Source organism: Argiope bruennichi, chromosome 11, assembly GCF_947563725.1.
Source record: "Argiope bruennichi chromosome 11, qqArgBrue1.1, whole genome shotgun sequence".
Taxonomy (NCBI): domain Eukaryota; kingdom Metazoa; phylum Arthropoda; class Arachnida; order Araneae; family Araneidae; genus Argiope; species Argiope bruennichi.
The window spans coordinates 77,298,298-77,359,245 of NC_079161.1; the positions used below are offsets into that span (position 1 = coordinate 77,298,298).

The window sequence follows — 60,948 nt, forward strand, 5'->3', positions numbered from 1 at the left end:
TGCTCAAGAGATATACCATTTTAACAGAAAGGAAATATAAAACAACAAATTAGAAGAACTTAACCACAACAAAGTAAAAATACAATAACAAAAATAACAACAAAAAATAGCACTAAAATTAGAAATTAAAAACGAAAAGGCCAGTACATACCATAAACAGTCAAGGAAACTTTAAACTATCGATTGCGATTCCCTGTTTTTAAAAAACTAACAGTAAATTATGTAAACAGATGTAGGCTCCCAGCGCCATCTATTGAGTGATCCAAAATGCAAGGAAAGTTCTATTTTTATTTAAGCCAAAGGATTAATCCCAAACCATACCTTGTTTAATTAAAAAATTGACGTTACAGTAATTTCTAGGAAATTCATTTTTAATTAAATTTTTAAGGAGGTTGTTTGATGCTTCAATATAAGAATTTTTATTATTGCAAACCCTTTTGATCCTGTTAACTTGTGAGAAAATTAGATTTTTGAAAATTTTAGAGTTTAGATTGGAATGGTAGTTACATAGTTTTGTTATTTTAAAGTTGAAATCATCCCTTTTATCGTATATACCAACTATTGTTTTATCATTAGCAATTTCGATTTTTAAATCCAGAAAGGTAGCCTCAAGTTGATTTTTATTTGTATCTTTTAGAATTAAATCTTTTGGATAGCAATTAGTAATAATATTAGTATTGTCGAAACTAATCAAAAGTAGGTCATCAATATATTGATTTAATATATATATATATATATATATATATATATATATATATATATATATATATATATATATATATATATATAATATATATATATATATAATATATATATATATAATATATATATATATATATATATATATATATATATATATATATATATATATATATATATATATATATATATATATATATATATATATATATATATATATATATATATATATATATATATATATATATATATATATATATATATATATATATATATATATATATATATATATATATATATATATATATATATATATATATATATATATATATATATATATATATATATATATATATATTTTCGAATCCTGTCGGATTTTTAATATGTAATATTATTTGTTGTGAAGCATGATGCAGTTGAAGACAGTGAAGAGACTTTTAACATTTTTAAATTCTTTTTAATCCATCGGGAAAGCATAATTATTTACAAGCAGAGACGCGGACAAGACGTCCGCCGCAGCGCAGACAAAAGCCGAATTAGGGAAGAAGGGGCGAAATAAATTATCCCTCGCCTTATATAACCTTAGATTTTGATAGGGAAAATATTTCTTCATTGTGCTAATATATTAATAAGATTCTCATAGGGAATTCTGACGCATGTCGATCACATGTAAGGGAAATACAGGGATCTTTTAAGAAAGAATGTGCTTACTGGACATTCTTTCTTTCTTTAATTTCAATTAATTTAATTGAAATTAAAGTTTAAAATATCATTACACACACACACACACACACACATATATATATATATATATAAGCATATTTCTGACAAGTAGAAGGCAGGTTCGAAGACATAGATGAGACTTTGTATTTTTAATTTCGTTTTATTCTCTCTCGGCAGGCATGAAACAAGACGCCGCATCTCGGCACAAAAGCAGAAGTAAAAAAGAGCGTGAAACAAATGATCACTAGTCTTATATAACATAGGATTTCTGGCCACGTGCCGATGGAGTACATGTGTTGACCTTTGACAAGGGCAACGGAAGTATCACTTTCATTTGATACATAGTACTGATGGCGCATTAAGTTTACAAAGGAATTAATTAAACCGAAAGTGGAAATTGATCAGGAAATAAGAGAATATTTTACTATGGGTTAAATTAAGATAAAGTTTTGGAAATTAATTTGGATTAAATTAAGAGTTTAAAATATCATTACATACATACATATATATATATTCTGTCGGAGAAGGTAACTTTCGTTTGTCCCATAAAAAGAAAAGAAAAATTTATCTCCATTATCATTTTTTTATCTAATTTGATTTAAAAAACAATTTTGTTTAATAATTTACAAAGTGAAATAAATACAAAACTTATATCCTCACACTTTCGCTTCAGTGAGAAAGATATTAGTTACATGAATTCAAATGCAAGCTGGAATTTCCTAATTTTATCATGAAAACTCTCAAAGATATGTTAAAACAAAGTTGGTGAAGGGTCAATCACAAATTAAAATGCAAATGTTCACAGCTTCAGTGCAGATGACGCGACGCAGGAATACATCATGAGGAAATAAAATATGCTTTATATCTTTAGTTTTAAATACAAATTTTAAAATCTATGCTTCCTGAAAAATACTTAAAAATTTTATATCGTGAATTACAGAATATAACTTAAAAATAGCACATCAATGAACTTGCAAAAAAAATTATGTAATCTTTCCTTTAAGTTATTATTTCTACACATTTTTAATACCTTTGAACCGATAAATAGCAAAATTATTATTTATTTATTCAATCATTATTTTCTTTGTTAATTTGCGTACGATCCCTAAAACACAAACATCCGACATGATTTTTCCTCTTTGCGAACTCATATCTAGACATCGAAGAGTGGTTTAAGTCAGCATTTATGTAGCTTCATATCTTTGATACTTTTTGTGATATATTGCTGAAAATTTGTACATGACCTTATTAGAGGATGGGGAACATTTTACTCACTGGGGATTTTTTTGTACGGGGTCTGTATAAAATTTTAAATTTTGTATTTTTTGAAGCTTACTCCCCTGAAAATTCATAACATTTTACACCTTTTTTTATGCAACTTTGTAATTTACAGTAAATGTCTATGATTAATATTTAAGGAATAAAAGCCGCGATCAAGGTTTTTGAGAGAACCTACGTACATATATATAATAGATATAGGTATATAGATATAGAGATGCAATAGATATAGAAATAGCTATAATAGACATGGATATAATATAGGCATAGATATAGAGACAGATATAATAGACATGGATATAATATAGGTATAGATATAGATATAAGATAGTTATAGATATAATCTATCTATATTTATAAAGACATGGATATAATGGAAACACGTGGATATAATAGATGCTATATAAACACACGGTATACACATGGATATAATAGATTTAGGTATAGATACAATAGATATAAATATAGATATAATAGATATAGATATATGTATATTACAAACTTTTGAATTTAGGGTGGCTTTGGTACTCAAGAAAATGAGGAATGAAAATCTGCAGTAAAATTTTCCTGAAGTTCTGTTATGAAAATCATTGCTATATGTTGTCTTTCTATAAAAATCTAATATAAGAAGGAGATATGCACCAATTTTGAATTATCTTTCTATATTCAATTTTTGGGGAATTATGAAAAATATAAGGGAATGAAAATGTCCACCTCCTTTAAACTGGACGGTTCATCTACGGACTCGATCGAGATTTCCACCCAGGATGCGACATCAAATTTATAGTTCAAATCCAGTTGTATTATGAGTCCATTGCAGTAAAAGTATTCCTAAAGATATCACTTAAAATAATTAAAAAATAATGTATTAAAGCACTATCTTAAATTTGTAATTCCCATTACGAGAGCTTTAAAAGTTCCTCCTATACAATGGCAAGTTTTGCCTTAGATCAGAATTGAAACATAAGGGAAATGAGAATCGACCATCATACCGGAAGCTTTTGATATAATTCCACCAGATCTAAGGTACTCCGTTTAGGATCAGATTTAATAAAACAATTTAGTCAAACAATTTTAATATATCAACGGACATTATGAGGAGTTTGAGTTTATGGTCACGCAAAACCAGCGAGAGTGGTTTCACCGAAACTCTCTTGCACATTTTCTGATAAAGGCATTATTTTCCAGTCTCAACCTGCATAAAATTGCACTCCTTGAGCAAGTCTGTAAATGCCATAAGATCTCAGATTTTCATTTTCAGAGTCCCACAAATGAGAGTCGTATGTCATGAGAGTAAAGAAAAAAGTATTTGTGCGTTATTAACCGCAAGCCAATGATGAACAAGAGTTACTAAAAAGCCTATAGCTATGCTATCTTTGGCGATTTTTTAGGCAATTAATCACTGTAGTTAATCAAGTACAAATTCGAATCTGGACGCCCTTTTTATCAACTGGTTGAGACAAAAATTACCATAGAATTCCAATTATTGTCACAAGATCACATGCCAATTTCACTTCTTTGACTCATTTTGAGTTGCGTTTATATGCATGCGAACGCACAAACGATCAACCTGTGATGAATTTTGTTCTAAATTCAGCATGAATTCTAAAACAGTTCATAAAGTTTTATCCATTTAGAATTATTTGTTTGTTATTTATAGAAGTGTTTATATTTGGAGAACAGAACAGTTAGATTTCCTGTGCAAAAAATTGTTCAAAATATGATAGAAATCTGCAGATTTAGTGAAAGCACATTCGAAATTTCATCCATCCTGTTCAAAGCGTTTTTGAGTTATCGTTGAGTTTGAGTTCTCAAATACACAGATATAATTCCAGGAAAGAGTTTTTCGAACTCAGAGAAGTCTAAAGCATGGTGATTCGGCAATACCCCGACTTCGAAATGTTTGACAATTCCAATAATTTCTTTCCTCCTTCATATCCAAGAAAATAAAAAACAAATGCCCAAAAACAAAGGATTAAATGAGCGGCAGGCAGCTTTAAAGCAATGAAAGAAAATTGGACATCACTATATAATATATAACTTCGACAAAATCAGTTATTCACAAACAAGAAATTCTTGAAGAAAATTCTTTGTTCCATATCTAACAGTCAGCTTTCGGGCGAAAACACTAACATTTGAACTAAACATATAACAAAACAAAACTCTCGATTATTTCTTTCACTTCTATTGTTATTGCTTAGTGCATTCTTTTAGCACTCACAGTTTTAAAAGTTACACAAGCTATTGTCTACCATCTAAAACTTTACTCAGCTGTTAAAAGCTGTACGCAATTACGGTGATTTTAATGTCACATGATTTGACGTTCATTCAGAGTTACTATCAAAGTGTTTCAATTTTAGAATAGCTAACATATTCCAGTAAACAGAACTTCTTTTGCATATAATAATCTGTGCGGTACTGTAAGAACAATTCTTTTTCTTTAAATTGCTTTTTACTTTATTTAAAAGAACAGTAATCTTTTTCTGAATTCAGAACATTAATTAAACTTTTCTTAGTAATTCTTACTTTGTCTAGATTATTTAATTTTTCTTCCATTATTAGAACCACTCAAAAATAAACTGAATTGATATTTTTCCAGTTTGTAATTAATTTAGACGTAATTTTTATTTAAATTATTGTTTTGATTATTTTTATTAATCAGTACAAATATATATACATCAGAATGCTGGAAAAAATTTTATGCTTAAAAGAACACGACATGATATAAATTTTAAAACTTCCCTTCTCCTTTTTAATAACTCAAAATCAATTCGCAGAAAAAAAATTGTATGATATTGGTCTTTTATTTCACATTATAACAGCCAAAAGACGAATATTTTTTTTGTTGTTGTTGTTATTACTTGGAATATAAAAAATGCGTCATATCATCGTATTTGTGACGTCTCACGAATCATTAAATAATCAATAGTCTGACTTACCTGAAATAATGAAGACAAAAAGCAACATTATATTAAAAAAAAAAAAAAAAAAAAAAAAAAAAAAAAAAAAAAACATTTTCAATGAAACCTATCCAAAGATTAACATTTAACTAGGCGAACGGTAACATTTTAAAAAAAATCCTCATATTTTATTCGAACAATTAAAGAGAAGATTGTTCATTGAGAATTTTTACTTTAGTCATTAGAATTCTCCCTAAACTCAGAATGCTGCGAAATTATAAACATTATTCTTTATTATTATTAATTTTTGTTGAGTTGTATCTAATCAACTTTTCGTCGTTTTCTACCAAACTATATTTTATCGTTTGCTATAACATCAATTTTTCCTGAAGTTTTATCAATTCAGTTTCTTATCACGTTTTACGAAATAATGTCGTTGTTATTTCATCAGTATAATTTCTTTCTTGATCAATTTTTACGAAATTTTCTGTTCAATTAATTTTCATCATTGTTATTCCGAATCACTTTCATCGTGTTCTGTGAACTTATTATTCCACCTCGTTAGGCTAAAGTTATTTTTCAAAAATGTTTCACCGAAATTTTATTAAATCCTATTTTCTATCATAAGCTGTGTAAATTATTTACCACGTTGTATCGATTTATTGTTGTATCGATTGTATCAAACAGGAATTCTAATCCTATATCATTAACTTTCATGAATCTCCTGATTTAACTAGAGATTAAAAAAAAAAGTGATTCATTAAATCAATACACTTTCCTAGCGAAAGCTCGTTGACGAATACTTGAAGGTGGTAATGAACACTTTTAAATAATTTTTTCAGAAAAAAAAATAATAACAACAGAGCGAGCAGCTTTCAACGAAATCGTCTGCCCGTCGAGCAAATCATTTCACCGACTTTTCTCATTATTAATTCAAACAACTAAGAAGAGGTTCGTGCGACGACAAATTTTTATTTCAGTCATTAGGGTTCTCTTTACGCTCCGAGAAGTAGGAAAGTGCCGAAATTTATTTATTTTTTCTTTATTAATTTTTTTCATCAAGAGAGAAGGCCCGGGAGAAACTTTACACCTCATTTACTTAACGAGACAAGAAAGGCGGGTGTTTAGATCCAAGTTCTTTTTCGTGGAGTGCGAAAAGGAACGCACCTAAATGTCGTTAAGAGCTATGGAACGGTTTTAACGATCTCTTCAAATTGTTCTAATTAAATCTTCTTGACTAATGAGTGTACCTCTCCAGTTTAAAATGCCGAGTTTGATTCTTTGTAATCTTTTTTTTTTTTCTTTTGCTACGATGCCGTGTTCGATTTTGTTGCCAAGGAACGACAGTATCTACAACTCCGGGATAGATTCTTTCTCAGTTGTAAAGTTTCGCCTTCAGGTTTAATTTAGATTACGATGTCGAATCGAAATGTAAGTGTCGTACATTAATGTTGGCTCAATTAGATTTAGCGAAGTAAATACGTATACAGAATTAAAAGGCTTTTGAAAAGAGTTTGAAAAATAATGATGTCTGCGCTTGTAATGGTGACAATCATCATTAAAAATCCGTCTCTTAGAACTAGTGGCTTAGAGGGTTAAATCTAGTCGAACTTTGATCGAACTGAAGAAGATCGTGATTTTTAATTGTCAATGTGAAATGGAATTAAATTTACAATATAATTGATTCAGTACGAACCTTGCTTCACCATAACAGAATAAAATGAAATTAAAATTAGGTTTAAATCTTATTTAAATAGTAAATTAGAGTAATTTGGTTTTCTTTTATTATGAGAGACATTTCTTTGTAAAAAAAGAATATTTTCGAAATAAACCAGTCAGGGTGGTCTCTACAAAACATTCTAGCATACTCTCTCATATATTTTCCATGCCAGAGGAATTATATATTACGTGACAATGGCATACAATAGTTACGAAATATTACATTTTGGCGTGAATTTAGCATTTTTACTGAATTTATCATGTGGTACTTGGTGAGTTATTTGGCGATTTATAACTGGCATGAGTTATTAGTACTTTTGTATTTCAGACATGTGTTTTTCAATCAAATGAAGCAAAAATCTGACACGAAACTGCACTTGTAGTTGCAAAATCCCATATCAAATTTGATATATTTAAGCCATTGTGATTTTGAGTGATCGCGTTTACAAGTTTCTGAAAGTACAGACCGACAGACAGTCAACTCGTAAATAGATTTGGCTCAAAATTTGACAGGTATCTTCACTATAGATGTTAAATCTGTGTACCGAGTATTGTTTATTTAGCTCTCTTCAGTTTGTATTTATCGTGTTATATTCGAACAGACAGACTTCTAAACAGATTTTACTCAAAATTTGATAGAAATATGTAAATTTGGTGTAAAGACAGTATACCAAATTTAACCGTCTAGTTCAAAGCGACATCATTGAGTTATTTTTGTCACAGACAGACAGAAACATCCACATATTTTTGACTCAGAAAGGTCTGAAACGTGGAGATTCGACGAAATCTCGAATTCGAATTTTTGACGATTATTATACTTTTTTGACGATTATTATACTTTATTATTATACGTATGCGAAAAAGTAAAAATGTTTTTCTCATAAAAGATTAAATAAATAAAAATGTTGCGAATCAATATTTGAGAAGGACAAATATTGAGAACGTAATTGTATTTCCTTGTTATCGGCACCTACTACAAAGATTAAAAAAAGAAAAGCGGGTTATTAAAGATATATACAAGAAAAAAGTTAACAGCATCGAATTTCCATATATACTATAATGTTCTTTCTGAACTGGAAACTTTGTCATAAGCAACGCTATTCGCAGGTGTTGCCATTTCGCTCTGCAAGAGTTTGTTCATGGTAATTTTCCAGAAAAAAATCTATTAAAAAAATTTATCCGATGCCATTGATGCCATAAGGAAAGCTTATCAAGAAGATTGATAAGATTTAAGGTTCAGTAAATGATTGCAACACCTACAACTACATAGAATGCTTGTGGTAGATTGAAAATAATTTAGAATTTAAAATACTAAAATTTGCAAATCATTTAAAAGTCTGGTATCTTTTCATAAATGATAGTAACTCGTCAATCGCTTACAGGTAATAAGATTATAAGTAAACAATTCTTGTGAAATTCAGCATGAATCTGAAACAGCTTAAGTAAAATTCTGGATGAAATAACTCTGATATGGTACACTATAGATTTTAACTTTTAGGTTAAAATGCAAGTCGTTACGTCTGACGTGACATGGACCATTTCTGTTCCCATACTGAAAGGAATTAGACAATTTCCTAAGATGTTGCAGTCATACACGATATGAGAAAACGACATCATTTATGTCATTACAAACATTAAATACCCATGATTATAATCCTATTGTGAAATACCTCAAAATTAAAAACTGATTCGCACTTTTCATTTGCTAGTATACTAGAAATTAAAGTAAGTAATCTTTCAAAAATTCGGTCTCTAGATTTTGAATCGCTTTTCAAACCTCCTTGATTTCATCTGAAAAACACATTTTGGAATTATGTCCGTCTGTCTTTCAACACAATAATTAAAAAAAATGCTTAGACCTAGACGAATGAATTCTGATACATAGACTTAACACCACATTTATAAATTAATATCAAGTTGTTACCGAAATATATTCAGCAGAAATCTTTTTGTTCAGTTGTTTGAATACAGCCGGACAAAATCGAATTTGTATATTAATTGCATACCAGGAATGAATCGCCAAAGATCACTCTACAGATCCAGAAAAAATGCTAGATTTATGCAAAAGATCTAAATTTCGCAACTATCACTATTATTTAATAGTGCCCCCCGGGGCACCTCGAAATGAGGATGAGATGCTTCCGGCATGGTGGTTGGATCTCGCCACTCTGAAGGATACACGTAAAGGTGGAAGTCTGGCTCCTCCCATCGATGACGGGACTTACTTCCTTCGGTAAGGGTTGTACCGTGGCCTGTGATGGACCTTAGGACTCAACCAAGTTCCCGCCAGTGTTGCTGTTGCGGCAGTCCGGTCATTAAGTATTATTTATCCGTGTGCCTTCGGGCGGGTCGGAGAGAAAGTGATATGACTTATTAGAGCCAAGCAAGAGAATCGTGACCCTACCCAAGGTTCACAACTTTATGCGGGAGTGGAGGATAACTTTTTTATTTTCAAGGTATGAGGAAATGTTTTGAAAAGATCATTCCTGTGGTTTTCAGTATGCAACAAAGCATGAAAAGTTCACGTGTGGGACTCTGAAAGATCCGTGTTGTTCACATTTCAGAAGGTACCTCCCCCCCACTCTTCTTTCTGGTAAGAGGAGAGAACATCTTTATTACAGAGTATGTGAAAAATTTTTGGAGAGACCGCTTGGATTGGTTTTGTTATGTTATGTATATACATGTACAAAAACAAGACTCACACCCAGACAGATCTCACAGTATCTTATTGTGAATACACAAATCTGATAAAACTGCAAAATATACAAGGAGATCGAGCAAAACAAACAAGGTGATTATACGAGACGCTTTAAATTCTAAAGGCGTCACGCGTCGTCAGAGAAATAACGGGTACTTATAGTGAAATGACTATGTTAATTTTATTGAAATAATTTACAGCGCCGCTAGTAGCAAAATTAGGAAATTAAAAAAAATATAATTCAAAAGATAAAGGAAATTAGACAAAAAGTCATTATTAGAAGAAAAATATACTGTACCATAATTAAAACACATGAAATAAGTTTCAAGGAGTTATTTGTAAAATTAATTGAGATATTTGCGATTTAAACTATGAACTTACCCTGTTTTGAAAATGGACAGAATATATTCTAAAATTGACATATATATATATATATATATATATATATATATATTCACTATTTTTGTTATACAGTTTATCCGAATAAAGTAACGGCGGAATAAAATTTAAGCAGCAAAAAATGTAAAAGAAATAGTAAAAATCTGAAAAACATACTCAGGAGGTGAGCTTCGATTTTCAATTTCGGAATTAATCTCTTTTCCAAGTCACTTAAAATTCATAATTTTAATCGCAAATATCACCGATAATTGTACAGATACTCAATAAAACTTGTCATGTGTTTTTATTATGGCATAGCGTACATATTTCTAATAGAAGTTTTTGGTCAATTTTCTTTCTTTTCTAATTTATTTTTGTAACTTTCTTATTTCGCCGCAAGGGGCGCTGTTTCAATAAATACGACATAGTCACTTTACTGTAGGTATGCGTTACTTTCCTGATTATACAGGGCATTAAAAGGCTTAAAGGAATTTGATAAGTCGTCTGTATATATCAAATATTATTCGCCTAGCTCATTGCGTGTTTATTGTTCTCAGATCGACAAATGTAATTCTCAAAACGCACTTTCGCACTCAAGTCGATTCAAATTATAAAAATTCATCAAAACAACTGTTTTATTTTTTCCCTTTGTATATTTCGTATTCGAGAGAACAGAAAGTGTTGTAAAATATACTCATTTTGACATTTATATACAGCCTGGATATCGCTTTAGCCATCTGGTTTATTACCATGTATAAAATCGCATCCAAAACAGTTTTAGGTTTTTACAGATTGGAGTAAGTCGTTGCCACCGGAAGTATACCCCTGATTCTACCGGATGTGAACCAAAGTTCATCGGATATGACGTAACACTTTGTTGACGTCATACTGGTCATTTAGCGCGGTCTTTATCTAGCAATTTTTAATGACTAATCCTTTTTCTTTTTGCTCTGCTGTACATGAGACGTGTGTATTGAATCTCTTACACCTTTTGTTTGCTTGTGGAGATAAGAATTCTTTTTGTTCTTTTATATATTATTAATCTATATTGTTTATTTATCTTTCATTATTTATTCATATTATTTAGAGTTTTTTTTTTACTTTACTTACCTTAATTAGAATTAGAATTAGTATCACTGAACATACTAATTAGGGTTAGCTAGGAAACAAAAAAGTTTCTTTGTGCTTGTATTTTATATTATATACTTTTATATTTAATTTTACTATTTGTTTTTCCTTAGATTAATTAATCTTATTATTATCTATAATCTGAAAGATTTTAATTTCCAGATTAGTGCTAACTTGGGAAACTGTTTGATTGTTTTTTACATTTAATTTGTGTATTATTTCAATTTTTTAATTATTCAGTGGTGTATTGAACTTGATAGTTTCAAATTTATTTGTGGTATCTAATAAAAATCTTGGAACATCTTCTGTATATTGAATCTTATAATTGTTTTCTGTTTTGCTCTGTGCTTTTTTGGCAGTTTGTACAGAATTTTGTTACTATTACTAGCTTTTGAAAGAATTCCATTTTTCCATTTTATCTCACTGTTTTACAATGAGGGCTCTCTTTATTGGCGATTCCATGATCAAATACTTGCATAAGTATGTATCTATTGAATCACTTGACTTTCATTTGGACATTGTTTCCTATCCTGGTGCAACTATTGAAAGATTAGCTAGCAATATTTCTGTACACAAAAATTATGACTGGGTCTTAGTGCATGTTGGCACAAATAATGCATCTTTGGATACTATTGAAGTAATACTTAGAAAATATAGAGCTTTGGCCTCTGAGGTATTACTTCATAACCCAGGTGCAAGAATAATTTTCTCGAGTATTGTTCCAAGAGATTTTGATTTCCACAGAAAGGAGTATAAGGAATCGGAGTATTATTTACAGACACTAAACTATAAGATTCGAGCTATAAACTCTGCACTAAAAGAACTATGTTATTTTCAAATGTATTTCTTTTGCAGTTCTTACCAGCCATCTTGGAAAAACTATCTTGCAAGAGATGGCTTGCATTTAAACGGATGGGGTAATAAGCTGCTTGCAGGTTGTTTTCTTGAATCCTTAATAGGATGCATTTCAGCAGATACAGCATCTAAAAAGGTATGTATGAATACATTGTTTTTTTTTTTTTTTTCACAATGAGTTTAAAAATTTATGCAAGCCTGAAGTCGATAATTTATAATTGGTTTTTGTTTTATTTTCGCAGATTGTAAAGACTCAGTCTTCCAACTCTGGTTTTTCATTTGATGATTCAGAGTTTCCTCTATTGTCATCTTTTCCCGCAGCATTTGTTTCTCCTGCTAGGCCAAAGCAAGAGTCTGCCAAGCCAGTTTCTAGGCCCGTGCAACCTGCTAGGCCAAAGCAAGAGTCTGCCAAGCCAGTTTCTAGGCCCGTGCAACCTGCTAGGCCAAAGCAAGAGTCTGCCAAGCCAGTTTCTAGGCCCGTGCAACCTGCTAGGCCAAAGCAAGAGTCTGCCAGGCCAGTACCTAGGCCCGTGCAACCTGCTAGGCCAAAGCAAGAGTCTGCCAAGCCAGTTTCTAGGCCCGTGCAACCTGCTAGGCCAAAGCAAGAGTCTGCCAGGCCAGTACCTAGGCCCGTGCAACCTGCTAGGCCAAAGCAAGAGTCTGCCAAGCCAGTTCCTAGGCCCGTGCAACCTGCTAGGCCAAAGCAAGAGTCTGCCAAGCCAGTTCCTAGGCCCGTGCAACAGTCAGCTGCTCTGCTGACGAAAGATATTTCTTCCCTGCCATCTTCTAAAGGTAATAATTTGTACTGCCTGTGATCCCATGCATTCCATTCAATCAGTTCAGTGAAAATGTTTTTAGTAGTATTCCCACATCAAATAAATTTTCAGTTTTGGCAACGAATTGTAAAATATTGCATGGTGGAGGCCCTCAAAATTGTTCCTATTCTAAAAACTGTTTATTGAGGGAAAACATATTCTACGCGGTCCTCGTTTTCAAATCACCTGAAGAAATTTAAATGCCCTCAACCTGTCAAAGACTGTTATCCTAAACTATGTGAAAAATGTTTGAAGTCCTATTCCTCTAAATCTTCTTTTTCAAACCATTTAAATCAATGCAACAAATCAAAAACTCGTGTTTTCTTATCCCCATCTGGAAAAAATTACAGTGGGGTTTTGGAAACAAATGCATGTCTAACAGAATCGGTGGCAGGACCTGCAAAGGATCTACAAGCAAGTAGAGATATTAAATTAACATCTTCAGTTTCAGATATTTGTCAAAAATTTAAAAGTCCTTCGAAAGTTAAAAATACATATCCTAGAATTTGTAAATTATGTTTAAAGTCTTATTCTTCTAAATCCTCTTTTAGCTATCATTTTAAGCATCGCTGTAAATCTGCGGTTCAAACTGTATCATGTTTGCCAGTTAAAAGTGACTGTATTGTATTGGATAATAACTCTCACAAGGAATCAATAATAAACCCCATTGCAGATGTAGGAATAAATCGAAATGTACATAATTCTCAATTTATCAGTAATAATTATGAAAAATCCACAAAAAGTTTAAAATGTGGTAGCATTATTCCTGTAAAACCTTTTAAAGGTCATCAAGAAACCTGCAATTTTACCAAGAAAAATGAACTGTTTTTTTGTGTACAATCTGAGTGCAATCAAGTCTTTTCTAATCTATGGCATTTAAATAAACATCATAGTGCTGTGCATCAAATTCAGAATGTCAAAACATTTTCTTTTGATTCTTTTAAAATTTTTAAGATTTGGTTAGAAGCTGAAAGTTCTTCTACTTATACTTTTTTCCGGAAATCAACAGGCAAAAAAGTTTTGGGTGATAAAACATTTCATTATTATGTTTGCCAATTTTTTTATCCTTCATATCTGTCAAGGATTCAATCAAGATTAAAACGACATGCTAATCGTAAAAATAGAAAAGGAGTAATACCTTTCCATTTGAATTGCCCGGTTAGAATTTGTGTGTGCGAACATAAAAATTTAGTGACAGTAACATATTATCCAGTTCACAATCATCATACTGGGTATGAAAATACAAGATACCACCCACTTAAAGAAAATACACGTAATTTAATTAAATCTTATTTATTGCTATCATTTCCTGTTTCAAAAATAGTAAGCTTAATTCGTGGTGATGCAGGCTGTCGGGATAAAAGAAATTTCTGCCCAACAAAAGAAGTTTTTATTTCTCGGAAGACTATACAGTCTTATTCAAGGCATCTACATAATACAATAAAGCCGATTAATGATGCCATGTCTGTTTTCTGTACTGTGGAGAAATTAATGAAAAATATAATCCCATTTTAATTTTCAAATTACAAAAGTCAGATACTATCTTTGGACCTTCTTATTTGGATAGCTTACCAAATTGTGAAAATTCTTTTGCATTAGGTTTTCAAACTGAAGCTCAAAAAGACATGCTTATGAAACATTCCCATAAAATCCTTTGTATTGATGCTACCCATGGCACAAACCATTATGATTTTTTTCTTCTTTCATTGCATGTGCAAGATGAATATGGTCAGGGATATCCTGTTGCGCATTTTATTACAAATGATTTAGATTTTCGTACATTAGTGGCTTTATTTTCTAGTTTACATTGTCGCATTCCTAATTTGAAAGTTAATACAGTCATGACTGATGATGATGGTTTTACTTTTAATGCTTTTAATTCTGTATTTGGTCCCGATATCAAGCATCTATTGTGTCAATGGCATGTATACCGTGCTTGGAAAAGGCAGTTGACTGTTAAAGTCCATGATAAATGTCTCCGTATGAGGATGTCGTATGAATTATTAAATATAATGAATGAAAAGTCTCTAGAGGATTTTGATAATAAAGTTTCAATTTTCATTAGTAAATATTTAAATGAATGCCAAAATTTTGTTGATTATTTTGTAAAAAATTATTCTGCTAGAAAAGCATTATGGGCTACCTGCTATAGACAGTTTCCACATGGTAATACCAATACAAATAATTACTGTGAATCATTTCATAATCAGTTAAAAACTGTATATTTTGAGCGTAAATTTAATAGGCACATAGATGAGCTAATTTTAACTCTTTTAAAGATGGAAACAGATAGGTTTTTAAAATATTCTTCTAATGTTGTAAATAATGTTCCATTAAATTCAAATTTCAATAAAACTATTAAAGAAAAGCATGAAATGGGTGTAAAAATTCCTATTAATGATATAGTTAAACATGATGATCAATGGTTAGTAAATTCACAGACGAAAAAGGGAATAGTATACTCAGTAAAAAAAATTACAGATGTTTGTCTTTTATTAGATCATTGCTGTTTTAAATGTACTGATATTAACTGTACTGTACTATGTAGTCATTTGTATGTGTGTTCTTGTGAAGACAATAGTAACCTTTGCAAACATATTCATAAAGTACATTTATTGTATTCTAAAATAAAAACATGCATAACAGATGATTTTTATCCTGTTGAAAATGAAACAAATGCACAAGGAATTGACCCCCAAATCTTAAATTTGGAATTGAAAGGTAATGTTTCGTCTGAATGTTTTAACACAAAAGAAGCTGAATGCAAAAAACTATGCTCCGAGATTTTGGAATTAATTAAAATTCCTCGTATTCAAAAAACTATGCTAACTAATGTAGTAAATTGTTTAAATACTTTAGTATCTGGTATGCGTGGAGTTGTCTGTCACAAAAATGATCCTGCTCCTGTCGCGCCTCGGTTATATGTTGCTCCCAATCAAAAAATTCCCCCACAGATTAAATTTTATAAAACTTCTCAAAGACATAAGAGGAGAAAATCATTTCAGGGAAAAAATGGGAAACGGCAAAGATTAAATGAAAAAAATATTGATGAACCTGACAGTATTATAGATGAGATTGCACCTTTACAATCGTATCCTGTGGGAGAAATTTCTAAATGCTTTAGTCGTGATGAAAAAAGTAATGATGATCCTGATGGTCATAAAAAGGAAATTATTCCTTTAAAAGCTTATTCTGCTAGAGAAAATTCTGTATGTATTAGCCTTAATATATTCAATAAATTTAGTAAGATGAATGCGGATAATCCTACTGCAACAGTAGTAACTATTAATAATATCAATCTTTCTTTTTATATATTAAAATCTTTAGATCCTTTTGTTACTCGGAAAGAAGAGAATTATCTAAAGTCTGTGTCACCGAGCTTTAAGAAGGGTTGGCTTTATGATTCTGTTATTGATGCTTTTCTTTTCCTGTTAACCGAGAAATTCAAAAATTGTAAAGCAATAGAATCCTTGCAATCAGTTTTAATTTTTAAGCAGAAGGATATTCTTAAATTTTTTTGGATTCAAGAGTTGCCAAATCTAGATTTATTAATTATCCCTGTCAATTTAAATTGTCATTGGACTTTGATTATTGTTAATATAAAACTTAAAACATTTGAATATTTTGATCCACTTGGTGGCAGACCAGATAATAATACTGCAATTTTGATTAGGAAGTGGTCTAAGATTTTAAATAAATTACTTAATTCAGAAAGCCACTGGCAGATACTTTTTCCACCTCATATAAAACAAACTGATGATTTTAATTGTGGAGTTTATATAAGTTTTTATGCACATCAAAAATTGAATAAATTTTCTTTAACTCAGGACTTCAACATACTTTCATTTAGAGCCCTAATGTTTGAACAGATTACTAAAAACTTAAATTTTTAAATCTTTTATTGTGAAAATTTTAATTTTGATATTAATTTAAAAATAATAAATTTGATTAATTGTTAACCTTGCTTAATGGGAATTATCCCTTCTAAATTTAAACACCATAAACAAATAATTCCCAATGGTTAATTTTAAGTGATTGTCTAAAGTTTTTTAGCTTTCTCTTAAGCTTAACTTTTAGGAAGTTCTTTTATTATTAGTTTCACAGAAGATTTAATGCAAGTTATGATTGCTAATCTCAGTGAGAATAGATAATTTTGGAAATGGAGTGCCTTGATGGTGTCAAGAAAAGGTAAGTGACTAAATTCAAAAATTTAAGTTAATCACATATTCAAAACAGGAAGAAACAAGCTCATAATGGAAGCAATATACTAAAAACGACTTAATATAAGTATATGATTGTGTTACTTTAAATTGTTCTTGTCTCATTTTAATGGGTTTATTAAATGTTGTTTGTTATTTAGTGAATGTAATTTGAATCAGTATATCAATAAAAGCTCACTGTGACCAAAATAGTACATATATTTTTATAAGAAAAATAAATTAATTTTTTATACTGCAGTTTATATTGTATATATTTCAGTTTATTTATTTTCTCCTGTCTTAAAATAAAGGAACAAATTCCCAATGGTTTAGCTGAAAAGATTGTCCAGAAATTTCTGGCTTTCTTTTTAAGCTTTTAACTTTTAGGAAGTTCCTTTATGAAAAAAAAAAAATTTAGTATCAGGATAAATCCATACCAGAAATTGTGGTGAAGCTTATAAGCCAGATAACAGCCTCTGGAAAGAGTGTACATTTTTGTCCAGGGGTCTTGTTACTCGGCTACAAACCCCAACGTCACGAGTTTGCTCCTCGTCCTCATCAATCTTTCTCATTGGTGACCCTGGCTCTGAACTAACAAATGTATCCAAACAAGAATTCACGAAATAAATCAGTAAGTGACAGCTAAGAAATGGAACATTTTCCATGCTATAGCTGTGTTGTATTTAAAATTAAAATAGATAATATGAAAAGAATTATATTTCATTTGTTTAGTGTACATTCTTATAAGAGGGTGGGCATAGAAATCTGTATAAAAATTATTTAGATGTAGATGGTTGAAATATATGTAGAAATTTATAATGTTATATTATCTATTCATTGTCTGCATATTTCATCACTTTGCCATGCTTGTTAAAAATCTGCAAGGATATTGCTGAGCTTGATTTTTCTTCTTTCAGCTCATATAAAGATGTATAGTTCTCACACTCTGAAGTGAAACAAAACAATAAGAATATATTACATTATTACTTTTCACAAATTACAGATTTTTAATGATTCTATGTTATTTTATTTTTCCACTTATACCTATTACTTAATGATTTCTTTTTACATAGTTAATAAATATAATTAATCTTTGGTTATCAATTAATTTTATAAATGTCTCCCAGATACAGTTTTCTTTTCTTCATTTTGCAAATGAAACAAATTTATAAGTGCTTGGAATAGTATATAAAATTAGTGAACTTAATAAAATTCATCTATTTCTTTGGCACATTGGAGTACTGAGAGAATATCATATATTTATAACTAGAAAGAATAAAATAAAAATGTCAAAATAGAAACAAATTTTATATTTAACAAAATTATTTATGAGTTTGAAGATTTGTATTTTAAAAAAATGAATTATACAGTGTCAATAAACTATCTAGCAAGGTAAAAAAAAAAGAAGAAAAAAAGTACTGTTTCCTGATTTTATGTTTTATATAATTTACTACACAGCACATTTTTGCAGTGTCTTGCTTGGAGTCAGTTGACTGAATATTTTTTGGAAAATGTGACTAGGTTATTGCCAATATCCAACGTAAAAGGCCATGTCTATGAAGTTAAGAATAAATATACAACATCTTTTTAGTCTTTTTTTTTTTTTTTTTTTTCATAAGGTAATGAAGATATTTGTTAAATATTGTAAAATTTTTAATTATGAGTTAAGATTTTTTATAAGCAAAATAGGTATGTGATAAATCCTAATTTTAAAATGTAGTGACAAATGAATCACTAAAAAATCAGCTCATTCAGTTATAAAACTTTTCCTACCAAATGCTGATATTGATTGTTTATGCTCATAGGGTGTGAGTGGGAAATTTCAATGGAAAAAAGAAAGGTAGAATGTGAATACTGGATTTTATGACTATACTTCCTGCTTTTAAACTTTCAGCTTGAGAAAATAAGTTCTTGTCTTTTTTCTTTTTTTTTCTTCTTTTTCTTTTTAAGGGAAGAGCTGATTTTCCGTTTTTTCTGTGAAATTCAGAAAGAATGAGTACCAAATTTATAGAAAAAAAAAATAATTAAACTGTGTTAAATTTCTGTAAAAAAAAAGAAGTCTCTCATAATATATGAACACTATATTTGGACTAGTTTTTCCTTACCAAATTTCATTTGAAGGCTATATTATTGCATGCAATTTTTTTGGGGTGAATTAAATATATTGGATCTAAAAAACTCTGTAAAATTAAGGTAATTTTCATTTTTTAAGAAATGAGGTTTCATTATAGTGTTGACAAGTTTTTTTAACACATAAACAGTCTGAAGAATTAATAATTGTATGAATTTTTTATCCAAGAAATTTATATCCTAATATTGAAGACAAACTATTTATTTTTATCTAAATGATGAATGAAATAGCTTGTCACTGAAATATTAAGCAATTTTTATTTTTAAGAAGTCAATCATGCGGTTATTTCTTTTAATAATTTTTCACATCTGATAGTTTAGCAACTTATGTTCCTTGCATTGTTTTTATTCGTGTAAAAAAAAGTTCATTTTAATAAAAAATATCTTCAACAGAGTATATGTTGATAGTCTGCATACAATTCTGCAGTGCCTGAATATGACCTTTTTATTAAATAGACAACTGCTTAGGTCCCTCTAGATATTTTTTTTTTGTGTGTGTGTGGTATTTCCGATAGTTTTATTTTGTACTGTCGCCTAGTGTACAAAAGCCGTGCAAACTTAATTATTATTATAAATATTGATATTAATTTTAGAATATTTTTCTAGCAGTTCGTTATTTACTTTTAGAACATTGTTCTACCGAAAGTTTTATATTTTTTTGTTCGATAATTAAAAAAAAAAGCTGCATTATAATTTAAAATAAATATATCAAATCTATAATTAAATATTATTTAGATTGTCTTTAAAAAGTCTTAAAACTTATTTTGTGTTGAATTCTTCGAAAATTTAATTTGGCATTGCGATATACTGAACTTTAGAAAGTGATCCGCAATAAAAAAATTTTTTATTTCAGTTTGATGAAATTTTCTTCTTAAAACTGTTTATATAGATATTGTTAAGGAGAGGAAAAGAGAAACGACCCCTTGAGGGTATAATTGGCATTCGAAGACTTCGTTTTAGTCCGGTTCACTATCTGACTTAAGATCTTCAACTTGGAAATATTCTTTATAAGAATTTTTATTATGATGAATGGGTTTATTTTTCCATAGCACTCCTTTAAAGACTTTCATTCTAAATTTCTAAACGTTATTCTGTCTGACTACTAAAGAACACAATTGCCCCAATGATAGAAAATCGTTTTCAAATGAATTTTTTAGAATTGCAAATAAGTCCTTTAATTCGACTTTAAGAATACATTGTGATCAGAGACGTGTTGAAAAAAGAGGGGATTATTGCTCCTAATTTTTTTTTTTCCCCGAACTTGCTCCACATTTTGGTACTTTTCATGATAATTCGACTGGAATATTTTATGTTTGATTCCTCTGATTTTATTGTACCGAAAATAATTACTAACGAATATACTTAATATCTTTGGAATGTGTGTGAGTATAAATCCAGTTACTACAGATAAAAAATTAGAAAGTATATTAAAAAATATTTTTAAAATTTTATATAAATTACAGGTAAAAACACGCACGGCAATAAAATAAATTTCATCGGAAAACTCATTTTTGTATTTTAAAAATAATTTAAAAAATGGTTTGTGTCTGATATGCTTCAAAATTATTGAAGGAAAAATTTAAAGTTTTAAATAATGTTTAGGTGAAAAATCTAATTCAAATTTTGAAAATCTCTTTCTTAATCCTTTAAAAGGTCATTTTTTTACACAATCATGATTTGTTAAAATATTTTTAGGATTGAATTTGGCTTAAGAAAAGTGACTCATTTAGCTAATTACATTAATTAAATTTGATTTCTTGATAATTAAGTAACAAATCAAGACACACTGTTTTATGTGAAATAAGGAACTGAAGCATCTAAGTTCCTGTCTTATAGAAAATTTGTCCCCTCAGGGGCTCACCTTCTTTAGGTGGGTACAGGTGTTCCAATCCCGAGGTACCCAGGGATCTTTACTCTTTCTTTTCTCTTCCTACTCCTCTATCCCTTTTCTCTTCTTTATCCCCTTCTCTCTTAAAATCCCCCCTTCCCCTTCTGTTTTCTTCATTCTTCCATCTCTGGACGGTAAGCGAGGGAGCTTTCCATGAGAAGCTGTCGCCGCTCTGTTTGCTTCTTGCTTCGCATGGACAACCAAAAACCCCACGTGTTCGCCGTGCGTGGCGACCCTCTAAGGGTCTAAACCGAAATGTACCACCCGTCTAAACGGGTGGTACATTTCGGTCTCTGATGCATCAATCGGCCGGTATCCCAGATATTTGACTGGGCTGCTCAGGAGGATCAAGCGAAGAGGTTACTCCTTGGGCTTGGCGTTAAGGGTGGTCACTGTCCCCGGGGGTGACTCTCAGCGTATAGGTTCCAGCTAGCGCCATGATAAGCGCTAAGGCTGGGAATGGGCAGAGCCAGTTGCTGCCTTCCCTTGTTGGGCTCCGTGGAAGGCGGTGTCGTCGTGGCCCGAATTTTCCCCCCCCTTTTTGCATGGGTTTTCAGGCACTTTGCCATGTTTACCTATCACTGAAGATACTAGATTTCTAATATTACACACACCAGAGACCTTTCATAGTACAAAGATTGATTTCTTCATTTATTGGTGATGTGAAATCTACTAAAAAACTTCCATCCGGGGATCTTCTTATTGAGACCTCATCAAAAGCACAGATTGCTACGATGCAGAAATTAACAAAACTTGAAGACTTCCCTGTAGAGGTAACTCCTCACAGGACACTGAATTTTTCTCGAGGAGTCATCTCTGATTTAGATCTTTTTGATTGTTCGGAGAATGAACTCATTCGGGAATTGCATTCCCAAAAAGTTTGTGCAGCTCATCGCATAAAAATTAAACGTAATGGTTCATTCATTCCAAACAAAACATGTCATTCTAACTTTCAGTAGTCCGGAACTTCCGAAATTTATACGTGCTGGCTAGATACAATCCAAAGTTAAACCATATGTACCGAATCTTCTACGTTGCTTTAAATGTCAGAGATTCGGACATTCGCAGGGAACTTGCCATGGCAGCCGTCGATGTGCCAAATGCTCAGCTGATGTTCATGAAACTTCAGTTTGTAGCTCACAGACCTTCAAATGTTTAAACTGCTCTGGGCTCCATCCTGCTTATTCCCGTGACTGTCCTAAATGGAAAAAGTAATTCAAAACCTGAAAGTTAGAAGAAATATTTCATACGCAGAAGCGAAAAAATTTGTTTTAGACAGAACACCCAAACCTGGCCTTATTATAGTGCCGCCATAATTTCAACATTAAAATGTACTTGTTCTCAGACCGAATTACTTTTGTGGTCAGTTTTACCACACCGATGCGCAGATGTGAAATTAATTCGTCTATGCATTGGACACACATAGACATTTGCTGTTTGGTGAACAAGCTCCTCATTGTACGAACTGTGGAGTGATCAATTCTATTGCACATATTCTTACTCAATGTCCTAATTTTACTTCTGATCGTTTAACTCACTTTCATTCGCCTATTTCAAATTTACAGGACCTGGTGGGTGAGAAACCTCACTGAAAATTTTTTACTTTTTAAAACCTACTGGTTTCTTTCATAGCATTTAAAATTTATTTTTATTCTTGTGCCAAATCATTATAAATCATAGACCTTTTAAACTTTTGACGTTTTACAATGTATCCTTGTTTTATTTACACCTTTATGATGGAACTGCTTAAATATCCTTGTGGATGACACAACTTGTCCTAAATTGTACCTTGTACCAGAAAACTTAAACTATACCATACCATACTATAGAAAATTCGAGTCAGAACTTAAGTAAACCTACATAACTTCACACAAAAATTGAAATATTTGGGAGGAAGCATATTTTCCATATCTCTTGAAAGGGTTAATGAGCATCAGCAACGTAAGAAGTAACTTTTGTAGTTGCAGATGCGATGATCTGTTCTGTAAACCATTTTGAATGATTTTTGTCATGCATGGTGAAATTATAAACAGTACACAAGTCTATAAACGCTATCATGTTAGAAATATAATCCAAATCTTTGCACTATGTACCACATTTGGGTTCATTAAATTTGTGTTATATGTTGTATCACTTTTATTTTATTAATATTATATTCTTTGTTAGCACAATAAGCAGTAAATGAAAAAAAAATTGAATTATTAGAACCTAATAATGGATAGCAGGTCAAAATTAAACTCTGTAGAGGCATATAGGCAAGCAATACAAGTTTTTTTTTGGGGAAGGGGGATCTGAAATGTTTTGAATACAAAACGAATTCTAAACTGTAGTATATGAATAATAACATATCAATTACTCATTAAAAAATCAGCAATTTTGCAATTTCATGGGAAGAATTTTAATTATTTCCCTACAATAAGTATTTGTTTTTTGAATTTGCAATATCAGAGATATTTCATAAAATCAGTTTACATTGAACCAGGATTATACAACATTTATTTATTAATATTGTTTAAATTAAATATTTCCAGAAAATGAAATAGCAAAGCATTTAATTTTTGCTAAGTTTCAAGAGAAAGAATTTTGGCATCTTATTTGTTAGAAAGCTATTTTAATTTAAAAACAAATTTTAACAAAATAGCAAATTGTTAAAAGGAATGAAAAATAAATATTACTCTTTTTTTGCTTCACTATATTATGTGAAGAGATGAAGTTGCAATGTAATGTAAAAGTTTGGAAACTGAAGATTAATATAAAACCAGGACAAGGTTTATATAAAATTAGAGATATTTTAAGAACTTAAATCTTAAAACATTTATTTGACACTGAGATAATCGTCAACAAATGTAGTTGCTGAATGGTACCAACTTTAATTGTATTTAAAACAAATTCACTAATAATTAAACAAATTCATTAGGAGCTAACTAAGTACTATTTATTATGCTTGAATGAAACTTCTGTATAGCTTATTTTAAATATACATAATTTCTCAATCCTTTAAAAAAAATGTAACATGTATGCATTTTAATATCATACGATGATCATTATATTTCTTTAACGAGTAAAATATTGTATTAAAATTCTAAGTGCATTATATGAGGCCTCATACATCTGTATAAAGCCTTCCATAAAAGGATTTTAAAATATTCACCTTTACACGAAAAAAGATATTCAATAGATTGACATATTTTACCTTCATTGGAATATGAAAGTTTTTGTATTGGATATATATGTTATTGAAAGAACTAATTCAAACCAATTCAGAAAAAAATATGCTGAAATTTTTTTTGAAGAAATATAACATGGCTATTTAAAATTACATTATATATATATATGTATTGCAAAATATTGAGTAAAATACAGAAAACGTGTTATTAGAAGTATGTCTTTTATTGAAATTTGGATATATTTTAAAATGGTTAATATGAAATAAAGTAAAAGCAGATGGTATTAAAATATTTCAATGTAAATTCACACACAAACAATTCAAAAATTCACACATATATGGGTTGCTTGATCTTCATAATTTATATCGAAGGAATAGCAATTAAGAATTGCACAAATTGTCGTGACATTATAGTTTGAGAAAGACATTTGTTTGACTAATTATGCTGAAATTGCTATATAAATAGAAATCAATGTCTGAGTCTATGTAGTTGATTTTAAGAAGTAAAAAAAAAAAAAAAAAAAAAAAAAAAAAAACAATTTTATATTTTTAAAAAACAAATTTTCCTTTTCACTTTGAATATGTTCAATATATGAGTATTTTTCTCCCTACATATTCCATTTCAATGCAAAATAAATAAATAAACAAAAAAAGGGCAATGCTTATTACGACTTGTCATGTAACAATTAGGTAAAATTAGTATTTAATAAGAATGTCAATAATTAGTTGGGCTTAAGTATTATTGAAACAAAAGGGAACAAAAAGTAAAGAGATGAAAGTATTTAAAATTGAGGAAATATGAATATCTGCAGCAATAAAGTTCTGATAGTTAAATATGAACATGATAATCATTGTTAAAAATTATGACTCAATACTTGTGAAAACATGATACTGATAGAAAGCCTTCTTTGCATGTTCTGCACGAAAAATAAAAAATCACTAGAAAATAAAATCTTTGAAATATATTTTTAAAAAAATCATTTATCTAAATATGCTACTTATTTGGTGATACATACAAATATACTTTAAATCATAATCATCCCACATGTTACTGAAGATTTGTAAGTTAATGTAAACGGAATAACATTATGTACATGATAAAAAGAACTATATTTTTATGTTTACTATCCCACATATATCAACAATTGCTCATAAATTCTTTCACACTTCTGTGTCTCAAACCACTTGTGAATTTTCAAAGATTAACCAGACAGAATCTGACACACGTTTGCGGTTCATTTCCAAAATGTAAACATACACAATCAATCACGTTTGCACGTTAGCCAATCACATGTACGATTGCATTGCTCATATACATGGATATACGTAGCGGCTTTCTTCCGCGAGCTGGGATTGGTCAAAAGAAAAGTGAATTTTGGTACACATTCTGGGGTACACATTTCCTCCAATCTTCCTCGTTCACAGTTTTATCTCTTGCATGTCTGCAATACTTCATCGATAGAGTTTTATCACAATTGAAGCCCAAATAACGTACGTGACATTTGTTAAGCGGATAGTGGCGCCCTCTAGCTGGAACTCAAATTAGACCGGAAAATTTCACCGTGAAGTATTGGAGAAAGCCATTAGGACGAACAATGGTGAAAATAGAGTTCCAGTGTTCGCTGCTTTACGATAGCTCGAGGAATTTCCGAGCCGTTCCACGAACTTCCGGTATTACAGAACTAAAAGGATTTTTTTCTCTCTCTCTCTGTCTCTAGATGGACAGTTCCAAGATCTGGAAAAGAATTCACAAGCATTTTTACCTTCGAGAGAATTTAGAAGGCGATTGTTATTTGGAGAATTATTTGTCCATAAAAAGAAATAATTGTAAAAGAAATTCACTCTAGAGATTTTTAATGAATCTAAATGTTTTAAACGCCCTTCAGGCAAAAAAAATAATAATAATAATAAATTAATAATAGATATTATCGCTTAGAGAAGCTTGCATGGCATTGGTGCACAATAGCTACTAAATATTAGCGCGAGTTCGCAAATTGTACAGACTAAGTCTATGGCAAAGGATACCGACGTGCTCTGATTGGTTTAAGCCTTGGCATCTTTTTGGCAATGTTTTGCACTCATAATAGTGTAGTTTTCGCTTATTTGGCTCACACCTCGGACCTTTCATTAGTTTTATGGAAGATACGAGTGAATATCAACACGTTCTAATTTTTATTAATATAACTGTTTTCTCTAAATATTACTAGTAATACTACTAATACTAATTATTATTATTAATAATAATAATAAATATTACTAATAATACTAGTAATACAAGTAACTAATGCTGTTTATGCACAGAAGTATAAAAACTATATGAAAGTAATTACTCAACATATGATGCAGCAATGAAATAATTCTTATTTTTCTACGATTTTCGTGCCTTTATTAGATAACTTATGCAGTCATTGAAACTTGTTGCTGAACGTTTGTTACTTTCGCATCAACTACATATGGGGAGATTACTTATTGCCCAAAACGTATAAATATGTAAGCTTTAATGGAATATGTAATTTCGTAGCTAATTTTTTTAGTTATATCAAAATAATATTAAGAAGAAACACACACAATTTTTTTTTTAATAAATTGTAATTTTTATATTTCCTGAATTTAGGTTTCAGGATTTGATCTTTTCTGCTGTATATGTGTGCCAGATTAATATTACATTTAAACCGTAAAAAATACAAGGGGAGATAAATTCACATTTTTATTTATTTAAAAAATATATATATTTCGGTGTGGCATTTTTTTTTTTTTTTTTTTTTGGCAAAACATTGCCAAAAAGATGCTAAGGCTTAAACCAATCAGAGCACGTCGGTATCCTTTGCTATAGACTTAGTCTGTACAATTTGCGAACTCTCAATATTAACCGTTAATGTGAATTAGCAATTTTACTGAGCGGCCGTGTTATCCATGGCGATTCATTCCTGGCATGATGTTAATAGACAGAAAAATAGGTGTTTTAAACACTTTTTTCCCCAACCGATTGAAATAAAATTTTGAAACAAAAAAAAAATGCACGTGCAATGCAAAATTGCACATAAAATCCAATACCAAATTTGATGTATTTAGGTCATTGCATTTTTGAGTTATCGCTTTAACATGTTTCTGATAATGCAGACAGACAGATGGTCAATCCATTGTTTGAAATGCTTCAACATTTGATAGGTGTCTTAATTATAGGTGTTTAAATCTGTGTACCGAATTTTATCTATCTACTTTCTACAGAAGGATGTTTGTACAGGACGTTTAAAATATATCATGCTCACACACACGATAGATATTTGGTGGCAATGGGTTCCGAACTTGGACCCCTCTGGCCTAGAGACCTACCATTAGACCACCGCGGAAGCAATAGCAATAGCACACAAACTATAATAATATAATATCAGGAATCACAAAGCTCACTAGATTTGACTATGTTCAATAACTCTGCCAACTCTGAAACTGAACCCTACACCAGTTATCTCCCTTTTATAGTCTGGCAAGGTGAGGGATTGAACTTTCTAGAAAATTATCCGTATATCAAGACACAAGCTTCGTGAAGACATATGTTTTATTAAAGTATCTAAAATTAAATTTGATCGCCAAGTAAAAATTGGCGCAACAATACGTTTATGTTTGATAAGCAACGAATTTCACACTCTTGCTTTAGTTGAAAAGGGTGCATTTCCAACATGTTCCATTGTCATTTAGGCTTACTTAGACATACTATATCCCTCACTTTCTACATTTCTTTACAGTTTGTACACTGAATTTTTACATGTACATTATGAATATTTTAGTAATTATATGTACTGACACAAAAATTCAAAGAAAAATGGAATACAAACATTTGTAGACAAAATATTTATTCATTCTTTCAAGTACTTATCTACTGGCATGAATTTTTTTATACAATATTTGCACATATAATACACATATATACCAATTGAAAGCATAAAAAGAAAAAAAAAATTACAACATAAACTTTGAAAAATCTATATATACAATATTTCTCACAATTATATTTAATAATTATTCAAAATACACACAAAATTTATTGAAAAAAATAGAACAAAATAAAATTAAAACTTTATTGAAATGCATACCCATAAAAGTGTGCTGTGTATTAATTCACTATATTTCAAAGCATACAAAATGTTTATTTGCTGTATGACACATCAAAATAGCACTAATTTGCCTTGCATAAGCTGTATTACCAACCCTAAATCAAACCATCCTTTCCATAATCCAATACACAACTGCAAAAACTGATAAAAACATTGACTACAAAATATTCTTAATAAAAAAATATTATTATTACAAAAATCCTTTCCATAACCCAATGTAAAATTGCAAACCATTTGTCATATTTTTGGATTTCCTAACTTTGCTTGATCAAGTTATTTCTTTGCTAAACATGTTTTGAAATCATAAAGCTATTTGGTGTAGACTTCTTAATTTGAATCATTGTCGCTAAATAATAAAATCTCAGCTAGCACTCGAAGAACTTTTGTACCACACTAATATTAAGATATTTGTTCTGAAACCATGTATATGACATATCCAGGGGTGTTTGTGGGACCCCAAAAAATCCCCGGAAACTTTTACGGACTTACTACCGACATTTTGGAGTTTCGAGAAGGGGGGGGGGGAGAGAAATGAAAAATTACGATTATGAAGTATTGAATGACCTAATTATAAAAGTTCAATGAATTACTTTTTTTGCAAAATTAATAACCATTAATTTTGCAAAATTAAGACCTTTGAACCCAGGTCACGTGATCGCACATCTGGTCGAACGAAGTCTCTCCCTTTTTTTTCTGCCGCGCCTACTTGCCGAAAAGAATCCAGAAGAGAATGTCCGAGAACCGGGGGAATGAGTCATAACTCGCAATAAGGAAAGAACAAAAAAGAAGTTTTTCCCCCCTTTTCACGCATTATCACTGCCTTTGGAGAAAGAAAGGAAAAGTTTTCACCACACACACTGACCTTGCGTTTTCTGCTTTCAAAGCAAACAAAATTACCCAGATCAAAATAAATAATTCATTATTATTCCTACTTCCTTTTGAACGACGATCCCCGGAATTTCCGGGTATCGAAGTTCAAAATCCCCGGAATTCCGGGGTTTCCCCGGAGCACAAACACCCCTGCATATCGATAAATTGCAGAAGTCTTGATTTCAAGACGTTCAGTCTTCCCACTGGTGTAGCAAGGAAGTTTGGAGAGAGAAGTCCTAGTAAAGGCATTGCCTTCTTTAACTAAACATGGCTCAGAATTATCAGATTCAGACCAAAATAGCCCAAATATTACTTTCGTAAAAAATTAATATATTCAATATTTAAGATTAACTGATCAAAAACCTCAACTCTGATGTCAAACTATTGTGAACCTTTATTTTCAGCAGTGAAAGATAAAAATTATTACTCCACCGGGTTTACTTTTTTGTGCACATTTTTTTTAATTTCCATTCTGTATGTATTATATATATATATTTATATCACCTGATTTCACTTCACATACATTCAAAATTTCAGACTTTTATTGCAATTCTTTTAATCAAACTAAAAGATATAAAAATTTAATTTCATCTCCAGGATAAATGAGAATCACCATTATTGCATTACTATAGTCTCAGGATAAATGACAATTAATACCTAAGTTATTTTTTAAACAAATTTTAAGCAATTTTTTATTTAAATTTGTAGCTTGTTCAATACATGACATCATTAGCATAACCCACAGAAAGATACATATTCATGATACAAATTTATTTTTAATTCCATTATGCAACTTTTTATTTTTAAGAGCAGACTTTTTTTATCTGTATCTAATCTATCTAATGTATAAAAATGTTATGCTTATTATGATCATAAGGATTAATGATGATCAAGCATATGTAACAAATTTCATCGGTATATCGCATCAGCTGCCTTATTAACATTTTTCGAAAAGTGTTGAAAAAATTTATAGACATCTTGCATTTCTTAATACGAGAAATAATTTTTTAAATGGGCTGAATGAAAGAAAAATACATCAATGTATGCTATTTTACCTGAGATAAAATTAGTTTTTCAATAAAATTCAAAATCACATTTTAAAAATTATATATGAATAAATTTAAATATAAATGTAATTTATTTTTAAATCATAATTTCATCAGTAACTACTCATTAGTGAACTGTACTTCCTATATATATTTAAATCTAGAATATTAAGGTCATGTGTTGTATTAAACACAAACACATGAAATTTTAAAAGAAAAACGAATATAGAAAAAAAAGTTGATCTTACAATACAGAAGAATCTTAATTACTATAATTATCTAGGAACAAAGTATCCGCATAAGTAGATAAATGGTGAAAGATAGTAATTTAACAATAAAAAAAGGAGGGAGGCAAACTTTGCTTATGAGACAGTGACTTATGATTACAAAATGTGGCTTACAGTTGAATATTGACATACTATACTAAAATGTCAATGTTTCAACATATGAATTTGCTTTCATTTACTTGTTTTTACACAGGAAAATTTTATTTGAAAATTTATTTCCTTAAAAACATTCTGGAGTTTAAATAATTGGAGTTCTATTGTACAACTTTTAGCAATCGGATTCCAGTTAAAAATCATTCTAGCTAAAAATGACTACATATGTAGGTACACTTCTATAAAAATAAAAAATTATTTCTGATCAACGTTCCTTTCTTTCTAAACTTTTCTGAGATCAATATGAACTAAAAAAAAAAAACTTGCTTAAGTGCACATTATTTATTAGGCACATTGTCCAATTTCCAATAAAACTTAAATTTCACTATACTTAAACAAAACTAATCTATCATAAATTTTTACCACCTTATTAAAAACTAACATCCAGTGTATAAATATAAACAGCAAAGATAAAATGTCAGGTTAAATCTCAAAATTTAAACTTTCTGACATCTTTAAACCTTTGAACATTATTATATATTATTTCATAGTTCATGGAATTTAAGAAATTCTATATAAATAATGTGTGTGGTACCCAGAGCATATGGGGAGGGGGGAATGTTAATCTTTATCTTTACAACAATTTTGTGTACAAAAAAAAAAAAAAAAAATCAAAGATTTTATTTTTAAGACATACAGATATAAATTTATGTAAAGTATAATCTTCATTTGAAAGCAGTTATCACATCATAGAAAAGACTAAAATCTTGATAAAATGCTCTACGAAATTTTCATAAATAATACATTAAAATGCTCTAGAATAATTTTTCAGGTTTTTATAATTTTTACTTAATGAGCAATTCTTAAAAAATACATCTACATTTACCAACCAATACCTAACAATTTATCTAGATTTATTTTTTCTAACAAGAAAACAAAAATTAATTCATTTTTAAATGGTTTGACAAAAAGATTTTTTTCAAAATATTTATGATTTTATGCTTTAAAATTTGGAAACTATGCTGAATGCCAAATCTTTATTCAAAACTAAAAGTTTGGAAAGAAATAGAAATATATTTATTTGTTTGTTAAGATTTCTCCCCAGCTCCAAGTTAAATCTACATCCTCATATTTTCATTCTCTCGCAAAATTTTTGGTCATGTATTTACTTGCAATGGCAAAATTATACATATAAATAAAATAACCAACATATCACAACTAACTCTCCTAAAAAGCTATTCCCTAAAATAAAGCAAAAAAATAATAACTAATGTTCAGAAATATATGAAAATGTATGGAATGGTACAAAGTATTTCATAAAATAATAAAATTACTAAATTAAATTCACAAAATAATTTTTAAAAATTAATAATTCCTTCATAATTTTTTATTCTAATATCTGGCTAACTTTAATTAATAAACGACTAAACACTACAATCCAATCCAGTAACATACCTTAGAATCCAAAAACAAAAACAGACAATAGTTTAATGGATTATATAAAAGACATCCTAAAATCAAAAACTGAACTAAGAAAAAATATATATATATACACAAACAAAATTAAAATAGTCTTGTTTTAATTCAAACAACTCAAAAAGCAATTTTTTTGTGAATAACAAAATAAACACATAGATTTAAATAAAATTAAATCTGCTAAACACTCTCATTTCAGTCTTAAATTCATTCAATCTTAACATCAAATGAGTTATTTTCCAAAATTTATTGATAACACTAAATTAAATATAGCTGTCAATATAATGGGCTTTTTTTAATTAATATTTTTGATAAAATTTGATTAGAATAAAGCACTACTAATTACAAAAAGAATCAACGTATTTAAGCATTTACATATATATCTAGCAAATTGTATTCATACAGTCAATAACAGAATACAGCAGTCAATGAATTTTGCATTGCTGAAATAAAAGGGCATTAAAAAAAATGCAAAATGAATTGAAATTCTGTCAATATGCAAAATTTTTACTTGGATAAATTTCATCCCATGCTCTGATTAAATGAATATTAGCTATGTGATAATAAAAAGTAATTTATGCATAAATTAATGAATAAAATATTCCAAAATATATATCAGTGCTTCAATGACAGTTGCGCTTTAAGTTCAAAAGGAAACAGTTACTTATGTACCCAATCGAATATGATAATAAAAGACTAGAACTAAGAAAGGAAATGACAAATATGGATAATAATCCATGATGGGTAAAAAAAGCTATCAAGGGATGTATAAAAATTCAAAACAGGAAAATACTTAAAGGAAAAATCTGTCATCAAAAATGCCTCATTATATACTCAATATACTTGTAAACATCTTATGATATTCCAAGATATCACAGTTCAATTTTTCCAGTATTTAAAACTAAAACCCTTTATTTATAAGAGGACAGTGTTATATTATAAATATTCTTTTACAATTTTGAAACATCAATATTTTAAAATTAATTATGCGCAATTTATTTCCTTGTATATAAATATCAAATTAACAAAAGAAAAAAAATATTTCGACAATGAAATGTTTAAATTTATAGATTTATTATTATTGTTATTTAAAAATTTCCAGCTATAATGGAAGGAGTAGGAAAAATTAAAAGGCAAGATATCTAAAAAAAAATAGATTTGGGGGGGGTCCCCACTATTTTATATATTCCTTTTAAAAACAATTATAATATGGCAGCATATTCATAATTAAAGAACAAAATAAAATACAAAAATAAAGTATCTAATATACACAAAAAACAGAATTCAATAGAAAGGCAATCAATGATTTTTAAAACAATTTAGATCCAAAATAAAATATATAAACCAGAAGAACTGAGATATTTTAAGATTGACAAAGTAAATCAAATCAATAATGTCAAAAGTGTCAAAATTTTTCTCTATATAATAAATATTGTAAAATGAAATAAATCTTATTTCTCAATAAAATGAGAGAATAAGTAATAATAAGTATTCATAACATTAAGAAATCCTCATTATTAATATAAAAATACAAGCTGAAGGAATAGAGTTTGTACATGAAACTGCAAGAACAAAATTGTGTAATTGCTATTTTAGAATTGAATTCTGGAAACAAAAAGCTACAATAACAATACCTCAACCACATTTTTTTCACAATTAAAATTAAGCTTAGAAAATTATTTATATATATTTAATATTGATTAAAAATTTAATAAATATCTTACATATGGAAACTTAATGAATTTTATGAATGCTTATGTTTCTGCTTTTTCTTAATTTTTAGAATTTTGCAGCTATGAAAAAAAAAATAATAATTTCAAAAATGACAAATTCCATACTTCCAGCTTATTCTATTCTTTCAGCATTCCACTCATATTAAGTAATTTACATTCAAATAAATAATTGTTCATGTAATACTTAATAAATATTTCAATAAATAAAGAGATTACAGACAGATCTCAGATAAAAACACAAGTTTAAGCAAGTGTCAACACTTGACCAAATTTTAGATTTACAAGTAATATAATTGAAAAATAGTGTTTTTCATTTTTGTTCTTTGGAAGAAAAACCATAGGAACAATTTAATAGATAAAAAAATCTGCTTGTAGTGTGCATATATTTAAAAGATACCTTAAATTGTGTTTCAACTTAGACTTTAAAAAGAATGCTAATGTTCTTAAGTTAGCATGAGTATTTTACTCATGCTACTGACATATTATGTAAAAAAAGTTTCTTCAAGATCAGAAACTACTAACAAGTTCTTCTCATGTCATCACAAACAAGTATTGTTTACATACATTTTTTGCTAAATTACTACTTAATTCATGTTCCAGGTCCAATTGCTAAAGCCCAAACAGCAAATATAAGAAATATTACAGCTCCAATGAATGTAACTGTAGAAAAGAAGACAAAAAAGCAATTTTAAAATGTATAATATGAAACATTTATTTTTAAATCAAAAAACAGAATTTTTTAATAACAAATTTTGTTTTTAAATAATTTAAAATTATCTTGCACAAATGCAAAGAAAGTGGATTCATAAAAATAATACAAACTGCTGGTGGTGGGTGGAAAAAGAAGTCTGCCCATGCTTAATGCTTGACATGGAATAAATTACAACAAAGTGTCTATCATCATTCATTATCATTAAGATAATACATATATCATTATATTTATCTATGTATTTTCATCAGTATTCAAGTTTGCATGTTCATGTAAAACAAAAATAAAAAAGTTATGTTTGTGAAATCTAGCCAAGTTATTTTCAAATTCATTATGGAAGGAAGAATTTTAAAAGAACAACTATTGTGGTACCATACTTCATAAAAACGTTTTAAGCAGTAATAAATGAAGTTTCTACTAATAAAAAAATATATATAATAATTTAGCTTGTAAAAAGTCTCATTATCAGCTTTTAATTTCTAATTCCTTAACCTCATTTTCAATTTTTTTTCTCCTTATTCATGAAATAATCTATGCAATTATGAAAGTTTATACTTTTCCCACACAATTCAAAATTTGCCCTTGCACTAATATCCCAGACAATTTTCTCAGCTAATTTAATTATGTACTTTCCTTATATATTTTTTATTTTTATCATTTTCAATTTTTAGAGTTTTACTGCATTTTTATTTTAGCTTTATTTATATGGTGCTCTAGCCATACAATGCTTTTAAGGCTAAAAACAAGTATTAAGAAAGAAAGAAAAAAAAAAAAAAAGAACCCTTAAGTCTTTGCTGTTGATAAAATGGATGGGTCTATTTGCTTAAAAAGTTTGCTCCCCCCCCCCTCAGTTTTAAACATTGCCAATATTGTTTTATCTTAATAAACACACCACTCCCAATAGGGATGCACCTCAGATATGAGAAGAGAAGCTTTCAGCACAGTGGTTTGGCTCTCACCACCCAGATGGAAACAGAAAAAGTAAGCAGCCAACTACTCCCCTACCAATGATGGGACATGCTTCACATGGGAAGGGTTGTAATGTAACCAATGAGGGCCCTTAGGACTCAACCTCAGTTCCCACCAATGCTGTCACAGCAATCCAATCATTCAAATTAATCTATGTACCTCAGTGGCAGGTTTGGAGTAGCCAATTTATGGTTAATAAATATACCACATACCTGCTCTAGTCATGACCCAAGAACTAATATAAAATCTGTTAGAGATAAACATGTAGTTCCAAATAGGAAAATATTCTAAATGATTTAAAGAATTTTTCTTAACATTCTTGAATCAATAAATACATTACAGAAAAAATATTTGAATAAGATCTCTTGGTTCTGTTAGTCACATTATTAAAATAATGTTGATATTTTTATATTTTAAAAAGATTCTACTCTTTTAAGATCAAAACTGATCAAATTATGAATATTATGATTTTACAGTATTTCAATGACAGTCTTAAAAGAAATGAATGGAAATTGAAATACTGTAACAGGTCATAAAGAAAAAAAAAGTAATAGTAATAACAGTAAATAAATTCACACTCAAGTAAGTTCAAAAGAATAGGAGAGGAAAACATTTCAATCATTTTTCCATTTTCTCTGAATAAAGTGCTTTGTAAACTTTTACCAAAATTTTAAATCAATTTATAATTTCAAATTTGTGAAACATTTTATCTATATTTCTAGAAAGAAATTTATGTTAAAAGACATTTTATGAAATGTAATATATATTCAGTCATTTCATTATTATTATGATCTTTAATTTAATTTATCAAATATTAATCATTTCAACTAGGTGCTGAATCAAACTTTCAATAAAATAAATGAGAAACTTCAAACAAAGCTACTATAATATAGAATTCTTATATATTTTTTGAAAATAAAATTTTTTCTTTTAAAAATTTATCAATCTTTTTTTACTTTCTCCAACTGCATACAATTATTTTTTAAATACTTCTTTCTAATGCAGGCTCAATGAGCACAAAATGCTGCACACTTTTTTTTTTTTTTGCCTTTAAATTATATTATAAAAAATTTCATTATTTTATTAAAAAAATTATATTAAATTATTGTATTATTATTTTTAAAAAAATTTCTATTTAAAATTTTTCCTCTGTATTGTGATAAAAAATACAAATATAATATTTATGATAAAACATTAACTCTAATCATCTTTAATTTTATTTATTGAAGATTTAACAGAGTTATCCAATGCTTACACTCAAACACAACATTTCCACTTTTGATGCCTTGCAGATAATTAATGGTCTAATGATGATTAAATGCAAATTAGCAACTGATTCAACAATTCAGAATTCAACAATTTTATCAATAATTCTTTATTATTCAGGATAAATTTGAATTTTGTTATAAATTTTTCTGCTAAATGTACGTTGGTTTTTACTTTTTCAAAAAACTTAGGATTTCTTTTAGCTGAATGAAAATTGTCACAGATTTAAAATCATTGGTTTCATTTGTATTTTTCAAAAGTAATATTTCGATATATTCATTTAGTAAAACTGGAGATTATTTTATGGGATAGCTTTATTTCAAATTGATTCATTATTATAATTATGTTAAAGAATTTCAAAATCTTAAAATGTTATTGATTGACTAAATCATTACTATTGAGAAATAAAAATACATAAAACAAGGATAAACTGAATAAGAGTTGTTGTTTGATCAAATAAATTACACCATTAATCTACATGTCATATAAAAAGTTTACAGCAATAAAACTTAATAGTTTCAGTGAAGAATCTCATACTAAAAGAGCTCTTAATTAATCTGATAAGGCCCAACTTAATTTTAGAAAACGTCTTTTAAATTGTATTAAAAACAAGAATAAGATAACTCTGATTTTATATCAGAGTATCTTATTTGCATAACTAATAGGACATTAACAAATTAAGTTTAATTATTTCAATCAATGGAAATAAATATAAAACTATCCATTTCAAATTAAAATATAAACTAAGAAATACAATTTTGTAGTACAATTAACTTTTACTATCAAATGGAATAGATAAAATTTACTCAGTATTCTTTTCACCATACAAATCTGTTTAATTAACAATATAATAGTTGAACATTAAATGGAGAGTGTAATCTTTTTCACAAGAAACATATTAAGATGAAGAGATGATAAATAAAGGGGTTCCCATAACAAAACATTACAATTTAATTGAATATGATGAACAAGAACAGCAAATATCAGTTTTATGAATTATGTTAAAAATTTAATGTCATCATGAATATAAACTAAAAATAATTTCAAATAAATTATTAATCATTACCAGATTTCACAGATATTCTTTGAGCAACTATTCTGCCACCAATAACAGCTAAAGATGTACAAACTCCATGACCAATAACTGCACCAATTGTAACACCAACAGCATCCTAAATAATAAAGAATAATGTTAAGCTTCATTATACATTCCTTGTATACTAAAGTAATACAATGCTTAACATATTGCTAATCAAAAATAACTTCATGCCCCGACTATTATTTCATATTTAGATGCAAAAATAAAACAATATAAATAATTTTTATGGCGATTTCATATAAATAAATTTTACTTAATATTTAATTTTTAATGCTTCTTTTCAGTAGAATATACAATGTAACAATCACCTACATGAAATGGCACATAATACATTCTGCGAATACTTTTGCTACATTTTCCTTTGGAAAATTATACTATATATATATTCTAGTTGGATTTTTTTCACCCACTTTCTTTCTTGTTTCCATCCCCTTCCCTAAAATGTAATCTTAACTATGCAGAAAACTTGAAGGATGGAATATGTAAAGTGATGTTATGAAATATTAAAAGAAGCATCATGTATTATACTGCTTTAATTAGAACTATAGTCATGTAGAGTAATAGTATGTGAGTTGACTGTAAGCTAGCAGTTAAAAGAATTCTCTTTTTGAAGTACCAATCTCTTACGAGTTCTTTGAATGCTTTGTGCTTACCGAGTTGCTGCTTATGTTTTAATATTTACTGTAAGAGCTGTTTCATGTATGTGTCATCTATTTTTTATTCTCTGTGTTTTTAACCTTTCTGTTTTTAACCGGTGTTATCACCCTTTAATGAGCCTATTAGTTATTTCATTAAACACACACACACATCAGATTTTGAATTTTTTCATAATACTATGCTTCCCAAACACGCGCTGATCCAAATATGCTCATACAAAACAAAATCTTATTGACGATGAGTTTACTCATGGCATACACAATGTTTGGGCTATGAGAGCATGAATTAATTTGAAAGTGATTAACAATGCATTAAAAATGTATCTTTTATTAAACAAAAGTACATGTAATTAATAGAAGGAAGCACTGCACTTTACATCAAAATCTGATTTAACCAAGAATTTTGTGTATTGAATATAGAAAAAATAATAATAAACAAGCCAGCTATAACTGGATGAGTTGTAAAACGATCAGAGTTTTAGTGAGTAAAATTAAATTCACTTAATATTTTTAATTATAAATAATAAACAAATATACTTAATTATTATTATAAATACAATAATTTATTATTTTTTAAGATAAAAAATTTAATAATAATATTTAAAATAAAGTGAAGCATTTGAAAGGTGTCAAAGTAACTCTGCAATATTTCAGAAATTAAAATTCAAAAATCAACAAAAGAAATTTTTGCAGTTTTCAAAATACAGTATCATAGTTTCAGTGATGTTATTTGTAAATAATTAACAAAATAAATAGCAAAATTGAATAAAGGGAAATATTATCAATATGCACAATACAATAGAATGAATAATACCAAACATAGCATTTAAATAATAAAAAGGAAGTATAGAAGAACTGAGAGATAAATTTCATTAACATGCATCTCATTTAATTTGATTTTTAAAAAATAATTTTGATATTATTAAAAAGTGCAAAGCCTTCTGAAACATTTATTTCCAATCATAAAAGTTTCAATAAATATGTTACAATAAGAAATGTCAATAACTATTATATGATAAAAATGAAAACAAATTTACACAAATTATCAGTATCAAAATAAGTTGTCTTAATTATATAATGATCTTAAAGCATTGTTTCTTATATTATAAAGAAAAGGATAACACTGAAATCCTCACAAAAAATACCCTAGGAAAAAACATACAATGACAATATTTTGATTGAAAAATTAAACAAAAAAAATATTCTGAAAAATAACACATTACAATATCCATAGAAAAGTTAAAAATATAAGTTCTGCAAAAATAGTAATGATATGGATATCAAGATATCATGTAGCTCTATTTTAACATTAAGAAGAAACCACTTATTTTTTCCCTCCTTTTACAAGTCAATAATAGTCTAACTTTAAATGCACCATAAAGGAGAAAACAAAGTCACATTGGGGACTGAAGTTTATTATTCAAACTTCATATCAAATAATTTAAATATAGTGATAAATTTTTTTCTGGTCGGGGGGGGGGAGATAATGTCAAAATATAATAATAATGTATTAAACTATCTTTCTGAAAAGGCAAAATATTAAGTTTTGTTAACAAAATAGTTAAATTACATAAAAAATTATCATTATTACAAAAAATTAGCAACATAATTTGTATCCTCCTTTCTGAAATAATCTTTTCCATTTTTACAGAATAAATTTTCCCACAGTTGAAATACATATCTGAACAGTACATAAGCAATCACAATTGCTTCCCCCCCTACTCATTTTTAAGCTTATTATCCTAGATTAAATTACCTAAAAATCTAAATCATATCAAATGTTACAGCATTTTTTTAAAATTCTCTATTAGTAACATATGAACTAACCTTTTGATTTTCAAATGGTAATTTTATAAATATTAGCCCTAATAATTATCCTAGCAGAAATGCACTATGACTATGAAAAAAAATTAAAATTTAAATCTGTGAATTCCAATTCCATATTAATGAACTATAACTAATCAACACAAAGATCAGAAACATTTCATTTTAACTTAAACAACCTTTATTATTAGAATTTTTTTTTTTTTTTTTTTTTTTCAAAAAAAGGACCTTTACTCATTTTACGTTTTAGTAATCTTGCCAAACAAAAGGAATGAGTTGAGTTTGTTTACTCATTCTTTAACTAACCCCCTCTCCTCAAAAATAAAAGAATTTTCTTTTCACAAATGTCTTTGAATTCATTACAATTTCATGCTTATGGAAATGAATACTTTGAACCAAAACCTTTCTCAACAGCTCCTTGTAAAGATTTGCTGCTTTAAATTCATGACAGTCTATCATGCAAATACATACATAAGACAAGCAATGTTTGGCCCATACAATTTTATTGGCAGAGGATCCAATGGAATGCCATTAGCTGTCAGATCATCAAGGTAAGTATATACTTATAGACAATCTTTTTATACAATCCAGTTTGCCAATATTAACAGCTCTATTGAGATAAAATGTTAAACAATAGGCAGTTGAAGAGCCACTACTTGGAAAAGCTACCAAGAATGGAATGATGGAAATAGATAATGAAGCATTGTTCCAAATGGGCAGATTTTAAAGAAAAATGAACAAATTTGTCTCTAAATTTTGTAAAATAAAGTTTCCTAAGGCTTCAGTTAACATGATTTTTTATTATTTTATTTTATTTATTTATTATGAAAACTACACTTTTCTCTTCAAACCTAGAAAATTGCCCAAAATTAATTTCTTTCAGCTGTCGCATCAATATGCTATTAAAAAAAATTAGCATTATCACTCAACTACCTCAGTAAAAATTCCAGAACCACAACTATAGAAGTACAAAACTACATGAGCAATTATTCAATATACTTGTGTTAAATAAGCATTTCATTTCATGCTTATTATTTTTTCCAATGTTGAAACTCTTTGTCTGTTGTTAAATTTATTTTACCATCATAAATATTTCATGAATGCAGGACAAAACAGATTCAACCTATATCAAACACAAAAGTAATAATTGTAGATTCATCTTGTTTCTTTTAAATTGGCCTTTCATCCATTCCACACTTCTTCAGACTGACTGAATTCTCCATCGAATAAGGAATGTTAGAATTTCTCTTTCTACATATTATTGTTGCCTTAAGTCACCATAATAATACTACTAAGAGAGATGGTAATAATGATAAGATTACTAATTACTTGCATATTTAAACAATAATCCAAATAAAGACATGAGAGCATGGTTACTTATGTCAAAAGGTAATTTGAATGAATTATTACCATTAAGATAATGGCTGAATATGAAGGACTATAGCTAAGATGTAGCTGATTAAAATTATGATAAGCCTAATTCTTAGATAAAGTGAGAAGTGCCTTATCGCTATTCAGATCACCTTCATAATGATTTTTTCTCTCTTACATGTAACATTTTAAATTAGTATTTACTGATACCATCTTTAGAAGATAAATTATCAATATATTCCAGATCATTCAAGAAATCATTACTGGGTAAATTCATTGATTCCTAGTCATTGAAATTTTAATTTTTTTTTAAATATCAGACATTTTATTTCATTCAATACAATTGAACCTATATGAATGATTACACTTTTTTGCAAAATTCTCACATAAACTAATTTGAATTATTCTTTTACTGCAAGAATTATTACCGAGCTTATTAAACAGGTGATATTGTGAAAGATATAGAGTGATTGTTTTCCCATTCCAATGACATCAATATCAATCATCACAAAATGGAATTAGCTTTAATAATAAGTACAACAGAAGTGAAAGAAACTTACTTCTCTCGCCGCTAAAATAATTGTAGTCAGCTGAGATCTATCCCCCCACTCAGCAAGAAAAGTCATAGTAAATGTTTCCAAAAATATTCTAGAAAAGAAAACCATCAGTTTTCTTCTAAATGCTTTGATCTTATTTCGCTTGATAATACCAGTTTCAATATCTTGCGTCTGACCATCAGTATCATACTAGAAGAAAATTGATTGAATAACTACACATTGAATAAATCAGTATTATTTTTAATAAGTAATTTCAAAAAACTTAATTAAAAGGCACTTTTATTTACACATCAAAAAGTAAAATTTTTTATTTAATTATTCACTTCTTAACCTTTTATTTATAATTTATCATTATAAATAATGTAGAAGAATACAACTTTTTTTCACACTTTCTGAAAACAACTATCAGGTAGAATCACTCAAATCAAAATTAAATTAAATTGTATTTAAATTCAGAAAATGTCACAATAAAATATTGTAGATGGTAATAAATAAGAGGGCAATGCTTTCAAAACAAATGCATCAGGAGCAAAGTAACAAATGTAAAAAATCTTATCTATAAAAAAAGGAAACAAGATAAATAAAAGTGAGGAAAAACAGTTATGTTCTATATCCATTCATTATAGTATATAATTAGAGTAAAGAAGTAAGTAACTGGTTAAAATTTTGGCATACTTTAAACCAAATTATTTAAAGGGTACAAATGTGATTATTAAACCAAAAATCAATTTGAATATTATAAGGGCATATAAAATACTTTTTTCCATGAAATGGAAAATGATAAAATTGCAAAAAATAAACTAAAAAGAAAATTTCACCAGTTATTTTTAAAAAACCTTTAATATAAAATAATATGTTGCAGATTCATGAATAAAAGTCTCTTTTGAACTTAAAAATATTTATAGTTAAATTATTTCATCTGAAGAATATTTTAATTGCAAATCAGTAAGAAAGCATTTAAAAAATAGATACAACGTATAACCATTTACTGGTATTATGATGGATTATTTATTCACAGAGCATTTTAAAAATGTTATGCCATCATATAAGAAAACTGTAACATTGTCCTCTTAGCTGATCTCGCGTCTAATTTATAATAAATCTATAATATTCCATGAGTATTTTTTTTATATATATAAATAAAGAAATTTTTCAATGTGTTTACATCTGTGCATGTTCATATACAATAAATTTAAATTATACATTATTTTCTTTTAAAGGTAAATGTCAACAAAAAAATGATTTTTAAAAAATAGTTATTGCAAAAGAGCATACTAAACATTTTTAAATAAAAAGAAATACCTTGATTTCAAATAAGATTCCCTTGACAAGAGAATAAATTTAATCAAAATAGTTTTTTTAATAAAATTCATTAGTGAACTAAAAAAAAAAAAAAGGTTTTCTTATTTTACTTTAAAAAAACATTTTTTGTTAGCTTTCAATCTACAATTTATTATTACAAAATTAAAGTGTCTTAAAATTAATTTTTTTTCCCCACAAATTCAAATAACATGTGATATTTATATTGCGGAATCAAAAATTAAATCAGCCATTTAACTGAAGTATGAGTTAATATTTTTTTTATATATATATTTTGAAACAAATGAACTGAAAATATTACAATAATGTATTGAAACAGAATTCCCAACTAAAAAAAATTTCAAAACAAGCAAATCAGAAAATGAGAGCAAGATCAATCACAAAATTACATTCATATAAACAAGAAACTAGTCAAATTAAATAAAAGCCTGGTAATACACAAAAAGAGAATGGTAAATGTGAAACACAGGGTGTCACAGGGTTTATCAGCTGTTTTAGGCTTCGAGAACTAAAGGTTCAATTCAAGCTTGAATGCTCACAATATAAATAAAAGATATTGTTGCTATGTATGTATCCATATAAGCTTCAATCCATGCAAGAAAAAGAAAAGCACTCAGTTTTTTAAAGTATAAAAATAATTAAATATTTAGTTAAAAATAAACTGAAATTTTACCATTTTGCTGCAATAATTTCAATACAAATAATCTTTTCAAAAATATTTTAATACTATCTTAAAATTAAAAATTTTACTACTTCAATACTATCAATTTCATTTTTGTACAATATTTCTTCTAATGGTTATTAATTTTTCAAAAAATATTTAAATGTATTAGAATCACCATTTATCTTGAAATACTCAAGAATTGTTTTTTAATTTCTGCTTTATTTCAATGCATATTATTTGCCAGATTTTTCATTTGTTTCATCTCATTGATTTATCAAAGATTAAAAGAAAGAATAAGTCAATCACTGAAGCGACAGCAAGAAATGTAAACTCTATGAAAGCAAATGAAACAGATTTACACTGAAACCAGACACTTTAATAGAGTGAATGTCCCTTTTCAACACATAAAATTCTAAAATTTGTTAATTAGCACATTTTTTAATCTCTCGTAGAGTTGAAGATCAAAGAAATTCTTGAATTAAAGAATAAGTAGATTAATGAATGCATCAAATCTCAATTTTCAAAACATCATTAATTTAAACATTATAAGAACAAAGTAATTTGGAACAAAAAGAATTTTTTAAACCATACCTGTTTTGTCTAAATAAAATGAGAAAGAATGTAATTATTAGGAATGAAATGGAAAAATATATAGATAACAAATCTTTCAAAAAATTATTAATTGCGATTGAAAAGATAAGTACTATAATAAATGCATTTTTAAAAAACTGTTTCTTCCAAATAAAAGCTAAAGTGGAGAATTTTGGAGGAGAGTGAAAAATTTATAATGATGACTAAAAAAACTAGGAAGTTAAAGAGGTAGGTGAAATTAAAATATTTCTATCTGTAGAGTACTGTTTTATTTGATTAGCAATCCTAATCCTTACAAAATAAAGAAAGTAAAAGTGCAACTTTCATTATTTAATACTTAATACTTTATAGATGAGAAAATGCATTAATTATAAAATACTGCTGAATACAATAATGAATCTTCCTAAGGTCAATTGACATTTTAATAATTCACAAAATTTTGACTATAACTATGATAACATCACATTGTTACTAAAATAATCGAAATTATTCCTACAAGTGTAAATGCCATCTAAGATAAATCTCTTCTCAAAACATGTTCTAAAAATAAGGTAAGAAATAGCTATTCTGTTTTGTTGCTGAAATACATTATAATAATGCTAGTATTTAGTTTAATTACTAGTTTGCTTGCTTTTTTAATTGTTGAGTTTAAAAAAATATATATATGACATCTCTTCTCAATTTAGAATTTTTAAAAAGCAGCCATTTGTTCAGAAAGCAAAATTTGTTTTCCTAGACTAAAATTTACAGAATATTTCTAATAAGTAATGACAAATCATATTAAACTAGATAAACACTTGATTGGATGCTATAGAACATAGATATAGATAAAAATTTAATTCGAGCTATTCACATTTTATTTATAATTTTTTTTTTCTTCCCCCCCTCCCTCATTTGAAAATTTGCAAATACCGAAAAATTACTACATCTCAAATACATTTCTATTTCTGATACAAGGTTAGCATCTCATGCCCAAATATCTTTTATTCAGGGGTGTTTGTGGGACCCCAAAAAATCCCCTGAAACTTTTACGGACTTACTACCGACATTTTGGAGTTTCGAGAGGGGGGGGAGAGAAATGAAAAATTACGATTATGAAGTATTGAATGACCTAATTATAAAAGTTCAATGAATTACTTTTTTTGCAAAATTAATAACCATTAATTTTGCAAAATTAAGACCTTTGAACCCAGGTCACGTGATCGCACATCTGGTCGAACGAAGTCTCTCCCTTTTTTTTCTGCCGCGCCTACTTGCCGAAAAGAATCCAGAAGAGAATGTCCGAGAACCGGGGGAATGAGTCATAACTCGCAATAAGGAAAGAACAAAAAAGAAGTTTTTTCCCCCTTTTCACGCATTATCACTGCCTTTGGAGAAAGAAAGGAAAAGTTTTCACCACACACACACTGACCTTGCGTTTTCTGCTTTCAAAGCAAACAAAATTACCCAGATCAAAATAAATAATTCATTATTATTCCTACTTCCTTTTGAACGACGATCCCCGGAATTTCCGGGTATCAAAGTTCAAAATCCCCGGAATTCCGGGGTTTCCCCGGAGCACAAACACCCCTGTTTATTTGAAATAAAACATAAAACCATCTTCCACTGTTGTATGCTCAAAATATTGTTCTTACATATAGGATTTCAGATAAAAATTCATGACTTAAAAAAATGTATATATGATTTTTAAATTTTTGAAAAGTTTTGCAAATGATAGACACCTTGAATCAACTGTAAATGTATATAGCAATCAATAATATTAACTGATTCTTACAAAAGTAGACAATCAATAGTGTATACATATTATATAACCTACCAATCCTTTAAAAAAAATGGGATTTGGTTACATAAATATTTTTAATTTCAATTAGTAGTTTTTTCACTCACCCTTTGAGATTTCCAACAATTTAATTTTAAAATATTATCAATAACAATCAAAACCAAGTAATTGATTTCTTAAACTATACTATATAACAAATAGTTCCACATAAAACAGACCAATCCTTTAATAAACAAAGAAATTTGGCTAGTTTGAATGTTTATCATTTCATTTTGTTAATAATTTAATTTCTTTTCCTTCTCATCATTTCAATTCCCTATTAATTTAATGCAAAAAAAAACAATAATTTGAATTTATTTTGTTTAATTCTAAATAAAAATAAAATGCATTTTAAAAAGTTTATCTCTGAATTATTTTTATAATTAAATACATTCATACTTAGTGTCCCCAATTAATATAACTAAATAATTTTTCAAAGGTAGATTCTTAGTTGAATATTGATTTTATAGCTATATTAAGCAGTCAATAACACAAAACATAATTAAAGAATTTCATTTAAAAAAAAAAAAAACTGAACAAGCTTGATGTGAACTGTATTTTTATTGCAAAGTTTCCTTGTACAACTATTATAAATCAAAATGCTGTATGTTGTTTATTAAAATTACATATTTAATTTCTTTAAAAATTTAAATTTTTGAATTATTGGTTATTATTTCACTAATTTAATTTATTTAGCAATTATTAAATATTAAAAATAAGTAGGCCTTTTCTGCAAATTTTATTTATTATTATTATTATGTTTTTTTTTTAGCTTCTTATAGCTGCAAATTAGCCAAGTTCCAATTTATCCTATACTATCAAATTAACGTACAAATAAAAACAATTTAAACTAACATAATGGGACTAAATTCTAATCTTGCTATGTTACATTTAAGACTCTTTGCAGTTTATTATTGCTACGATTATAGATTATTATTATTTACCTGTTCAATTTCTCGCTTTAATAAATCTTTTTGTACAACTTCTAATTCTTCCTGGCCTTCATCAGGAGACATATCATAAGCTAATAAAAAAATTATTTTAATCGAACATTTCCAATATTATCACTATAATATTATAATACATATTTAAGTCAGATGGAAAAAATTAGGTTACATAAAATTTACCTTCTTTTAACATTTTTAAACCAAATATTGCAAATAATGCTGTAGATATATAGTGGGTATACGTGCGAGGAATAACAGTTGTAGCAAAACCTAGACAAGCTGCAAAGAGAAAGAATAATTAGTAATAAATAATTTTAATATACTAAATTCTTGAAAACGAATAGAAAGCTTCGATAGATTCAAGAAAATATTAATTTTTGAATTAATTAACTTATTTTTTTAAATATTTACCTATACAAATGTTAGAAAAAGTTTTCGAAAATCAAATATTTATTTTTTGCAATCTTAAACTACCACAGCCATTGGAAATGCATACTACATCTGCATAATATATTTAGAATTTACAATGAAATATCAAAAAAAAAAAAATATTAGCAAAAGAATTAATATTTACCAATAATAAAAGTGAATGTGTGCATGTGTATTGGCACTCAATAGGACAGACAGTTTTACCTAGAACAACCCTACTTGACACAAATTTTGGAGGATGACAATGTGCAACAGAGAGCTCATGAAATTTTGATTAATCAAATATTTAATGATGCACAGAAAATTTGATGAGGTATGGTTTTGGCTCTTTTTCATATCCTTCAAAAATGTAATTGAGCACAATAATTTTCATTCATTACAAAATTCAAAAAATAAAAAAATCTTTTAAACAATAACAATTTAGTTGTGCTATTTTTTCTAAACTTTGATCATTTTATTCCCCCCCCCCCATACATTTTATTGCTGCAAATATTTAATTGTGTGATATATATCTGCGATCATCAAATATGTAACTGCATGATTTTCTTTCTTTGTTGAAAATTAGAAAAGAAAGATTCTTTATCTTAGCTGATCAATTTCCATTATGAAATAAGAAAGTGAAATTACAGTCATGTAAAAAACAAATGTGAACCAAAAAGAATCCAAGAGTTAATCAAATGTTATACTGAATGTAATGCACTATGAACTTGATATCAAGATGTTTAATTTTACTAAATTTGCATCCTATTATGAAGCAAGGTCTATTTGGAATATATCTCATAAATCTGAACAATTATCAAACAAGCAAGGCAGTATAACATTTTTGGCATGGGATGTGCATTGTCAGAATACAGAAAACAACCAAGATAGAAAAAATGTTTTACAATATATATGTAGGTCACTTTCATATCATAGAAAGTACATTAAATGCTGGAAAATATCTATCAGGGATCCATCTCACAATAATCTGCTATTTCTTTATCAATGAAGTTCAGCCCTTGACCATAGCACTGATATGCGAAAAGCGGCTCACAGATAATGACACAGAATTGCTGAAATGACCAGATAACAGTTCTGACCTAAATATCATTAAACACTTATGGCACCATTTAAACAATTGCATAATTGGGGCATCATCTAATAAAAGAGAATTAAATGAAACTATATTAATTTCATGGCATTGTTTAATATAGAAAAAAAGAACTGGAAGTATTGGAAAAAACAGAGAAATGCTATTATACTGCCGAGTTGAAAAATTAGAAAAGCACAACCAAACAAAATAACATTGGAAAAATAACCTTCACTATAAGCATTATTCTCACCTCATAATATCCCTAGTTATTCTCGCCTTATATTCACCCTCATACTCCCCTTGGAATATTTCATATATTTATTTTATTTTTTTTATTTTTTTTGTTGAATTCAGAATCAAATTGTTCTTTAAAAATTATATGAGTTATTACTTTGTATTTTTTATAATCATGGAATTTCAAACATATTTTATAAAAGTGTGTATAATTTTGGCTCGAACCATACAAGCATATGGAGAGACAGGCATTTTCCTGATGAATTTAATTAAAAATTTATTATAAAGACCACATGCCAAATTTCACCTGTTGAGTTCAATGTGTTTATCAGTTAGCAGATTTGTAGACAGACTTTCCTAAAAGTCTACAGTATGCAGATTCAACAAAATTTAGATGTTTAAATTTTGCCAGTGATTACAATATTTTCCTTTTGTAAAACCTCATATACAAGTACAAAGAAAATATGCCACGTCTGATTTTTAAGTATATTTTGCTATCATTCTAGATACATAACACAAACAGACATGTAAAATGTAGATTTCCCCATCTTTTCACATTAGTGTAATCATTTACAGGAACAAAAAAATTAAATTTCAAAACTATAACAAGAATAAACCTATCCTTTATCTCACATTTTAAAAGTGAGAGTATTCATACTCAACAGTATACATATTTGTATGTTTTCTGCAATTAAAAAAATGTTATCTTAAAATGCACAGCAATTTTTTCTTGGACTTCTTTTTTCATCAAATTTTCAGAATGTATGTACATAACAATCTTTAATAATATCCCAAGTGCTTAAAAAATATAAATAAGTGCAGAATTTGAAAGAAAAAAGGTGTTTTAAAGCATTAAAAGAATTCCTGCCAATGCAGTTCTTTTATTATTTAGCCTGCCTTTTTCCAAAACTGAGTATCTACTGTACATAAATCTATGAATTAGAAAAACAAGACAAAAAATAGTATTTTGAAACAAATATTTTTTTATAAATATTCCAAAAATCATTATTAAATCCTTCATAATTAATTTTTTATAAAAAGCAAACAAAAAAAATCAAAAAATGTATTTAAAAAATGTGGTAAAAGGTAGAAATACCAATTTTTTTCTCTTCCTCATATTGATGGAAATAAAAAATAATAATAAAATATACAGGTTGTTTTTAAAATCATTATTCAAATCTTAAATCAGGCATACAGAAATAACTATTTTTACAATAAAACACAGAGTTCCAAATGAAAAAAGTACTTGATACAGAGATTTTTTTGTTAAAGGCTATTATTAAAAAAAAAAAAAAAAGAAAGAAAGAAAGAAATTCTTTACTAATATATTAGACCTGTGCTTGTATACAATAATGCTTTCAACATATATGAAAAATTTGCAAAATAAAATATTTTACTTCTCTGTCATTGTTCTCTCTCCCCCCCTCCTCCTTTATCTTCATAATCTCAGTCTATTGTCACTTATTCAAGCTGAAAATATTACTACAATACTATTTATAATTCTTTTACTGTGATAATTGCATTGCAATAAAAAAAAGGAATATGCCACCATTAAAAGGTTGAAATTTTATCACTGGAACTAACTGTGATTAATAAATTATCATTTTTTCAATATTTTTGAATGAATACCAGAAATTTCATTGTTTCCTCAAACTACATGATTACCAAGGACTCTATATCAGTACCCCACCCCAATAATCAAAATATATTGCCCCACCGAATCATCTCCAGTAGCAGCCCACTTCATGCCTACAGACCAAAGTTCCATTTCAAAAATTACTTGTTTCTGTAGACTGACTTATTCTTTAAGTTTGAAAGAAGCTGTTTATCCTTATAAAGGGTATTTCTGAAACTTAAGTTTTAGAAATACCTTATACAAGGATAGGGTATTTTCTTATATATACGACATACATATATCTCTAAACCCTATATCCAATTAAAAAGTTACAATCAGGGTAATATATAAACCCCTTATGGAGGGTATTTCTATAATATCTTTAACTATATATATTATATATTAATTATATATATTAACTATTTCTATAATATCTATAACCTATCTTTTAGAAATACCCTATTATAAGGATAAAAAGGAAAAAGATAATAACATGGATAATGCAAAGCAAAGATAAGACAAAACAATAAATATACCAGATAATATAGTCATGATAGTAAGAGCTGACATTGCTCCCAAGAAAACTGTTACACGAGGATGTTTCATAGCCATGACTACTGCTATGAAAAAAGTTTTGTCTCCTAATTCAGATACTATAATGACAGATATTGCAGCAAGAAAACCATGGAAGAAGCCTAACTGATGTAGGCTTTTAACCTTGTGAAAAACAGCTCCAGGCCTTTTAAAATCACCTCCAACCTAAAAATTTAAAAAATAATACATTAAATAATTATTTACATCAACATATTTATAATGAAGAATACAACCAAAAAATAGAGGATTTTTCTGTAATAAAGATTGTAATGAAGTAACAATACTAGCAGTTTTATAAATGTATAAAACACTAAAAGAAAGCATATTGATTTATAAAACCATAAATTAAAAAAACTTGCTTATAATTTTCAAATGCCAAAAACTTGCTAAAAATTTTCACATAATTTAATTCTTCTGCCATTGTTACTTAAATCCATGTAAATGATTGTGAAAAATACATGAAAAATAATTTTAAAAATTAACTGAGTTTGCAACTAAGATTATTAAAATCTATAGCTATTTTCCTAAGCATATTTTTTTTAATTATACCTATACCCAGTTAAAAATAAAATAAATATTCATTAATCTATTATTAAATTATAAAAGTCTCAAATTATTTACATATAAATGCATGTAAAACTATGATATAAATTGTGTTTAACACTACCAATTAAGGGGGAAAATCATTCTAATACAAACAATGATTAAATCCCTCCCAATACAAATTTTAATAATAAAATAAAATAGAAAACAGACATGCACACTTTAACTAGAAAATATTTATTCATCAGATATTATACATTGATCACAAGAAAAAAAATATTATTAATCTATTATTAACAAATTTTATTCTATATTAATGTAACTGTAATATTCTTTCTCTCTGTATATCATGTTATTAGATATGAACCTTAGCACAATTTTAAAAATAAATATGGTAAAAAATGAAGTAATTAGTAGCAAATTTGAGGAAAACAAAAACATAAAAGGATTACAATTTAAAAAAAAAAAAAAAAAAATTAGATATAAATTAAAATGAGATGATGAGAAAAAATCTATTTTTGGACTGAATTATTAGGGAGATGTTACTTTCAATAATAATAATCAATATTTTGACCCTTTAATGTCCAATACTCTCATTTGAAAACACTTGACATTTCTCATCCACAACTAAACTTATTATATTTTATCCCCCTCTGTCATTTCTTATTTTGGCCCATAAGATAATATTCTAAATTCCTAAACAAGTTTCAACAGGTATATACCACCTACTAACCAAAATTTAAAGATTTTTTTTCTTCTTTTTTTCTTTAATGTATTTGCAAAGTAATGCAGGGAATTAAAAATATAGATATAATTCTATTTTTTAAAAAGCTTTTAATACTATCTATAAAGAAGTTTTTAGAATGTTTTAAAAATTTCTCTAAAAAAATAAGTTTAAAAAATCAGAAGTTCATTTTATTACTATTGAAGCTTATTATTTATTACTATTGATAACTTACTATTGAAGTACTGAACATGTCTTAAATGAATTTTACTGATATTTATAGCTGAAATTAATTTAGTCATAAACAGATAGAATATTATTTCTTTAAAGATAATAAACGCATTTATAAAAACAAAACAAAAAAGGCAGATTTAAGCATTTTGTCAACCTAGGTAAAATGCATTACAAAAATCGTCTTTTAATAATTTAAAAATTTTTAATTTACATTTAAACATGTTCTTAATTAATATGCTAATGTTTTATTTTAGAGCTATCACTTTTTATTTTAGTAACTTCATGAAATTATATACTATTTTTATTTATTGGTTATATTTTTATCTATTGTGAATGCATAGCATCCATAATTATATCCAATTATATTTAAACAGATGTTAGTTTTATAAATTTTATATCTAAATGAACATAATGATACAGATACAAACATGATTTATAGTTGACAAAGCATTAATATTATTTTACAAATACTCTCAACAAGCATTTTAATTCAACAGTTTTAGACAGTTCCCTAATCTGAAATTCAAAATATTTATATCTTGTACAAAAATGACAGAAAAACTTGTATAATAAGAACAGTAAAACTTTATATTGGCAATATTTAAAAAGTCTAACAGTATTTATTGCCATAAAATTTAAATATATTTGCTTATAGAAAAACCATTTAAAGAATCAATTATAATTTTTACATTAAGTCAGAAATTTGGAATGAAAACCAACAGTGAAAATAATTTATTATCAGCTGATTTCAAAATCAAAACTGTTTTCAGGCAAACCGCCATATTCAAAACAATGCTATCAGTTTCAATATCACATGTGTAATCAGATTCCTTATCTTTATTTCACTTCCCATCAAAAATTTCTCCAAACATATTTAATAAACAACAAATCTTATTCTATTTATACACAGTTGATCTTCTTGCAATTACTCTAGTATACCACTTAACCTTTATCGCTTTTACACTTAAAAGTGCCCTCGATAATAATGTTAACACATAATGTGGGTCAAGATTCTTGGGAAATAAACTAATTACCTAGAAACATTATCGAATTAGGGCTTTAGAATGAGGGCTGTTTTTCATTACCATGTCTATAATTATAATAAATGAATTGAAGTAGTCTGGATGAAAAGAAATGAAAGATGTGTCCTAAATCTACTTTGAATATGATTCTTCAATAATATCGTTTACTAAGATTTTACTCCTAGGCAAAATCTTGGGTATTTTTAATTCTGAATTAAAAATTTCTGAACTCCAGTCAAATGAATTAATATATTTTATACTGTTCACAAAAATCAGTGAATATTTCAAAACTAAGAATCAATTTTCTTTTTCTTTTTTTTATAATAAAAACAGAACATAAAAAAAATTAAATTATCAGTTTAATCCTGATTTTTTTATCCAATTAATTTTTTTAATGCTGCAAATTTATTTGATACATGCTCTAATTTTTATACAAATTGTATGTAATTAAACTTATATTTACTTACAGAATCTCTACTGAAAACAAACCTAAAATATAAAATTGGAATTACACAAAATAATGCTATTTTACTTTAATGCTTCCTTTTAATGATGGGAAAGAAATGCAAATTACATTCAGTTACTTTTTTGAAAAATCTTGATTTTCAATTGATTATATCCATAGATGAGCAAATATAAATAAATTCAAATTTTATATTATCCACAATGTTTTATAGGAAATTCAATACAAAAATTCAAAACATAAAACAGGATTTAGACACAGCAGTTTTCTTCACCCTCCTATCATATATATATATATGAATTGACTCTTCCACTTTTATTACCAAGTTTTCTTTTTAAATTTAATTAAATCATACTTTTTTTTTTTTTTTTTTTTTGTCTTAGGACAAGAAAATTCTAATTATGTACTTAAAGCAACATTCAATTTTAAAAATCACAACTTAGAGCCGAGATAAAAATGGATTAGCTTTCCAACAAATCATTCTTTTAATCTAAATACTTTGAGCTCCAAGAAATAATATTCAATTTCATTAAAATGTTAGCCCATTTAAAACTTCATAGGTGAGAATTTTAAAAATGTAACTATTTATCTTTGATTATAAGGCAGAATATGTGTGTTTGTGCCTTCAGGCTAGACCACTTAATCTAGAGCTACCAAAATTAGTACAAATATACTTTAGAGAATAGAAAAGTACATCTCAGAAAAATATGCTTTAAGATTCATTAGAATTTTAATAATTAAAAATTAAGCAACATTTTAGCATTCTTTTGCAATGACTCCCTAAAATATAATACAAAACTAATTTTTATGCCGTTTTAGAATTAAAAATATTTTAAAAGCATCAATCTTATTCCAATGCAATTTTCCCTAAATTTTACATTTTCCCATAATTTTTAACAATGTATTTTACTGCTACACTGAGATTAAAACCAGTTTCATCATTTTATCAAATATTTAATGATCATATGATTTTCACCAACAATTAACAGTCTAAAAAAAGATTATGTTTATTATCTCTATAGGTTATAAAAGAAATGAGAAAATGCAATTACTTCATAATAAAAGAGGATATATAATTTGAAGATATAGTATCTGGATAGTTTAATGTCATTATAAGATTCGACTCCATCAACAATTTTTACTAACACAATAAACAGAACAATGTGGTAATATCACAATTTAATGTTTACTAAGACAATTGTAAAAAAAATTCTTATGCACAAAAAATTTAACTGAAACCAAGCATAACCTAAATTCCCAATAAAGTATCTAGTCCCAAAAGGTCACAAATTTATACACAAAACAAAGTCTATATATGCTCCTTAAACAAATTTACAGTTTCTACCAAATCTTGATAATATTTAGCACATATTCCCTTTAAGGCAAAGAAAAGATTGCAGTCGATTTTTTAAATAAGATGATTAAAATATCAATCAATCAAAAATGTAATAAATTAAGAATACTTTTCTGCTATGTCTTCAAAATCTGCTATAATTTTGCACAGTTGCAAATGTTAAAATTATAATAAAAGATTGCTTTCTTTAGACATTAATTCCATAATAGCATTTTAATTATCATTTTTATTTTGTGTGTTGTTTTCTTCTATATACAATATCCTTCTTTTCATTAAATTTAATGCAACATCAGCTGAAGACAGTTTTCTCCTAAAAAAGTATGGGTGTGATTTCCGCAATCTAAAAATCCGAAATTCAACTTCTTTCTCAAAGAATCTCAAAGATCATAAAAATATTCATTAACACCTTGACTGTTGTGGAGGCCATCGATGTACTAAATAAATTACATTGTAAAAAGATTCAACACAGAAGTCAAGTGTTAATATGAGCCTATAATCAATATTCTTATTTATCATATGGAGCAAAAAAAGTTCTTAACAAATTATTCAGGTGTGATCTGGTAGGAACTTTCTGAACTGCTAGAACATAGGAACCAAGTAATCCAATAGGACCATGTCACTCAAATATCATCCTGTATTAGATAGAAAGTTACTGCCCACAACAGCAATGTTACTCATTATTATTACTACCTGTTAACATATATTAAAAATTAAATACATCTCTCTGACTAATATATCTATCATAAAACCTATTAACAATGAAGGCTAGAAATTTGGAAATAGTAGATAATTAAAACTTGGATATATAGGACTTGCACAGATATTTAATGTTAAATTAAAATCTGGAACAGAAAAAATTAATTTTTTTGCATCATTAATTTCAATTTCTATTAATTTTAGATTTTTCAGTCTTATTCATACAATGATTGTAAAATTTTGAATGTATGCATTTCAAATTAACATGTTTAGTAGTACAGTTTGCACCAGTGATTCCGATGACTTTTGCACTATCTCTTAACTGCTAACTGCAGTAAAAAAAGTTTATCTAATTAGTAGGTATGAATTAATTAGATAACAGGTCTGAATCATAGATGAATCACATGGAAGCTAACATGCTAGAAGTTTAACAGCCAAGAAAATCCATATTCTGATAGAAAAAGCTAGTTATCAAATACAACTAGTAATCAATAAAGGTTGATCTGTTTATTTTATTTTTTTAAAGAAAATAAGCTAAAATTTAAAAATGAAAATACTTTTTTTTTTTCCCTAAATAATATATAATTTGTTCATAAATAATGCTTGTATTTTTAAAAGAAAAAATTTATGATTATATTGAAGCTAGTTAAAGTTTTCTGAAATATAAAATCTGCAATATAATGGAAATATGCCAGAAAATATAATATAAATAAGAAACAAAAAGTTAAAATACGTTAACATAGTATTTATTCTCATATTAAGTGGAAATTTCCAAAGTATTATTTTTAAAGTGTGTAGGGTAATTTAAAATATCCTATATGCAAAAGTACTAACATTAAACTTATGATTTTATTGAAAGAAATTAAAACCCCAATTCTATTATCAAGGGAATTTAAAAAAACTCTCTTAAATAAATGTTATCTTTGTAATTAAAATCTATTTTTTAGTACAATAATCAAGGATTCAAATATTGCCAAGAAGTAATAGTTATGAAAATACATAAACAATTCTATTTGGCTATTTCATGTAATGTAGACAATAAATGTTAAGATAATTCTTTTCCCTTGCAATGTGATCATACTAAAAGCAAGCACATGTTAGTTTAATCCACTAATTCAACAGCCATTATTCTTAGCACATATGACAAGCACAGAAACCTTACACAACAGCAAAAAAAAAAAAAAAAAAAAAAAAAAAAAACGGCAGTGAAAAAGAAAATGTTGATCCTTTCTGCTTTCTTTAAGCAATTAAAATTAAGCCAAATATGCTAAGCATAGTAATTTTATGCAGCAAAAAATGTACAATTTTCAGGCACAAAATTAGTGTATTTAACTTATTAACAATCACAATAGTTGCCATACAAACAGAAAAATAAACATTTTGTACTTAATTAAATGTCTAATGGCAAAGGTCATCGACATATTAGAAATACTTATCTTTTTACTGGAACTACAATTACAAGAAATGAACATAGCTGTTTACTAACAAGTAACTATACTTATTGTATATCGCATCAAGTTGCCCACTTAAAATAAATGCATCGCTTTAATATCATATAATTCATTTAAGATAGCATTAATCTCAATATTTCTCATAAAACTAAATATTTATAGTTCTTCATACATCATATTTTAAAATAAAACTTACATATAGCATTTAAATTATAAAAATATATTAATAATGATACAAAAACTTTTGAATGATGATTTGTAAGACTAAAAGATTTTCAATTTATAAAGAAAACATGTTTGTATTTTATCACAACTGCTTCTCTCTTTTTTTTTATAATAAAACATAATTATGTGAAAATTAAAAATGCAGTCAAAAAATTTTGAATTTTATTCTGTGTAAATTGGATTAATATAAATATTGAATATATTCTTATACTTGCTCTTAATTTATTCTAAATATATATACACTGCTATTCACTTTTCAGAATAAAGACCTCACTGCATTTTTAAAGCATAATGGAAGAAAATATTAATTTACATGAAATGCATGAAAAAATGAAACTGCAAAAAAAAAAAAAAAAGTATACGAAGTTATTATTTTTAGGATTATAAGGATCATATCAGATAAAGTATTTTTTATTTTTCATACTTCGTTTTCAAAGACTGATTTCCGAAATATTTCCACAACAAATTTTAAAAATCCGTTTATAATAGAATAATCAGAAAATTCTCACTTGATAAACATCTGTTATAATTTTGAAAATTATCTATACAATAATAAATAAACATCTGTTATAATTTTGAAAATTATCTATACAATACAATAAAATTATTTTAATTTCTTTATAACAAACAAGACAACTTAATTATTTTGGATAACAAAAACAGTAAGGCGTAAAGTTAACAAAAGAAATGAAATTTTAAATGTCTTTTTTAACATCTTATATCATCATAACTTATTTCCGATTTTTTTTCCAAGGAATAAAAGTACAATACAATACTGAATACACCCGAAAAGTTTTGCACGTTAATAAATTTAGATGCCGGTAAAAAAACTGTAAACCTCGCCCATCTGTCAAACTCAAAATAATAATACATAAATAATACATATATATGAAAATATTTCTTTTACAAATTTTAAAATGCAAAGATAAATTAGTATAATTACTTACATCTTCGTAATTCCCAGGAAATTCAACATTTCTATTGTCATTAGGATTTACTGACGAAGTCGGTTCGTCACAAATTGTCTCATTGATGCAAGCAAATAACGCTATTAAAATAATTATTAAAAAGTACAAGCACGTCCTGTGTAATGGCATACTTATTTTTTGGTTTCAATTAATGTACAACAATTATTTCAAAACCGATACACAAAACACGTCGAAGGTAGTAAAATTTAGCAAATATTTATTTTTAAGACTGAAACAATGTTAGCTAATCATCTCATTGAAGCCTTTCAACTCAGAATGAATGCAAAAATTATATTCAATTTAAAGTAATAAAGCACTTCGTTAATCTTTGGACTTAAACTAGCCTTTACTCATCTGTAGAATCATCTCATCAATAATATAAACACTATAATTTTGTTAACAATCATAGAACGAATGAGATGGTAGGAAATTCTGGGACGAAGCGTAGCGTGATGTGTCGTTCAATCCTGACCGGATAGCGGTTCCGAAACCGCAAAGTTGACACCAGATTCCGGAACCAGAAAGTCGGAACGGATATTGGCAGTCGGATCAGTATAATGAATGAATAAGAAATAAATATCTTTTGTCGTAGCAGGTAGCAGTACCGTAATGGACCCACCTCGGACTGAATAAAATGTTGAAAGCGTCATTTCATTCCTCGAAACGAAGACATTATAGGAAGAAAAGACACGCGCATGCTGATACAGATTCGATGTGGATGAGATGGAAATAGACATCGTGAGTTTTCCATCTGGCGGCCATACTTTTCGCAGATAAGTTTCTTTTGGAAGAATCATTGCGTTTAGAATGAATATATGTTCAAAGAAAACAGGGAATCTACTGACTTTGTTCCAAATGGAATAATGATTGTGTGTGTGTGTGTTTGTGTGTGTGTGTGTGTGTGTGTGTGTGTGTGTGTGTGTGTGTGTGTGTGTGTGTGTGTGTGTGTGTATGTGTTTGTATAACAAAGTTAAAGGCATTTGATATTGCACGAAAAAAATTGTAAAAATAATAAAAAGATTGAAAAATAAAAAATAATCCTTGTCATTATGTTAAGTGCATTTATGAACTTATTTTATTTATTTTTTCTCCCTGACAAAAAGTTCATTCATAAGGATAGCTACATCTATTATTTTTGAACTGAAGAAATAAAAGCAACCCGATTTTTATCAATATTATAAGCTTAAACGCTCCAATTACTTTTTATAAATATTTTTAAAAAAGAATTGCACTTTTTTTTATTGTATTTATAAATTTTCCGCAGACATTTTAAGCCGCTGTGACGAACAATTTGATTCTGTAGAACACTTTAAGATTTCTTCTTTAAGGTAGTTCTTTT

The 60,948-nt window shown here is 27.7% G+C and overlaps 1 protein-coding gene across 1 annotated transcript; it reads right to left on the reverse strand.

Moving 5' to 3' along the window:
- Positions 1-33,878: 33,878 nt before the first annotated feature.
- LOC129957649 (transmembrane protein 165-like) lies at positions 33,879-60,063 on the reverse strand. Its single transcript, XM_056070086.1, has 7 exons — positions 59,589-60,063; positions 51,872-52,094; positions 48,166-48,264; positions 47,983-48,062; positions 42,648-42,833; positions 38,204-38,309; positions 33,879-34,853 (listed from the first exon to the last, which is right to left on the reverse strand). The coding sequence occupies exons 1-7, from the start codon at positions 59,736-59,738 to the stop codon at positions 34,783-34,785; spliced, it is 915 nt and encodes a 304-aa protein (XP_055926061.1). The 5' UTR covers positions 59,739-60,063; the 3' UTR covers positions 33,879-34,782.
- Positions 60,064-60,948: the final 885 nt, after the last annotated feature.

Excerpts from the sequence above, each read along its gene's own strand:
- LOC129957649 (XM_056070086.1), bottom strand. The coding sequence starts at position 59,738 with ATGCCATTACACAGGACGTGCTTGTACTTTTTAATAATTATTTTAATA. Across the intron at positions 48,063-48,165 it reads TTTAAAAATGTTAAAAGAAG|CTTATGATATGTCTCCTGAT; the intron begins GTAAATTTTATG and ends TTTTTTTATTAG. Across the intron at positions 38,310-42,647 it reads TTATTTTAGCGGCGAGAGAA|GATGCTGTTGGTGTTACAAT; the intron begins GTAAGTTTCTTT and ends TTTATTATTTAG.